Source organism: Blennius ocellaris, assembly GCF_963422515.1.
Source record: "Blennius ocellaris genome assembly, chromosome: 20".
Taxonomy (NCBI): Eukaryota; Metazoa; Chordata; class Actinopteri; order Blenniiformes; family Blenniidae; genus Blennius; species Blennius ocellaris.
Window position 1 is genome coordinate 20555871 of NC_137669.1, and position 61733 is coordinate 20617603.

Consider the following 61733-nt stretch of genomic DNA (forward strand, 5'->3'; position numbering starts at 1 on the left):
TTATAATTAGTGATTTGTGTATGTATGAGATGAAGCACACAAACACATGCATTATACACAACACTAGAATTTTAACCATTAACTTCAAATTGTGCACATTTTTACATGAAACGTCTGATAAAAGCATATTAATATCGTTCAGGAGTATAGAAATTCCCCCTAAGCGCCACGAGGTGGCGCCCCTCCACCAGAATCAGCTCGTGACACCAGCAGACGCTCACACACTCGACCCTTAAAAATGAAACGTGTGTCGTTCATTTTCATTTGTGGAAATGATATAAACGTTGGTCAGACCTTTGACAACATGAAGTTTATTCTCTAAAGCGTCACACCAATAACCTGATTCAACTTCGAAATCATAGACGATATCATGCACACATGTACACATCTGGTATTTTTGACTATATCTATATAAAACACTGGATATACACACACGCTGTATGTTCATTTTTTATTTCCCATTAATTCAAAATGGGCAATTTTCACCCATCTTCAATATCACTCTATCCAATTCTATATATCTTTCTTTCCTTCGCTATTCCACACCACCGAAAAGCTGTGAAGTCCGGCTGAAACCACCTGAACAAAGTCCCTAAATTGGACAAAAGTCATGTAAAACATCAGTTCCATGTTTCTGAGTACATCTGCATGTCTCGCCTAAGAACTTGATGGATGGATGGATGTCTGCTGAGTTACAGTAAATGGAAACGAGGCCTCTTTGTTTTGAATTGCAGGGCCACGCTGCTTCGCTCCACTTCACATGTAAATGCTGCCCCAGCAGTTAAACTGTCTGCCGGGCTGAAACCGGTACCAACACGTCGCACTGGTTTGAGTGATTTTTGAATAAATATTCAAATGACTGGGCAAACAGAGCACACAATACGCCGCCGCGACGCCGACTGTTGGCTTTGTTTGCGTTCGCTCCGAGATGTTTGATTAAGGTAACCCTCAAAATTGTGTGTGTTCGATAGCGTCTCTGGTTGGCTCTCGTCGTGGGTAAACGACCCCCCCCCCCCCCCCCCCCCCCCCCCGAGACGATAAATGTCCTTCGACGGGCTGCAGATTGTTTATGTTGACGGGTCGGAAGTATTTCTGTCCCGCTGAGTGCAAACAGCTCTGAATAAACTCAAACTCCACACAGTGAGAGAATCTGAAAAACTCAAGAAAGTCAACAAGTTTAATGTTCAGTTGGACAAGTGTAATTAAATGTATCAATATAGATCATCATCATCATCATCATCACTCATGAATAACTTTACAGACCATTAAAACCTATCAATTTTCAAATAGAATAACAAGTTTCATGTTACGACGTGTTACTAAGTAACATATTACACTTTCAGGAGAAATAAAGTAGTAACTGATTATGTCTCTCTCATTCTCTCCATTATTATTTCACTAAACTCCTCTTTACCGCAGGATGAGACGTCCTTTCATCCGCGACTCCTCCTCCGGCCACAGGAAAGACGTCCCGCGGTGACGAGCGTTAGCATCACGTGAGTGATTCCCGAAGTGGGCGTGAGATTTTGTTTAAATAAATAGGTTTTGTTTAAATTAAGACGGTGATGAAATAATCCGAATAATGTTTCCCACCGAGCTGAAGCACCTTGCTTAGATTTAATCAAAACACTTCAACTTAGATTTCATACCTGATGTGTTTTGCAGTTTTACACTTTTTAAATGTTCACATCATCGTCATCCTCATCATCTTCATCATCATCAAGGCTGTGGCGATCTGTAATAACAACATAAGAAGTCACTGTAATCAATCGGCTCGACACCCGACGGCACGCGGAGGTGAAAGGAGGCGGCTGTGGCTCCGCTGTGTCAAAGTGCCCTTGAGCAAGGCACTGAAGCCACACTGCCGTCTGGGCCGAGCGCCTCGCACAGCAAGCTGTCCTCTGTTGGCTGTGTGAACGTCTGAATCAGAGTGATGCCGCAAAGCACTTTGAAGCTGTTAGATCAGCGGGGGAAAGTGCTCCGGTGTATAAGCGACCGCCTTTTAAAAACACGTGATTTGCGTTCTGCAGTTGCGGAAAACCACAAACAGAAAGTAATTGTAATCCCGCATAATGTCTGCAAGTTTCAGTTCATGTTAAGCGTTGCCCTTAAGAGTTGCATAAATCCAACTGGAATGGTTTTGCTTTCCGTGTCACACTTTGCAGAGGTACTTTCTAAAGTTTCCACAGGCGTTTTTTCTTCTTCTTCTTCTTCTCCTCTCTGTGAAGCCTCAGCCGGGTGTTTCCCCCTCCTCCGCCCGTCGGCGTGGACCGGCCTCCCCGCGTCCTAAAACCTAAACATGCGAGCGCGCGGCCCTCTGACTGCCTCCCTTGAGGTCCAGACGCCTCCAGACACGACGTCCTCCCGTTAACCGCCGTGATGCAGGCAGCCTGCCCCGTCGCCATGGAAACCAAACCCCTGCGCTCCGGGGCGTGCTGTGGGTAGGTGGCCCGGCCGCTTGCGGTCGCCTGGGTGGCTGGATGTTGTAGGGGGGGGGCGGCGGGGGTAATCGCCGCCGCCGCCGCCCCGGTGTGATGTCTGTTGCCACCGTGTTCTTCCACTCCGGCTGCCGCGCATCGCGGGGCCCCCGCAAGGCAGCGTGCCGCCCTGCCAACATCACCGAGCGGCGGGGGCCAAACCTACACAAACACAGTGCCGGGCCAATCCCAACCCGACGTCAGACAAACTCCGTTTCAATCCAAACCCACCCAAGCGTGGCCGTGGAGCCCGCCGCTCCCCACCCCGCCCCAGACCTGATATTTCACACCGACTCCAGCTCGCCCAACGCCGAGCCTCAACACGGTGACTCCTGACTGCAAACCGTTAGAAGAAATCACCCTAACTGTAGGTGGCAGGATCCCCCTGTGGGTAGGAATGGGGGGGGGGGGGGGGCGTCTCGAAACTTGAAAGGCCACAGACGCGATCGTATCGAGAGCAAATTTGTCTGTCAAGAGCGTCGACAAGACGGGGAACCACAAGCCACTCGGTCTGGGGAGGCTCTGGATGGGAGCTCCCCGCCCGGAGCCAAAACCAGGAATCGCAAATAAATCCCAGTATAAAGGACAAAAAATGCAAATCCAAATAACTAGCAAATGATAGAGTGGAGGGGAAAATTGTGCGGCCAAGCCTTCGGTGTCAGTTTTTCAGGTTTTATTTTGCAGGATTTCAAGTTTTGTTGGGCAGAAGCTGCGAACCTCACCCCAAAGACATGTGCCAGGACTTTTTTTTTTCCCCCTTCTTCTTCTTCTTCTTTCAAATCAAAGCTATTTTTATTCTAATACAAGAGAAGTGAATAAAAAATAAATAAAAGTCTGAGTAATTCCCGACCGTCCCAGGTGGAGGCGAGCAGTGACATACAGCAGAGGCTGCAGCGGACATGACGGTAGACTATACACATCAGGCTCAACGTATACATTATATTCAAACAATAGGAGCAGGGAAGGAGGTCTGTTCTGCTGTCCGCACTAGAAATGAAGCGCAGAGACGGGGAGGGTTGGAGGAGAAGATGACGAACAACAGGAAGTGAATGAGGCCCTTTTAGCCGAGGGAGGATGGAGATGAAACGCGGTGCCGAAAGCAAAACTTCCCTCGACATCCCGACGTCTTCAAAACCACTTTGTCCAACTTCTGCGGACGACGACGAGCCGACACTCTGCTGGACTCCATCAGCCATTATTACGATGAGACGTTCGAGGAGCGTGAACGTCCTGATGGACTGACGGATTTAAGTTTAGTTTTGAAGAGAAAAATTTGAATTTCATATTGGGTCTTTGGAGAAGGTCCGTCAGGTCAGAAACTATCCTGGAAACAAATGGAACCTTCTGGTAAAAATATAAATCATTCCCAATTCTATCAATTAGTCCATTATCTCAACAATCCCCCCCAAAAAAACTGAGTTGAAGTTTGTTTAGTTTGTCTTGTGAGCTCAGAATCTCTTCTTGGCGGCCTGTTAGCCTGCGTCGTTCACTGGAGCTTCCTTTCAGGGTTTCAGTTAGGAAACCTTCATGTTTGATCGGTGTCGTCCCAGATACACGATTCCCAGTTAGACGACAATGTTTTCCCCCCAGATAGACGATTCCCAGTTCGACTCCAGTGTTTTTTCCGACAGATAGACGATTCCCAGTTAGACTCCAGTGTTTCCCCCCCAGAGAGACGATTCCCAGTTAGACAAGAGTGATTTTTCCCCCCAGATAGACGATTCCCAGTTAGATGACAATGTTTTTCCCCCCAGATAGACGATTCCCAGTTAGACGACAATGTTTTTCCCCCAGATAGACGATTCCCAGTTAGACGACAGTGTTTTTTTTCCACCAGATAGACGATTCCCAGTTAGACGACAGTGTTTTTTTCCACCAGATAAGCGATTCCCAGTTAGACAACAGTGTTTTTTTCCACCAGATAGACGATTCCCAGTTAGACGACAGTGTTTTTTTCCACCAGATAGACGATTCCCAGTTAGACGACAGTGTTTTTTTCCACCAGATAAGCGATTCCCAGTTAGACGACAGTGTTTTTTTCCACCAGATAGACGATTCCCAGTTAGACGACAGTGTTTTTTCCCCCCAGATAGACGATTCCCAGTTAGACGACAATGTTTTTCCCCCAGATAGACGATTCCCAGTTAGACGACAGTGTTTTTTTCCACCAGATAGACGATTCCCAGTTAGACGACAGTGTTTTTTTCCACCAGATAAGCGATTCCCAGTTAGACGACAGTGTTTTTTTCCACCAGATAAACGATTCCCAGTTAGACGACAATGTTTTTCCCCCCAGATAGACGATTCCCAGTTAGACGACGGTGATTTTCCCCCAGATAGACGATTCCCAGTTAGATTACTTAGTTTATAATCGCAGCAGGGGAAATTGTCCAAATGGGAATCGTCTATCTGGGAATCGTCTATCTGGGATGAAACCATTTGATCCATTTCTTGTTGAGACGCTAAAGGTTTACACTGCAGGACCTTCTTTAATTTATCAATTAAGCTTCTCTCCTTTTTTTCCCCATTGATCAACAAGTCACGATTGCATGTTACATTTGAAGCGTAAAATCAAAAATCAACTTTCTCCACCTTTATTGGCTTTTTTCAACCTGCGTGAAAGAAAATTACAGTATTTCCACACTAAAGCTGCAGAAAAGTTCAAGTGTTTGTTTTTTAAAACACATAAAAAAAAGTACTTTTACCGTTTGTTATTACAATATGTACCAACCTATTTGGCACGTCACATTTGTTCCATACATTACAAGCATATACAGTAAACACAATCTGTCGCATTTAAGATTTTTTGTATTTTTTCCCCCCCTAGCGAGCAGCCTCATTTAATTCCGTCACCCACCTGATTGAAATCAACACGTTCCGACACGCCGCCGAGGCCACGTTGGACGCGTTCCTCGCCTCTGCGGGGAAATGTGTAATGAAGTCGAACGGCAGACAGACTTGGACTGAAGACACATGATTGACGATCCGGTCTGGGCGAAGGCACAAGGCGGCAGTTTGTTTCGGCTCGCCGCGGCCGCGGCCGCTGCCCCGCTTCTATATCCGCGGGTGACGGAGCAGTCTGGGTATTCGTGGAGTGCATTGTGGGAGGAAGAGCGCCGGGTGGGAGCAGGAAGAGGGAGTTCCTCCACAGATAGACGCAGGAGGCCGTGAACACATGCAACACCGAGCTCCATATAGACTGACACCGTTCCTCACATACCTTCGCTCTCACCCCGACGGTCCGACTGACTGCTGCTCCACTTCCTAACCCCCCCCCCCCAACCCCTCTCTCACTCTTCCTCACACTCATCCTCCTCCTCTTCTCCGCCGTGCCAACTCACACTTCTCTCCTCCACTCGTTCCTCTCGGGTTTCCCTTACTCATGTTCTTCTCCTGCTCTCTGTTGCAGACTTGGCACAGGGCTGCAAATAGGTCAAATATAACCGGTGCATTCCTCTCCGCAGACCCCCCCCCCTACCCTAACCCTAACCCTCCTCCCTCCGAGGCCTCTCTCGCTCTCTTTCTCGCTCCACATGAAAGGTTTAATGAAAGTGACTCCGGCATTCCTCTGCACAAAGGTTAACTATCTCCTGATTAGCCCTCATTCAGTGTTTGAGCTTCTCGTGGCCATTTATGCATCTTTAAGCTATTATGAGGAATTCTAAATGCATTTTGTTTTATTAGGTGAGTAACCACATTAGGAACAACTTTGGGAATGTAAGATAATCGTCTGTATTAGGTTGAATTGTTGTATATCAACTGAGAATGTATGTAAGAATGAGCGCAGCCTTTCGTTTTGACTCTCGACTTTTTTGCTTGTGAAGTTCAGTCGATCTGCTTTAGTTGTATTTTATGCTGCTGCATCGTGAATTTAAATTAACAGACTATTAAAATCCGACGCCCGAACACTTGAAAGCGAGAGCGAAAACAATGGTGCTGCAGTGCAATTATATAGTTGACAGTCACCATAGAAACAATCCAACTTACTGCTGTTAATGTTTATAACATACTGTTCTCTGCACACGTGTGTGAGACTTCATTACAAAAAAAACAAGCAACAGCCCCCACTAGTGACCCTTCATGAAAACTGCACCATTACCATGTGACCTGCATGAAAGTTTTCTGAAACAAAAACACAAAAAACGTGCAAATGACGGAAACTTAATGAAACTAAAGTCCATGAATAATCAGAACTTCACGTGAGCTTGCTCTAAAATAGGAAATCCTCATTCTAAACTGAGCGCCACTTTGTTAAAGGGGCACGGCAGCAGCTCACTGCTAATCCTCAACCCGTCCTGATAATAGTAACACACAAGGACCTTGTGCTGCCGATTGTGTTGGACTTTTAAAAGGGGAGGCCGTTAAAAGCCGATGAGGAGCTTCTGATTGAGCGCCGCACACCGCCGCTCTCGATGTGACTGTGTGGAGAGAAAGTTCGAAGGCGGGCCGTCCCTCCGTCCCTCCCGTGAAATTCAAATGAGCCCAAAATGTCCCCCGTGACCTCCCGTAGCCTCATAACAAGCTCATGGAAACGGCTCAGCCACCCCTCTTTCTTTCCTCTGTGCATTTGTTTTCCTTTTCAGGAACCCCCTGCTTTCTCCTCCCACTCTGCATTCACCCTGTTTTTGGCCCACACTCTCACCCTCTCTCTCTCGCTCTCTCTCTCCTCCCCCATTTCTTCCATGGCCTCATCCTCCCCTCTTTCCTCCTTCTTCTGTCCTCTCTCTCTCTCTCTCTCTCTCTCTCCCCTCCAGCACAGCAGCGTGGTAATCCCATTACACATGTGTGAATACCAGCTGGAGGAGAGGGAGACAGACAGAAAACAGAGGGAGGGGGGAGAGGAGAGAGGGAGAGAGGGGGGAGAAAGGAAACAGAGAGTGTTTGTGTCCGAGTGTGACTGACTCCATACAAGAGATCCAAAATACCCCCGATGTGGCGGAGTGAGGCTCGCCGTCGTATAATGTAACGCGTTATAATCGACTGTAATGGCGGAGTCCTTCCAGTCACCACACAGTCATGGGATCAGTCAGACGCTATATAATGTGTAGAGTGGATCTTTTTTTTTTTTTTTTTTAACGCCGTGTTTTTGTGAATAAACTCTATTGTGAACTTGTTTTCATGTTTAATCCCCACTGACCCCGAGGCTCAACCCACAAATCTCCTCTTAAAGTCGACTAAAGAACCCAAAGCTCCTAAAAAAAAAAAAAAGAAGATAATAAATAGATCGTAAAAGTGGGTGACGCGTGAAAATATGTGGATTATTTCTATGGCACCGAGTCGTGTTGTAACTCAAGGACTATTTTCTCAAAGCATTCAAGCAACAACAACGAAAAATAATTTATTAAAAAAAAAAAAAAAAATGAGTGAGCGAGTGAGCCTTGAGTTGAGATCATTTCGTCTCATGGTCAAGAATGAATTGTTGTGCTCTATTAGAGCCTGAAGGCTTCGCTCATAAAGTTTCATAATGCGGCACGACACAGGGACACGAGACATTTTTACCTTCAAACCGGTTAACTGTGGGGGCAATGTGTAACAATACACATTTGTTCATATGCTTGAATTATTATCAATATTCACCATATGCGAATTGTATTCAAGCTGAAAGTTATTTATCACAACTCGATATTTTAGCAACATTTAAAAATACAGGAGATAATAGAAGAAATACAGTGAACTACAGTCCCTCTGCATCATTAGTCTTATGAAGCGAAATGTTCAACCCTGCATCACTTGTTTACAAGAAAACGTTATAAATACAAAGTCATATCGATGTGAAAACACATTGATAATTATCAGAATGTAAATAGAGTGCTGTTGCTTTAATATATAAAAATGCAGCTATTATAGAGCATCTTCCTCCTCTAACATCCAGATTATAGAGCATCTTCCTCCTCTAACATTAGATTATAGAGCATCTTCCTCTAACATCAGATTATAGAGCATCTTCCTCCTCTAACATTAGATTATAGAGCATCTTCCTCCTCTAACATCAGATTATAGAGCATCTTCCTCCTCTAACATCAGATTATAGAGCGTCTTCCTCCTCTAACATCAGATTATAGAGCATCTTCCTCCTCTAACAGAGTATAGAGCATCTTCCTCCTCTAACATCAGATTATAGAGCATCTTCCTCCTCTAACATCAGATTATAGAGTATCTTACTCTAACATCAGATTATAGAGCATCTTCCTCTAACATCAGATTATAGAGCATCTTCCTCCTCTAACATCAGATTATAGAGCATCTTCCTCATCTAACATCAGATTATAGAGCATCTTCCTCCTCTAACATCAGATTATAGAGCATCTTCCTCCTCTAACATTAGGTTATAGAGCATCTTCCTCTAACATCAGATTATAGAGCGTCTTCCTCTTCTAACATCAGATTATAGAGCATCTCCCTCCTCTAACAGAGTATAGAGCATCTTCCTCCTCTAACATCAGATTATAGAGCATCTTCCTCTAACATCGGATTATAGAGCATCTTCCTCTAACATCAGATTATAGAGCATCTTCCTCCTCTAACATCAGATTATAGAGCACCTTCCTCCTCTAACATCAGATTATAACATCTTCCTCCTCTAACATTAGGTTATAGAGCATCTTCCTCTAACATCAGATTATAGAGCGTCTTCCTCTTCTAACATCAGATTATAGAGCATCTTCCTCCTCTAACAGAGTATAGAGCATCTTCCTCCTCTAACATCAGATTATAGAGCACCTTCCTCTAACATCGGATTATAGAGCATCTTCCTCCTCTAACATCAGATTATAGAGTATCTTACTCTAACATCAGATTATAGAGCATCTTCCTCTAACATCAGATTATAGAGCATCTTCCTCCTCTAACATCAGATTATAGAGAATCTTCCTCCTCTAACATCAGATTATAACATCTTCCTCCTCTAACATTAGGTTATAGAGCATCTTCCTCTAACATCAGATTATAGAGCGTCTTCCTCTTCTAACATCAGATTATAGAGCATCTTCCTCCTCTAACAGAGTATAGAGCATCTTCCTCCTCTAACATTGGATTATAGAGCATCTTCCTCCTCTAACATTAGAGTATAGAGCATCTTCCTATAACATCAAATTATAGAGCATCTTCCTCTTCTAACATCAGATCTAACTCAATAAATGTTTTTTTTTTGTTTTTTTTTTTTAAATGAACTTTGAACTAGACGTTTCCAGAACCTGCTGGTCTGATGTTAAATCAAACATGCTGTAAATGGTTTGAAGTTCAGCCCCCCTCCCCCCACCTCCTCCTCCATGTTTGATGTGCTTGTTTTGGTTCTGCGACGGCGGCCCGGCTCCTCCCGGCTGATTCCGGGCCGGTTGCTGGGACGTCGGCGAGGACGTAGAGCTAGACAGTGTAGACAGGCCCAATGTGGCTCCTGAAGGGTTCAAGCGCCAAGAAAATAAACAAGCCTTTTGATCACAAAGGGCCCATTCACTCTCTCACTCTCTGCCTCACTCTTTCTTTCTTTCTTTTACTCCCTCGCTCCCCCCCCCCCTCCCTCCATACTTATCCTTCAGCTCTCCTCTCCTGACCTCTATCTTTTTTTCTATTTTTTTTTTTTATCCTCCTATTGAAACCTTTCTCAGGACGCGTCTTCCTCGTGTCTCCCGACTATTTTTTTTCGTCGGTCTTATCTGCACACTCGCTGGAAGTGAGACCCGGGGGCCCCCGCGGAGAGACAGACGGACGCGTCATGTGACCGGCCAGAGGGCAGACAGACGGACAGAGACGCAGACAAGGGCCCCCTTATTCCACAAACATACTGTCACAGTGCAGAGCGGAGGAACACGACATGGAAAATGTCTCCGTCTCTCCATCTTTAGCAGAAACAGAAAAAAAAAACAACCTACGAGAGGCCAAAACAAAAACAAAAAAACTTTTCCTCTTTCTACTGTCTGCTGCACCGTCACTGCAGTGTGTGAGTGTGAGAGAGAGAGTGTGTTTTCACACGCATGCAGATGGACTGGTGTGAAGAAAAAAAAAAAAAGAAAGAAAGAAAAAAGACCTCTCCCTTTACAGTTTTGTTGCTGGGAGCGAGCGGAGCTCACGCTGGGTGCGGCTCGGCCACCATTTGCCCCCTCAGGCCTGCTTTCCATTTCCAAAACAAGCCCGATGTCCTCGACAGAAAAAAAAAAAAGCACTCGCCTCCAACGAAAGAGAAAACAAACAAAGACGTGACGTATAGCGCCGTGTGGAGCTCGCCACTCATGATCACACCAAACTTTTATCTGATGCTTCTCAGAGTTACACTTGGCGGTTTGTGTTGTCGGTTATTGATGTGATTAATGTGATTAATGTGATTAATGTGATTGTCCCGGGATGGACAGCTGATCGACGCTCTCTGCTTTCACCCCAAAGTCACCTGGAATCAGCTGCAGCCGCCCCGAAACGCCAAGCTGCGTAAACAAGGAGGAGAAAAAACTGTGTTTTCGTGCACATAGAACAGAACAGGACAAAGTATTGTCGCGTTGTGTCGCATTCTTCTGAGACCATTTCTACTTTTCGTCTCTTTTCGTCACTTATTTTCATTATTTTGAGGATTGTGTGTGTAAGTGTGTGTTTGTACCTAACTTTGAACATACTTTATAGAAAACAACAGTAAGATTATTATTCAACCACTCCTGAAATATTCCATGATATGTCTCATTCAGTTATTCAGTTTAATTTTTACATTATGTGTTGGAGAAAAAAAAACCCATAATAAAGCAAAAAAAAAGACAAAGAAAACTAATTAATGTAGTGGGGAAACATTAAACTTCTCCCACTTTTCACACTTAAACGGACTCTGGACGTCGGCGCAGAACCAATATTTGAAAATGCGTCCAGAACAGGTCGTCATGACGACGCTTCTGCATCCCGTCAAATCCACCGCGTTTTAGGAAGCTAGTGGAACATTTCCTGTTGTAAGATTCTTCCCCGCAGATCAGAAGTTCTCTCGGCTCGGCGCCAGCTTATATTTTTTGACGAGTCGTCAACAATCGGCTCGCCGCTGATTCCCGCGTTTCAATCCCAGTCCGACTCGTCGACCCACTTTGTGAGGTTAAGGTCACCTGGCTGTTGGATCTGTGGGAAAGTTGCTTCAGATAATCCAGGCGATTGAAGATTAATTCAATATGAAGATGTCAGAAAGGAAGAAGGAGTTCTACTCTCTTCTCGTGGAACTCTGAATTCCCCAGTTCGGCGCCCTGAGGTACTTCAGGTCGTCGCTCCAGGTTTGAACTTCAAGGACTCGACGTTTAGCTTTTAATGTGGTTTACACATTAGGGTTACGCCGGCGCCACACTGCAAGGAAGCAAGGACATTAACTTCTCCTGAAATAGCAGCCTGGCTTTCTGAGAAAAATAGGCGTCATCCCAGATAGACGATTCCCATTTTGACGACTTAGTTAAAAATCACGGCGGGGGAAGTTGCCGCGATTTTAAACTATGTATCTTTATGTATAAAATAGAAAAATTAAAAATACATTACTATTCATCCCAGGTCACTGAAATGTTACAAATAACTCACTTACTATATAATAAGCCGTCTATTTGAGATGGAATCGAAAAATAGACGGCTTATTTCCACCAGTACAACCAAAGCTTTGCTTCGTGCAGCAGGTTCGAGTTCTTTTGCCAAAATCCCTCTTCTGAAAATGTCTGGTCTCATAATGTTTAGAAAAATGGCCGTCATTCATATCATTCATGCAGGACTTGGATTTGGATCTACTATTACTGCTTTTTTTGTATTAAAGCTATTGTCACCTGAACTGCACTGCATTATTATTACAGAAATATGATTCTCTCCAGTAAATCTGGATTGTTGGATGTTATTGTTACTACAAAACTTCCCACGTTCTCAGTTTTCAGTTTGTCCCCATTCAGAAGCATTTGTCCTCTTAGAAATCACAATTTTTTTTCTCCGTTGATTTGAAGCGGGGGGGGGGGGGGAACACGTCGAATGGGAAACTGTGTTGATTTTCACTGCGGGTCATTTTAGCACATTAATATTCGATAAGGCCAATGAGGTGCAGCTCCTCTGTGATCAGATGTCATTCATCAATTCTTTAGTTCTTGCATTTCTTTGTCATTTACCGTCCCGCCTGTTTACAGACGGGGTCATTGCCACCTCGGCGGTGATCAATTAGTCCCAGTCACCCCGCCGGGTCACACCTCTGTGGCCGTCGGCTCCCCCGCCATGAGCTTTTGTTGCCGCAGCTTTCACATGCATCCGGCGTCTTCGTCTTCCCAACCGGGCAAACTGTCTTCTTCTGACTCTCCCCGCGTCATCGCCCGTCTTTTATTTCCTCGGCTGGAAGCCGCTGCTGCTCAGCGGAGGGGAAATTCACAGGGAAACGTTGCTACAAATGTGATTTAGTGTGTGTTTGGAAATTCAAAGTGAACACCGACATTGATCTCATGCTAATCTAGTTAAACTGTTCAAAGTCCGTCACAGGAAAAACACTCAGAGACAGACAATCACAGGCAATTTATAGGAACATGCAAACTCAGCAAAACAGATTATTTACAATATACATGACAGGAAGTTGCATGTTCACAATTTATGTTGGTTGAGGTAGAAAATCTCACTTAAAGACACTTAAAATTGCAACTTTTTTCAAACGATCAATGACGATTTGTTCACACTTTTTAAATGGGGTGGAATTTATATAAAGTACCTGAGAATAAATCACAAATATGATTCTTCAGTACTCAAACCTGTATTTCTACGTTTGTTTTTTTTTTTATTTGTTCAATTTGTTATGAATAATTCAAGTCTGACAGGCCGTGACAGGCCGGCTCAAAAAGTGACCCTTGAATACCGACGCAGCTTAAATCAATACGAGTAGTTTTGAGAGAGACAGCAGCTCTGTAGCTTTCTGACTAGTTACCACAAAACGTAAAAGAAAGTTTTACGTTACAATATTTAGAATTTCCAAACATTACAATAAGAGAAGATGACTTTAACATTAAATTCATTCATCATGTTGTACACTGGAATCTCTCTAACTACTGGTATTTGTGGTCGTTTTGGACTCAATCTTACCAACAACCGACAAACTGAATCATTTACATCCTATCGTATATCGTTCCAGGTATCCCGAGCATTTTCCTATAAATTGAATTATGCTCTCTCTCTTTTTATTCTTGCTGTGGAGCGGAAATATCCTCCTTCAAGGTTTCACCAACACCCGGTTGTGAACCGCGGAGAAGGTTTTCACCACAGTTCCCGCTCCACTTTCCTGAAGGGTGTTTGTTCTAACGCGAGCTTGAGTTGAGCAAAAGTTCAGCGTCGCTTCTAAACTGGCTTTGGGACCGTGGAGCTGAAGCTGTAACTCATCAGGCCTTTTTATTTATTTTTTTACATTTTTAAATAGTTTTCTGTGGGAAAAATGGAAACCCCGCACGAAAGAGAGCCGTGGTAAAAGGCAAGATGAGAAAACGGCTTTTAAACATTTTTTCCTTTCTTAATCACAATGTTTTATAGGAAGGAAGTCGTTATGTTGTGATTCTAGTAAATCTGCATTGAAGCTTGCTTTTCAGGTGTTTTTGCAGAATCTCTCCCTTCAGGTTGGAAAACGTTGCATGCTTCGAGGCTGACCCGCTCTTTGACTCGGCCGACAGGAATTAAAGTCCAAGACTCGGTGAAGAGAGGCGAGGAAACTGTAAGTTCTCTGTCGCTTTACGTCCCTCGAAGCACACTTTAATCTGAACTGATCTCTGGCCGATCTCTACACTACATCTATATCTCTAGGACAGCTGCGAACACCTCCCACTGAAAATTACAGCCCTCTCCATTTTTTTTTTTTTTTTTTTGTTTTTATCCATTTTTAACTCGTAAGTAAAGCGACAAAGTCAGGAAACGTTTCTTCAGCTGGAGAATATAAACTTCACATTACAACTCAGTGACAAAAACGATTTTATTTAACAGTATATATATTTAAAATGTGATATTTAGTCTTTTTTTAGAAGAAGGCAATTTGTGGACCTTAAGACTATATGAAAGTTCTGTCACATTTATAATAAAAGCTTCAAATCTTAACTCACCTCTCGATTTGATGTTTTTTGTGACGTCAACATGAATCGGATAAAAACCGCGGTGCCTCGTAAACAAGTAAACAACAGCCTCAGTGACAATTTATAGAAATAGATCTTTGAAGGTTCTTTTTTTTTTAGGAAAACCTGAGGTTCTTCCTCTGCGGCATCACTTTAAGGAACCTTTTGAGTTCCAGTTCCCACCAACACACATTAAACGTGGAGGGTTCGGGGGCGGCCGTGATGAAGCATCACGATGACAGGTATCGAGAGGAGGAGGAGGAGGAAGAGGAGGAGGAGGAGGAGGAAGACATGGAGTGGGAGAGAGTGCTTGTGTGAGTGGAAGTGGAGGAGGAGGATGACGGGAGGCCCGTGTGGAGGAAGAGGAAGAAACGGAGCGGGAGGAATGACGGTGATCACGTTTTCTGTCGGTGTGTGTGTGTGTGTGTGTGTGTGTGTGTGTGTGTGTGTGTGTGTGTGTGTGTGTGTGTGTGTGTGTGTGTGTGTGTGTGTGTGTGTGTGTGTGTGTGTGTGTGTGTGTGTGTGTGGTTGTGTGTTTACAATTGTGACAGAAAATAAAATGCTTCACCTTCTGGCTGGCCTTCACTTCCCACACACTGCCACTCAAACAGAATGAACAGAGACGGACGGATGGATGCAGGAAAGAACAGCGGGATGACTGATTGCCTGGAAATAGGAGGAGAAGAAGGAGCCACCGGTAGGCCTTAATCCACACCCTTGTCCTGGGCACTTCATTTCCCTGCACCGCCGCTTCCAAGCGTCAGCCTCGCTCCCCTGCTCGCCGGTTCACGCTCTTGAGTAATTACAGCTCCTTTCTCTCAACTCCCTCTTCCCTCTGCAGCCTCCTCGGGGCTGATGTGAGTGCTGAAGGGCCCTTCATTAGAGAGCAAGAAAGGAGTGTGGGAGAAAAGAGTTGCGCGGGGTTACACTGAGACCATATGGCTAACAAGCCCCCCGATGGGCTTGTGGAGGAAGGCCTCTTGGAAATTAGAAATCTATGTAAATGTGCTTGTTTTTTGGGGGGAACTGAGCACCTGTTGATTGGCCTTTCTCCCTCTCCTTCCCTGCTCGTGAGAGGCTGCCGCGGTCTGCAGGTAAACACGGCTCCTCTCGTCTCCACGGCAACGCGGTGACGCGCCAGCCGGGAGCGAGCGGCGGCGACGAGGGCGAGCGGGCGACAGCTCCGGGGGCCACATGCGGCCCAGCACCGGGGCCTCCGAGATCCTCTATCGAGACGACGTGTGGCTCTGGACGGAATGAGACATGGCAAATAAGATCGTCAAAAGGCGGCTCGGTCGCTCGGCCCGATCCATCGGCACGTGACAAGAAAGTAGAGAAAATAGAATCACTTTCCAGGAGTTAAATGAAATTCTTTAGCGCCTCGTTCCTCCGTGTCTCGTCTCTTCACTCGTGCTGGAACAACATTTTACATCATCATGATGGAAAATGGAAAACCCACACTCCCACATTTATTTCTATTCTATTTCTTCTGGGGTTTTTTTTCCATTATTGCCCATTTTTATTTCCATTTGGTCTTCCTACACACATTAAAACCAGATACAACTTCTACTACGCACATTTCCATTGATTGTCTGATTCGGATGATTAATGACTTTCGAATGAAACCTCTGGCCAACATATTGCCACGATGATCTTCAGAAGAAAAACGTGCTTTGTGTTACGAAGAGCAACTTTCAACTTCTGTTTTCACTCAGAAAATGTTTAGAGCTGCTGTAGAGCTGTTTAGTAGCAGTAAACACATTGTTAGCAACTTGGCTCTTGCATCGTACGCGTTCGCTTCAGCGTGCACGAGAATGTTGAGCGGTTCGCTGTTGGCGCAGAATAAAGTGCAGAATCGGTAGGAAAAAAAACACACGTTTAATGGCGAAGGCTGTTTCAAGTGAAAACGCTAAACTTTTGCCGCGTTTTGAGTGTTCGTTTACTGAAAACGGCTCCCGCGGTGGAACTTTTTTTGAAAACACCGATGGGAGAAATGGGCGAAAAAGTAACTTTTTGAAAATGCCATAACTCCATGTCCTTGGAAGCAGGGTGAAGACGCTCTCTGAAATGCTGCTATTGTGCTTTGACCGCATAAACAACACCCAACAGACCAACGATCACAACAACTTCACAAAACATGTAACTCTAGAAACTATAAGGAAAAAAATCCTGAAGGAAACTCAGAATAAGACACGACAATTCAAAATACTGATCATATTGATCACATGACCGCCAGTATTAAGAGTTTTTCTAATTAACTTAACTTTCTAATCTCATTAACTTCAGAGTATTTGGTGTGACCGCGCTGCGCTTGTCAACGTGTTATTTCTAGTAAACACACGAAGAGAGAAAATACACAGAAAAGCTTGGTGTTTATTGATACAGCATTACTTTAATAGGTTTTATAGGCACATTGAATTATGCCGAAATAAAACAGGAGATATATTACAACTGTTTAAACGTGACAGGATACAAAAACAAGGCGATTAAAAGGTGAAACACAAATTGCATTTAAAAGACATTAAAACAACAATAATCAAATGGGGATAAAACAATGGCTGCTTCTGGTTTCTTTAAACAGACTTTTTGGGCCGACTGCATTCTGAAAGTACCTTTTTTTTTTTTATATATTTTAAATGAATTGAAAATATCAGTAGACCTAAGATATTCGTCAGATCAGAGTGTTTTGGTCTTTCTAACTCCAGATGACAGCTCGGTGATATAAAAGTCAATCGCTGTATGTCGCCACCACCTTTAGTGCTTTTAAGCCGTAACAGAGTTTAACGTGTGTCGCTTGACGCAGGAAATCACTGTCGCATGTCCACCTGCTCTCTGTCATCTTTATTATTGACGCCACGTAAATGGAGCATAAACAAGCAGACGACACAACAGCAGCTAAAATATATGAGTTATTGTCAGTCTTTTTCAGGAAAATAAGAGTGAATGATGAGAGTATAACAGTGTAATGATGCTTACTTCCAACTTTATTCAAAAATAAAAAAAGATAGTTATTTATTTTCAACCCCAAATTTATAAAGACAAACATTTAAAGTTTATATCTCACAAAGATCTTTACACTTTTAGATTTTAATGTTCCTTCAATCTTGATTTTGTTCCCATGATCTTTATTGTGCATTTCCGGAGCAAAAACCTGATTTCTCCTTTTCTTGTCACCTGAATTGTGGGGATGTTCGTCACGTCCAACTCTGGTCTTCATCGTATCATCAGTAGCACCGGAAAAGTATATAAATCAAATCTGTCTATTTAATGATTGAATGTTTTCTCTTTTGTCCTGACCAGTGGGGTTTCTCCCCACATTTACCGTGTGTTTGGAGCTGCTGTGTTGTTTGTGTTGCATTTCTTTCGTAAATATGTGCAGGATGAATATATCTATAGGGCACATTTAAAGCACTTTTTTTTATTTATAATATATTTTTTTTTAAATAAAGTTGTTTTATTCAATGTTTTCGGTGTTGTCGCAGCAGTGTGTTTGTGTGTATTTCTGAATTTTATTTGTGCTCAAACCACCTCTTTGTTACTTATCTCCTTGTCAAAAGTGGCCGGTGTTAAAGTGGCTGAACTATTTTCAAATTCATAAAAGCCAATTGACGTCATTCATATGTCTTTTTGAGTTCAGATCGTACTGCGATACGAGTCTTTGAGGAAAAAAAACCAAACAGGGTTGTGTTTTATTGTGCGGTTGGACAGACACAGAAAGACAAACAACGATGGGCAACTTGGCCAATCGCCAACAACCCTCCAACGTATGTTTTTGTACTGTGGGAGGAAACTTAAGAAACTGAGCAACTTTCGCAGGCCTATCATACGCCCTGTGATTCTTACTCATCTTTATTCCATCTGACACAAAGGTGCCAGAAGTTCTACTATGAAAAATCTAATGAATGTCATCCTTTAATTCAGGGATGTCAAACATGAGGGTCCAAACCAGCTTCAATCTGGCCGCCAATCCACCAAGCAAATAGAAAACATTTCTCAGGAAGTCTTGACTCTTAAAGTTCCTGAGCGTCGTGGAAACAACGCAACACTTGGGCCCGAGCTGAGATACCAGTGGCGTCTGTACAAACGTGCATTTCACTGTATTTTTCACCAGAATGTTTCATTGAAATTGAATTTATGATCAGATTGTATTAATTTTCCACAGCAACTGTTTCGTTTAGTGAAAATTTACACTTTTTTCTTTTTTTTTTTAAACGTGCATGCTCTGCAACACAACAAAGACAACTATTGGGCAACTATTTCAGCTGATATTGGACTAAACTAAAACGTGTTTGCCACCTCGTGTTTCAATATTTTGTACTGGGAGCAGTAATCAAAAGCTGCCAATTTTTGAAATGTATTTACAAAAACAAAACAAAACAAAACAAAAAAGTTATCATGAAAAAGCCATAGACGATCTTCGGTAAGAAGTGGGCGTTGAGTTTCTCCCTCCCTCCCTCCCTCCGTGGGTCAGCGTGGGCGGCCCCGTGTGGCAAGAAGCGAGCGAAACACGACACCCCGCCGGAGGAAGGAGGGGGTAGAGAACACGAAGTGACTGAGTGAGTGGAAAAAGAAAAACTCTGTTGCGCCGGAGAAAGCGAGAGGGACGGAGAGGAGAAGGAGAAGAAGAAGAAGAACCGGAGTGTGGAAGTCCTTGTTCCTTTTCTGAAGGCGGAGCACGGAGAGCAAGACGATGTGGAGCCGGGGTCGACCACGCGTCGCGGCTACTGCCGCCGCCGCCGCTGCTGCCACTTCTCGCGGGGAGAGTCTGTAGACATTCCGCCGCTGCAGCAGCTCCGACCGACCAACGGCAGCGCGCGACTCCTCCAAACTTTGACCTGCGCCATTCAGACCGGGCGGCCGGATTTCCCCCCGCGGAGCCCCGGGGGAAACTTCTCGCTGCCGAGCCACGAACACTCCCGTCGCTCGGAGAGAGAGAAAAAAAAGTTTGAACCTTCTCTCCTTTATGGTTATATATATATATTTTTTTTAACTCCTGGTAAAGTAACCGGGGCTGCTTGTGAACTCGAACCCCGAGCGGACGCTTTTCCCGACGGGCCGCCGCTGAGAACAAACACCGGAGGAGGAGGAGGGAGCTAAAAGGCTAACCGCCGTCTAAAGTTACCCATCGACGGGAAAAGTGACCGAAGCGGCGCTCCGACGATGAAGACCAACTCGGATTCGGGTAAGCGAGCGGCCTCCAGGGGGGGGTGGGGTGGGATGGGTGGGTGGGGGGGTGAGCCGGGCTGCAGTTTGTTGTTTGTTCCGCCGAAAAGAGCCGCTCGGCGGCGGCTAGCGGCTAGCAGGCTAACAACTCTCCGCTCCGGGGGAAAGTGTGACGGGGGTGGTGGTGGTGGTGATGGCGCTGGGAGCCGAGCTTTGTTCCAGGCAAGCCGGGAAACTCTCTCCTCCCGCCGATCCGTGGCTCTGGATACGCGAAGTGACACTTTTTTTTATTTTGTATTTTTTTAAGACTTTATTTCCAACGTGCTCGGGCGGAGGTTTACGGGAGAGGCAAGGTCTGGTTCTGGGTCGGTGCATTAAAACTGTTTGTAAAAAAAAAAAAAAAAAAAAAAAAAATCAGTCAAAGTTCATTTAAGTCAACTTTTAAGTGTGAACTCTAAGAGCTACGACGAGTTTGCACCTACACACATCTGCTGCAGCCCTCAAAATAAGAGTAATGCACGATTTATGTCACATATCTGCACACTTGTTGGGAATGGAGCTTTTTTTTGTCACTTCCTCTGCTGTCTCGAGTTCAATGTTGATTTTTTTTTTTAATACTTTTTTTTTCCCCTTCTGATGGAGTGGTTTTGCACAACAACTTATCAGCGGCTACCAGATTTAAGTCCAGGATTATTACCCTTCCTCTGTGGAGTTTGCATGTTCTGCATGTGGTTGACCTCAGTGGTTCTCTCCAAATATTGCAGGTTCGATTCCCTGAACCCCAAACTGTTCAGATTAGATGGACGGTGGTTCTCTCATTGCATCCCCCCCCCTCCCCCCCCCCCCCCCCCCGGTGGCACATTGTCTTGCATCTGTGCTGGATGTGGCAGGAGGAGCACACAGTGTTAAAAAAAATAACCTGCAAGTTGCAGAGACTGGTTGTGCAGCAGTCCTAAAACATGCATTTGACGGTTAATTGGTCTCTAAATTGACAGTGGTTGTGAGTGTGTGTGATTGAATGTCTGCCTCTGATTGCCCAGTTGTTAAGTTGGATAATAAAGTGATATCGATGATGGATGCTTTCCAGTGTTTTGGTGGATACCTGCATCACTTTTCAGAGGCGATCCTTTGTCTCCTGCACAGTATGCTGATGCAAAGGGAACGTTTTTAACTATGGTCAAAACCTATTCTAGAGCTGGTAGTGTCATTGTGTCAGTGATATGGCATACCTCCATTTATAACATCATTATATGCATCATAATTGCACAGGAACCTCCATATTTTCCTTTTAAATCCAGCTTTTTTTTGCCCCCAACAATCACAATCCTCTCCTAAATAACATCTTGGAACGAGATTAGGTTTTCTTCAGTCTTCAGCTCTTCCACTCTCGTGTCCACTGTGTTCCACTCACCTGCAGAGGAAACCAGGACTGTCCTCCAGTGTCCTTAACATTGTACTCCTCGTACTTTCACTGTGAATGGCTGCAGATGGGAACTGCAGTGTTCAAGTACAATCTCAGACTTTTTTTTTCATGCAATTGTTCGAGTATTTAGGTCCAACCATAGCTTGTGTTGCCCCAGTAATATGTATTTAGGGATGATGATGGTATTGTTTTTGGGTTAACCAATATTTGCTAATATGAGCTGATGGCACTGTGAGTGATACAGTACAGAGGAGCAGTGACTTTTTGCCTCTCACAAAATATTCCTCTGCCTTATTCTTGTTAACTTTTTATTTCTCTTTTCATTAGCACTATTGTCCTTCTCGCCACACACATTTGTCAGCATGAACAGCAGCTTTGATACTCTCCGAAATAGAAAAAGCCCCCCGGAAAAGGAATAATGGCACTCGGCTCGTCCACCAGCCGTTTGGACTGAATATCTCTTTTTTTTAATGTTTCTCGCCTTGATTAGGGGCTTAAAAATGGTGTGGGTGCATCACGACTGAGGCTGTAAAAGTGACTCACCAACTGCCGTGTGCGACTTCAGATAAACTCCAGTCTTCAATCTCCAGACGGAGGGAATCCAGTTCACCTGAAACCATTGACCACTTCTTTGAATTTTTTTAAAGCAACAAAGAAAGTGGGCAGAAGTACATGCTCATTGCATATTTTTTGACAAATCTGTGTCGATGTAATGAACACGGTTCCACCCAGACGTCTTGAGTCATAGAAAGTCAGAGTTGGTGGGCGTTTGTTCATCAGAGGAGCCACAAGGAAGTCGTCCAAATAGCGCCTGTTAAATCTGGTCATTCTTTCTGTCTTGTCCAGAGGTTCTAAGAGAAGGAAGTCGTCCAAAGGGCTGAAACTCGCTAAGTTCTCAGCAGGTGAATACGGAGAAGTGTGTGTGATTAACATGTTTTTATAATGTGTCTGGCATAGTCTAAACCAGGGGTGTCGAACATGAGGCTCCTGGGCCAAAGCCGTCCTGCAAGAACCCCCAATCAGGCCAAACCACCAAGCGAATCGTAAACATTGATTTTTGGAGACATTTCTTATGAGCATTGGACACAATGATGAGATATAGGCTGTGAAAATAGTTACTTCGTTGTTCTCAAACTAGTTCCAAAGCCATGCTGTCAGGCTGAGTGCATGCAGAATGCAACAACCATAGGTCATTTCACTGTATTTTTCACCAGAAGGTGTCATTAAATTTGGCTTTATGTGTAAATTGTACACATTTTCCAGTAGTAATTGTTTGGTTTTGTTTAAATATAGACAGATATGAAGTATACTCTGCATTGCACTAGAGAAAAACTTAATTCAAATGTTCTTAATGCACTGTTTCTCTCTGTCTGACCCTCTTGGGGTGAAATTGAGGTAAAATACAGGAGTTTTGACTTTACGCACCGACGTTTTGAAAAACGATGTCCATTTTCGGCAGAAACGCTGAAAACGATGTCGCGCAATCGCGGAGATTGAAGCGTTGGAGTTTCATCTTTACCATGTCAGGACGTCGTCAACGTTCAGGTTAAAAAGCATGAAAAGCGTCTTTCTGCAATCGAGATCAGCGCTGGGGAACTGCATCGTACTGCTTCTGTGTGTTTGTGGCAGACGCTGAGCCCTCCGGTGTTTGGCTTCACTATAATGTTTGGGCAAATAAGAGATTTGAAAAGTGGTCTGCAACCTCTCTTCCAGGCAAACCCGGGGATTGGGAACAACTTGTTTAGGCCATGCTGACCTCAGTGCTGTACACAGAAATGACTATATATTACATTATTTTGCAGGAAAACGTCTTTTGAAGAATCTTCTAACAGAGAAGAAAAATGGTACAAGATGTGAGCTTGTGTGTGTGTGTGTGTGTGTGTGTGTGGCCGGTGAAGTTGAGAAAGAAGTGTAGTGTGTATAATCGAGAATCTGGGCCAGAGTAAATCCAGTTAAACGTGTCGCTTTATGGGGGTTTTCACACACATTATGCGTATAAGGAAATTACTCGGCGGAAACTACAAGCACCGTGTTTGTTTTTGTTTTTCGTAAGCAAAAACCTCGTGTACGTTTTCATTTATCTCCACATCAAAGCCCCCCGGGGGGGGGGGAGGCACAGAGGTAGAAGGGCCCGAGGGACGTCGCTGCCGCTGCCCCTGGTGGTGACGAATCTGAAAATGAGGCGTTTGCTGGCGGAGACGATGGTTAACATGCTGCCCGAGAGCCCAAGAATAAATCCATTTGCCTATTTTTCGTCGATCGCCTCACTTTTACACTTGTTTGACCCGTCCTTTGTGCTGCAATCGGAGCCAATTCATCAAATGTGGTTAAGTAAAGTTAAAGTCGTGTCTCTTGGGAAATCGTAAACCCCGCTGTTTTGAATTTCACACATTTTTCCCCCCAAACCTATTGCGATTTTCACTCACTCGGGTTGTGATTCGTTCTCCACTGGACATTCAGACTCGGTTCAGTCAGAAGTGCCTTGCGGTGAACATGCGGCAGGCAGAGATCCAGTCCCCGTAATGGATGTTTTAAGAGGGGAATGCCTCGCCACAACACAGCGTCATAATTACATATATGTCTTTTAGATCTCTGCTGCTTCGGATAACTTGGTACATCGCAATGGAAAAACTCAGCCCGAGCAACATTTTAGTCAAACTGAACCTTTTTCAGACGAGCAGATATCCTGTTGAAACTGCTTTAAATGACAATATTTAGCAACTAAGAGCTGCTGTCATTTCACCAAATCACAGATAAATTCTACATCATTCGAACTCAGATTAAGGATATTTTACATTTGTACAGAAACGTTGCAAAAAAAACATTTCTATGAGACTGAATCTTCACAAGTAGCCTTTTTATTTTTGGAGGACGTCTCGGCAAACATGTCCGCAGCCTATTTCAGACTTCTGAACATTGTATTCTCTCCTAATGACTTCCATTATCCAGCAGACCAGATTAGGAAGGTTATTTTGCACACTTCCGTTCCAGAAGTCGCCGGGCTTCTTTTAGCCGTCGGCCCCGCAGCGGAGGACGTCTCCCTTTGTGTTGGTAAATTATGCTAAAGCCGCCGCCGCTGTGCTGGCTCCGCTTTATAAGAGAAAGCCTACTTGGTTCCCGTTGTTCTGCATTTGCAGTGTGATTCAAATCAACTTCCCTCAAGTTTTCAGGGAGAAACTTAAGGGAAGTTAAGCAGGTTTTTTTTGCAAGTTTTAATAGGCGACCAATTCTGTCATAAAAAAAAAACAAAAACCCAGGAGGGAGCCATGATTTGCAGCCACATGCAAATTATATTATGTGTAACTATGTTTCTATATATATATGGGTCAGCTTCCACTCTCTTCCTATCAGGAAGTCTGAAGTCTGGCCTCAGCAGCTCCAGCTCCAATTTTCCGCCTGTGTTACTTCTTATATCAACAACGCGCCACATGTGAGACGTCACAGCTGCAGAAAGCCAGCGCACTTTGTTGCACTCTGTATATGTGTGTGTGTGTGTGTGTGCAGTGAAAGGAGTCATACATGAGCAATTAGCTGGTGTTAAGTCTGGTTAAGGCAGGGCTGCTGTTTATGGCCGTGTGTGTGTACAAGTATGTGTGTGTCTGTGTGTGTGCCCATATGTCTGTCACACTGTTTCTCTACCTGACGCTGATGTGGTCACAACAAAGTGAGTGTTTGACTTTTACCAGCGACACCAAATTGCCCTTGAGGAAGAGCGTTCGGTTGTGGCCAGGTTGACTCAGCCTGGTAGGTAATTACAGGAAGAGCAGCTCGACGTCTTTATGCCGATTCCAGTGGCTCTAATAACACTGGTTAGACCAAAGCTAATGAACCGCAGTCTCATTTTTGTGTTTTTAGACGACGACGACGTCGAGTTTCCTTTGGGGAAGGGACTCTGCCGTCTCACCGTTACGCTGGATTGTACCGACGGCAGGATTTACGCTGCGAGTCGAGTGGTTTGTGTCGGGGCCGGTTTGAGAAGAGGTGCCGGAGGCTGACGGGCAGCGACGCCGCGGTGCCGTTTCTCTTTTGCGGACGCCTCGTGTTCCAGGGTTTAGTGGCGACGCTGTGGGGGGAAAAAAGGAAGAACTTTGCGGACAGTAGCGGGGCCTTGTTGGAATGTTCCTTCTGAGATTAAAGCAAGCCGAAGCTGCATTTCCGTTGTTTCATAATCTGGTTAATTCAAACTTGAATCAAAAGACACTCCCTGAGGTTGTGTTCCTGAGAGCAGGCAGATCCCATGACATCATGATGAGCGGTGTTATTTTCTCAGACTGGGCGGGATCGCGGTGTCTCCGGGTAAATGATATCAAATTGGCCTGTGTGTGGCGAGCGCAGGTGATACCCAAATGCTTGAGTTGAACTGCGCTATTTTAAAATTGCAGTGAGGCGGTGGGCTGCCGTCCGGTGGCTCTTGAGCTCTGACTCCTGGCATTAAGCTGCTGTTATATTAAATATTTGGTTTCTGGTGCTGACAAGCCAGTGGGCAGACGGACGTTGAGCTGATGTGTCCAGTTTACTATTGTAAACGTCTTACCTGTGTTACATTGGTACTACCTGCGGCAGCCATGTTGTTTTCCAACTTGTCTAACTTCTAAAAACTCATGTTGTGTGAAACATTTGGACAGGGTATGTTGTTTGTGCTGTATCGGCTGTACCAGTTTTGAAGATTTATAGTGGTTATACAAGTAAAAGGTTCGCATTTTGTTTCCATGCACAGGATCTCGGCTGCTGCAGAATCAGATCTGGTTTCTTGTGTATTTCAGCTCCAGTCGGCTTAAAGTCGCACTGTCCTTTTAAGAGGAAAGCACCATAACCCCAAAAATCCCCTAAATACTTGTATTTCTGACAGGATGTACTCTTTTCTTTTTTTTTCCCCCCCCCCCAATGGTTTTCCTCCCATTATGTAGTGGCTGTGAGTGATCAGGTCGCCTCGGAGGTTGACCTGATCACATTCCCGATTACCGCCGAGCCAGGCCTGGGCAAGCAGACCCTGGAAAAACTCCACCGGAGTGACGTCAGCATCTCTCCTGTGTGCCGTCAACTGGCGGCCCGGGTCAGCGCTGCCGAGAGCATCTCCCCGTGTTGCGGCAGAAGCTGTTTTCCTGGAAGTGTGTGTGCACGGTGGCTTCCAGTGACCCGCACCAAGCATAGAGTGTAGACAACAGCCGGGACATGGTGGCCAAACAAACACAAAGGCAAGCGTGAACGTACAAGCTTCGCTTTTAACAAATAAAAAAAAAAGGGATTTTAAGGTAACGGTTGAAACAGGGAGGGGGAATAGAGACGTCTCTTTCAGTAGTGACTGTTTTACGGTTGGAAAAATTGATAATAGGAGTAAAAACAAGGTGTTTTAAAACATTCTAGAATCCAAAACCTGATTACACATCAGATAAGTAAAAACCCTGCAACCTGAATTCTTAAGTGAATAACTAAATAAAACTCGCACTACCCTTGTTTTTTTTTTCCTTATGGAAAAAAGGTTACAAAAGAACACTTTGTGACGATTGAAGAGTCAAATGACGAAGTCTCGCAATAAATTCCCTCCTCTTCCCTTCCGGTAAATTGATGTCGGCTCATGACTCATCCTGCGACCGAGGGGGCTTCGTGAGACTTCACCCAATAAAAATGCAAATGCAAGCGTCGCCTGTGTCTCGTCTGCGCCGACGTCTTCAGATTCCGCCTCGAACTGGCGTGAGCGTGTGTCACGCGTGTTTCCAGCAGAAATATGATGAATCAAGCATCAGTTACAGAACGTTCCCTCTTAAGCACTTCTGTTTCTTGGTGGGGGGGGGCTTCGGCTCAGCGCGGTTTCAAATATGTGATTGAGAGACGGAGGCCTAAACCTGACATGTATTTTAATAACTTACCCAACTTGGCCAGGTTTCTCCTCCTCCCCAAGGATCAGCAGTTCTCGCCAGTACAGAGCTATTTTTTTTGCAGAATTTTCAAAACGATGAACTCAACTCTCTGGTAGCTGTTATGTTTCTATTGACGACGGCTGATGACAACGTGACGACGTGATTGAGCCGGTTTGACATTTACCGGCTCTGCTGTTTGTGTGGCTGCTAAAGTGACTTTGACTCTATAATGAACCTGGAAGGTTTCCTGGTCCGTGTTGGAATGACATTATAAAGCTGAATCATGCTGGTTCTGTGTTGATCGGCGCTTGATGTGGCACAACTGGTATTCACAGGTTAAAAAAAAAAAAAAAGAAGAAGAAGAAGGGATTAAACGGGTGTTTTACTGACAGTTTAAGGCTTCAGTCTTTTGAAGTGGTGTTCTCTTCCTGTGTCTGAGCTTATGGGAAATCTGGTGCGAGGACAGTGTGCTGTCACAGTACCTGGGCAGTAACTTTCCATTTAATTTCACTGTGAGGAATTCGGCTCTGGAGCTGTCAGAAAGCAGACACGCCAGTCCAGTCTTTCTCTGACAAACCCCAGGCTCCCTCTCTGCGCACACTGTCATTTGTAAAGCGCAGACAGTGCCACTTTTTTAAGTCCAAGAATGTGCTCATCATCGTCTTATACCGTCTGCGTCGGCCGAGCTATTGGATCAGTATCTCTTAAAGTGTTTACGATTGAGTGGATGTGCACGGGGGTCTGTGACGGCTGACCCCCCCCCCACCCCAGCGGGGCGGATGAAAAGAGGGAGCTGGTGAAGTGGAACCAGCGACTCGCTCCGGCGAGCAGATAAGGACGAGTCCATGCGGGAGGACAGATATCTGCTAAACACCTGACAGGATACAGAGCTTCCGCGCTCACAGGAGAATCTCTTCCCGTGTTTAACTTGTCCGTCGATCAGCCAATATTGATCAGAAATGAGCTTAAATGAGGCAGCGTGTACAGACTTGTTTTTAGTAATATTTGGTCATTTATACTCAAAGCTATTTTGAAGGTTTTTTTTTTTTTAGTGGCTGTTGGGGAGGGTGCCGTGGCAATCGTCTGTTGTTGGTGGTCATCCAGAGGAGGCATAGAAGAGTTCCCTGTTGAGTTCCCTCTGGTCCGTCACCCGGCCAGCAGGCCTGCCTCCTAACACACTTTAGAAGGGTAAGTTGAAAGATTACAGGAGTGGTCCTGTATGGCTCCGAGCAACACGGCCCACATTGCCAATGTCAGTAGTAAAGTAGTTACAACCAAGTCTCTGTTGGAGGGGAACGTACCTACTGAATGCAGCCTGTTGTCACGGTGTGATCTAACGCGGAAGGGTGTTTAGAGGTAGTCAGTCAGGCAGGTTATATTCACGCAATTACAGTGACCTACAGTGGGTGGCAACATCTATTAATTTACAATCAAACGGTAGCATTGGCATGCGCTTAAAGCGAACCGTGGCTCTCATTGGCACCGCGCTGCACTTTCACTGGAAAGTCTCAGCTAATTCATTAACCAGTTGTCAAATGATGCTAAATAGTTGGATTTTTTATTTTTTTTTCCACCACAGGAGACCACCTCAAGAGCCGCTGAGGGGAAACTCTGTCAACAGGTTACAAAACGGCACAGTTTGGTTTTGTGGTTGTTTGGACTGGTTGGTCCAGCCCAGGCTTTAACCGCCGCGACTCTCTGTTGACTTTGCACCTGCGTCTTGCAGACCACACTGCTCGGCACAAAATGCGAAGCTTTGTGGCTCCTGGTGAGGCCTTCAGGGTCACCAAGCTTGGTTTCTATTTACATTGTCACTGATACAAGCCAGCGTACTCTTTAAAATACCTGTGCGCTCATGTAAATGCAGGAGTCGAGTGAAGAATACTGCTGAAGCCAGACTGTTTTGCTTTTTTTTATTTATTTTTTTTATTTTACACCTTCTTGTGATGTGTCAGTGTCCGTCTGTGTGTTGCTTTGCTGAGCTCATTCATAAGGACTCTAAAATGTTTATGCAGCCAGCCACTGATAAACAACTGCCCATGGGCGTATTTTTACAGGGTTGGCGTCGTTTGGAATCGATTATGATGTCGTCAAGTGTCTCGGTTGATGCTTTTTCTTTACACCGCTTCATATTTGTGGCCCTGACCAACCTTGAACGTGTCTTCAGTCATCAGTTTTATATAGCAAAATAGAATTCTTGTTAACCGAAAACCAAGTCGGCAGCTCGATTTTCTGCATGTTTTCTATTCTGGCTTAATTCAACTTTATGTCTAGAAACATGCAGCCTGTTCCAGTCGCCACTGGGTCAAAACGCAGGATGCACTTTGGACAGATTGCATCATGCTGAGCCCTGCAAGCGCTCTCACACGGGAGTCGTGTGAACGTGTTTAATCTGCGTGTGGAGCAGGGGTCAGCTGGCCGGGCTGTCCTCCAGCGTTCTTATCAAGTCAGACTCTGATCAGCAGCTGGAGAAACTGTGGACGCGCTCGCTCGCGTCGTCGATACGTCACAATGCAACTGCCAAGGAGCGACGAGATTTAGCAAAATTTGCAAAGTGGGGCCGAGCTGGAAATTTGAAGAGGCAAGATTTTGTCGTGTCCATTTCAGGATGGGTCTGATGGCGGTGTTAAGAAGTTGCTTTGTGGGAAGAAGCTGGAGACCCGATGAAGACCTGACATTATCAGGCGGAACGTACAAACTGCAGAATGACCCCTGCCTGGAGTCCAACTCCTGTTTTCTAACTAAATAGTAATTAATGGTATTAGGTTTTTTTTCTAGAATACATGTTTCTTACAAAAAGACGGTTGGCGTGTCTGCAATCCATGACCTGAGAGGAGGGCGAGTTACTTTCACTAGAGTCCTTGTGTCAGAAATACTTGAATCAAAGCATAAAAAACATAAGTGTCAAGTCTGAAAGACATATTTCTTGGGATTGAAAGGGACCATTACCACCAGCCGGTCTGTATCGATCTCTGTTCAGCACTGGAGAAGTGCTCTGAATGCACACTTCATACCCAAAACAAAAAGCTGCTTGTGGCTCCGCAAAGCTGAAGCATAAAGACTTTTTTTTTTTTTTTTCAATCAGAAATTCAACTGTCCACATAATGAATGGGCAGTTCTGGAATGTTGAGAGTTCGGCCAATCTGGTCGTCGTCCTTGCTTTATCCAAAATTATAACTGTCGCTTATTATCTGAAATGTATTTTTACCAATTTCGCCTGCAGGAATGACCTTTGGCACTTGTTTTGAAAGTCAGGATTCGTCCTCCCGAGCAGATTTGGACCGTTCAGGATCACTATGTGAAGCTCCATGCTGCTTTATGTCGTTCCTACAGCACAAGTTATGAAATAATCAAATGTTGGTTTGAATGAATTTTCCTGTTAGCGCCTCTTATCAGTCTGTGGGAAATCCTGTTACTTTTTCTATGACTGTGTTTATCTGGTGTGTGAGCGCGTTTCACATCTATAATGTTTAATGCTGATATTACCTCAAGGGCAATTATTTAGAAAAAACATTTTAACACTCAAAAACTTACTTCTCTTTTTGCAGACCTTCAACTAGCAGCTTTTTGATCGCGGATAAATCGTGTCCTATTGAACTGAAGGTGAAAGAATGATGAAATGCCACTTATTTGAGCTATCGGCTCCAAAACATCGCTACGACGTTGGTTAATTCGTGTGCCATTTTATTATTAAAAGCCATAAAACATTGATCACTTGCTCAGATGTTCTTATTGGTAGTTTCTTGTTACTGATGTAAATAGTAAACAAAACAATGATGTTTTTCTGTGCCTACATTACCTCCCACCATCAAAGCCGAATCACAGCTTTCTACTGTTAATATGAAACGCGTGAAAACAGAAGGAGCACCGCGCCAAATGATTGAGAAGCTCGCCCTGGCCCTTTATTCAAATCGGTTCACAGCAGGAATCCCAGCTGCTGAAACTGTAAAGGAGAATGTGGGGCTGGACTTGCCTTGTTGGCCGCTTCAAAGGTAAGCCATAAATCTTCCCCAGTGATAAGAAAGGCACCATTTGATCAGGACGGCACCATTTGCAGGCCCTAAAAGTTGTCTGTGTTTCCTTTCTCCTGTCTGACCCCTCTCTGGCACCCACGCCAATGGACGCCATTAAAACACGCTGAATCCTATAAAAAAAAAAAAACCTATGTTTTCTAAAAAGGTTTTTTTTTGTTTGTTTTTAAAGCCGCATACATGATGAATGAGCCAATTGAAAGAACTGCCCTGAATGAGAAAGAAGCCTGAATCATTTCAGCATTGAGGGGCAGCATCACCTCACATGTGGATTTGTTGGGCTGAAAGCCACCGTCCTTCATTTGTTAACTTGTGCCACCCATTTGGCGGCGCTGATGAACGAGCCGCGTCTTCTGTTTTTTTTTTTTTTTTTTTTATTGAAATGTGAAAGTCAGTTAGTCCCCCAGACACTCACTCACTCATCTCACAGCATGCACACTTAATTCGGGGGGGTCTGGACCCCCCACATGTCCCGAAAATGGGTGATCTCTGTCTTGCATTAACACACACACTCACGCGCGCGCACACACTTTTTTAATTTTCTCACTCAAGCCGGCGAGCGTGCCGTGCTCATTTGGAGCTGCCTTCTGCCTGCGGTGACGCCGTCGTGCCTCCGTCTTTAATGTTTTTACACAGTCACCCTGTCTCCAGACTGGAAGATCCAACTTTAATGCAATAGAGGAATTAAGACTGCGGTGGCTCTGCCAATGAGGGAAAAGCTGACTAACGCACCCAGACGCCGTACGCGTAGAAAGTCCCGCGCTGGCCGCTCGACATTTTACAGATCTCATGTCATCCGGAGAGAATTACTGTCGCCGCGCTACACGCCACACGCCGCACGACGCGGCGGATAAACGCCGCGAGACGAGCCAGAAGAGTGGCAGTGCAGATCTGCGGTGATCTGGTAGTAATTATCAATCTTCATGTTCAAGATGGGAAGAAAACTGATGCAAGATTGTGCTTCGCTGCAACAACTGAGACACTTCAAAAAAAAAAAAAAAAAAAGCCAGATGGTTGTAATTTGGATTCTTTGGTTAAATAAAAGCAATATAAACTATACTTTGGATATGTATGTAAAAGAAAAAAAAAACTTTGTCATGGTTTTCATGCCGTTTTATCTCATGCCATCTTCTCCCACAACTATTTACTTTGAGAAAAGTTGTGTTTTCCCTCGGAGCGTTGTTAAAAAGTTCCCCACTGGGAGCTGTTTTACCGTCGTCGTGTAAACGGACACCTCAAGCGCAATTCAAGGTTTTGTAATGTTAATTTAATTAGTAGAGAAACGATCTATGTTTGTAGTTGCTTCAGGCATAATTACAAACGTCTTCACATGTTTGCACGTCCAGGCTTCAGACGGTTCCTACTTTCACAAACAACAACAACAACACTTAACTGGGCAGTTGCAGGCAAACCAGCAAAAACGCCTTAGATTAAAGTAAATGTAGGATTTTGACACACCCATTTTGGAAAACTAGAACTAGTTTAAATCTATTGACCAGGTCATCCGTGCATAATTGAAGCAGACGTATTTGATTCAGGGTGACGAGTCGGTGTGCTTTAATTGTCATCCTGTTTCACCACATTGTATTTCAGCTCCTTCAACTACTGTGTGTCACCCTTCCTGAACAATTCCTCCCATGTCGCTCTTGAAGTTTCTCACTGATTTCCTTTTAAAGTTTGTTTTTGTTTGTCATTTACACTGAAGAGTTATAGTTGGGAAACAGGATGATACCATATGAAATTGAGGTTTTCAACCTTATTGTAGATATTAATCTCTCGAACTGTGTGTGATGACTGGAGGTTTTGACATTAGTTCCAATACTATCATACATGGGACCAATAATACATCTTATCACAATGAACTTTAAATGTTGGTTCAGAATGTAGGGAACTGTCCCCTTTTGTTTTTTTGTTTTTTTTTCCTCTTCGTCCTCTTCCTCTTGTCTGTCCTATCAGAGTCACATCAGTGAAGTGAATCTCTGGCATTGTTGTAATCAACTGTGGAGCCTCTTTGTCTGTGTGGAGAGACACTGAAAGGAAAACGGCATGATGGGAAAGAAGGGGGTTGCGGCGGCGAAAGGAGGAGTTGAAATTTGATTGGCGTGAGCCACAAGTATGAGTCACCTATCCAGCTCTCTGGATTTGGAACTACAGACCTATTCTGGGCTGCGGTGTGTGTGTGTGTGTATGTGTGTATATGTGTGTGTGTGTGTGTCCCAATCAAATAGCTGAAGTCGCCAAATTTGCCTGGTTGCCTCAGCCTGTGAGTGTGTGTGTTGGAGGAAAATGAAAGTAGTCTGGCGACCAAACCACAACACAGCAGCCAGGTTTAAAGTCAAGATATTTATCTTCTCTGCCTCTCGGCTGCTCCGAAGCTCCGTCAGGGCCTCCGTCAGGGTGTTCGCGGCGGAGTTTTCACCAATAGCCTGTGGGGACGCTTTAGTTCAGTGGGTTTTCTGGGTTTTCTGGGTTTTGCCGTCATTCAAAGTGAAGCAAGTCCAAGACACCGCATTTGGAAATCCTCGCGTAAAATATCTTTTGAATGACTCGATCATTGTCACGTACGGCGATGAACTCGGCTCACGCTGGTGGCGTGTCCCGTGCAGAGCGAAGTCGCTCTCGCCCCGCTTCGCCGTAGATCACGTGACCCGCATGCTTTACGCCAGACGTCCTTCAGCAGTGGGGACGAAGGAGCCTGAGCCACGTTGACGACTGTCAGCCGGTGAACATCTTTCTACCACCGTCCTGACTCTGTTATCGGAACACCATCGCAAAAATCGAGACGACAACATGGAAGTATTGAGCAGACGGAAAGAAAACCTGCAGTTTTTTTTAATATCAGACTGAAATTTCCCAATGACCTCTCCAGACGTCGGAGACGAGCAGTTTGATGTAAACCTTTGTCCGTGACGGTTTTAGCTTTGCCGTGTTAAAAACAAACTTCCAGCAGCGGGATCAGTCGAACAACCCGACCCTGAAGGTTACATTTCCTCTCTCCGGACCGATCGTTTTTTTTTTTTTTCCTTTCATCTCTCAGGGTCTCGAGCATTTTGCTCAGTGACTTGATGAAATTGTTCTCCCAGCCGATTGCCCGGTTGGAGGTCCACAACCAGCCGGTTGTTTTTGTTCACTGTGGTCGAGTGTCATCACATTATTTTAGATTTATTTTAGACGTACATACAGGCCAGAAGAATTGGCGGTTCTATTCTCTGGATCACTCCGGCTTCTCATTGTGCGTCTCGTCAAACTGATAAACCCGTAAGACAGACGTGCCGAGTGAGACGGGCAGGTAGCCAGAGGCTCAGCCGAATGGTTTACAGGGTTATCATTTTCTGAAAGGAAAAACAAGCTCAGACGAGTTCGAGAGCACGTGTGCATGCTTGTATGTGTCGTTCCCCCCCCCCCCCCCCGCTGGGAAAGGAGGCCTGAAACTGATAAGTGTGCAACCTTGTCCCGAGACGCCGCAGATTAGGAGACAGAAGTTTGAGCTCTGAGATCACCACTGATGTGATTGTTTAGGATTTTGTCCCTCATTAACACCCCAGTAACGCTCCTTTTCCTCTGAAGATCGCCTGCTTTCATGCTCGATAATCTGTTCTGCCTCTCTGGTCTTCCCATCGGGGCCCACAGTGCTGGAGCAGGGAGACTGAAGGGTGCAGGAGATATTGGCAAGTGGCCGCAGTAACGTCACTTTAATGTCTTGGAATTAGACGTATAACCCTGAAAAGCCTGTTTAATGCAATGGATGCTTTCCCTTTATATCAGAATGTTATGACAGACTCTTGAACACACACACACACACACACACACCACGCCGGGGCCATTTCAATCACAGCCTTGGCTTCCTCCGGGCTGCTTCGAACTGCTCCAGGACGCGACATGTTTCTCTCTGGACCATCAAATCACATATTGGAGCAGTTTGTGCGTCTCAGTTGTCGTTATATACCAGGGAATTGCAACTTTGATGATCGTGAGTGACGCAAAAAATATCATCCTGCGTCTGCAGAGGGCCAAAAGCACATCTTGCCCACCAGTATTTATAACCCCCGTTAATAAAGTTATGTTGAGTCATTTCAAATTATACGTGGTTTTAGATGTGCTCATTTTGAAACTGGGTCGTGGCGACCGCGGCGGCGGGGGCCATGACGTCTGCCTGCCCCACGTATTTTCGTGCCGCCGTGTCAAACGGTCAAACGAGCAGCTTTCTTCCTCTGCAGAGCCGCAGTGTGGAGAGTGGGGCGACGCAGCTGCCTGCTTCATCACAAACGGCGAGTCTGTGTTTGGCTTGGATCGCTCGCCGTCTACGGGAAGCATCACTCGCAGCGGGGCCAGTTGAAAGCAGGAGCCCCCCCCAACCCCCCCGAGTGCAGGGACGGAAAGTGACCACAAGAGAACCTGTGGGCTGGTTTAAGTTAAGCAGCGCCGCCGCTCTGGTGGCGACTTTTAAGCAGCAGCGGTGTCACCAAATCCGCCAGCAAACCCAGCAGACGTCGTCATTATCTGGACAAATTCTTCTCTTTCCAGCTCGGCTCGTACAAACGGTTATTTTGAGTCTGCAGCCTTTAGCTGCAGATTCCAGGAATCAGATGTGTGGGTACTGTGCTGGTAAATGAAAATATTTTATCTTCGTCTAATTTTTTACAGATGTGCGTGTGCGTGTGTGCCTTTTTAACATTTACACCTCGGTTCCTTCATTATGCACCAACACACACGTGTTCGTTTATTTCCTGTTGCGTCAGGCGTTTTCTGGGTAAAACGTGCCGCCATTAGCTCCTCGTCCTCATTTCACACTACGATCTTCAGTAAGCGACGGTGCTTTGCACTTTAAAGGCAGCGGCAGAACACCCCTATTAGTCCCGTCATTGTTTTAGTCTGTAAAACTAACCAAGATCACGCAAATTTCACACTTTCAATTTGTGTAATTTGGTTTTATCTGCCGCTTCTTTCACTCGTCTTCATTTTGTCCAACTTCTCTAAGCACATCACGGTTCTCGGGCTCTTACCTCAGTAATGCTCTGTAAACAGACATATTTTGCCTCGTCTCTCTACCCCACTAAAGAGATTACAATACGTTTTCTGTTCTTCTCACAGCTTTTGGGCGCCTCTTCTCCCAAGTCCTCCCTTCCTCCCCCCCCTCCGTCAGTCAGTCTGTCTCTCTGTAAGTCTGATCTAATGAACAGATCATGTGAGGTGGAGGTGAAGGTTCACGCCGTGCACCTGCTGGACGGTCGTCCTCGGCTCCCTTTGATCTCCACTCGCTTGTGTTTCTTCTTCTTCTTCTTCTTCTTCTCTCACCTCTTTACGCTTTCCACCTGATTTCCTGCTCGCTCCGTTCTCTTCCCCCTGCTCCTCCCCGGGTTTAAGCCTCTGGCTCCGAGAATTCAAACTTCATGCTTTGAGGGTAATTATGAGATCAGCTCGGTGAGGAGCGGAGAGTGTTTAAACGGTAGTTTTGGGCTCAGGACTCCTCATTAGAGAGGCAGTGGATTGTCTGTTGTGTCGCAAAGGGGTAGTTAACTTCCTAAGGCAAAGATGGAAACCCAGACAATTTAGTGTGTCATTAATCATCGCAGTATATTTAAGACGGCAGCAGCTTACCTCCAGAGACCATAATGTATTTTGGTTTAGTTTGAACCCTTTTTTTTTTTTTTTTTTTTTGTAAAGATTTGTTTGTTTGTTTTCCTCTGAATGCTGACTCAGCACATGCCCAGCGCCGTTTACGCCCAGCAGAGATTCCCAGTTTCCTGCTTTCACCCATTTGCTTCCTGCCTTTCTGTGTTGTCCTGATCTCGCTCCCGATAAACGCCGTCCAGATTTCAGCAGCCCGGTCCCCCCCCCCCCCCCCCCCCCCCCGGCCGTTTTAACTGCGCGTCGCAGTGCAGTGCCCCTGAATCATTACCCCCGCGGACAGACACCGGCCGACCTTTCCCAGCGGCTAAATTTAGACGCGGCGAAGAATGGGAGGAAGGGAGGGAAAAATAAACGGGGGGATAGATGGATAGATGGAACAACATGTTGAAGAAACTGGTCGGGCAGCGGAGGAGGCGTTGGTGTTTGCCCTCGGCAGCTTATGGGCCGTTCTGGACAATACCCCCAATGATGGCTATCGGGTATTATGAGCAGTATTCCGAGCGCGGTGACGTCAGCGTCCCAAAGAAAAGCAGACCTGCGTGTTAAACCCCCAACCACCACTGATTGCTGCGCCGCAGACAGCGTGTTGCTCTTGGAAAGGAGAACGCAGGTGGCTTGGGACTGCGGGCTAATAGTAAATGAGTCGTCCTGCCCTGTACTTGGCTATATTTAGACTCCAGTGAGCCCTGAAATGTTGTGTTTCACCTCCGGCTGACGATCGCAAATTCTCCCCGTCTGCACCGGAGTTCGCCAGACATCACAAAAGCTGTTCGGGCGCCGTCGAGTTCGCTTGTCGTAGCCTGTCTTTGCATCCACGAACTTCTGCACTATAATGCAGCTGGTCTGTGGAGTCGCCGCCCACAGGGACTGGTTTAACGGACCTGTGTGGTGATTTCTGGAAGCTCTGCCAGTTTGGCGTGGTGTTTTTAAAGGTTTCCAGGCACATTTTGTAGAAGGATGTCTGGGAGATTGGCGATTTACAATCCATTTACACCTCTGTAAAACGTTCTGCACGGCACAAGAGTGAATAAAAGCGCCAGTAAAGTGCCAGTAAAACCTGCACGAGGACTGAAATACTTGCATATAGTTGTCTACGTGCGCACTAAAACAAGGCTGTGAAAAGTACAGTTCTTATGCTTCTCAAGTGTTTCTTCACCGGTATTACCTTTTTGCTTTTCGTCATACTTTTATTACGTTTGCTTCCATAACTTTGTAATTTTGTAAAATAAAGTGCAAACAATGAAGACGTTTAACACATTTTAGCAAGTCGGTTGCCCTAATTCATTATATAATTATCTTCATCCAATGTTTCCTTCACTAACCTGAAATGGGCTGAATCTTATCAGACACTTTATGTCGTTTATTTTGAGACTTATTTGCATTGGATTTCCTGGAAATATGATCGACAATTGTTTCATGCAAATTGAGTTTCCTCTCCTCACAGAGGACTAAATAATGAGTCAGCGGTTTCTTCCACGTAACCTGCCCTCACTTTTGTGGCTGGACTGACAAAACAGTTCTGTCAAACCGGAGTGATCTGCGTTGTGTCGGAACGTATGAAACGGTGCGAACGTGTCATTGAATTTACACAAAGAGTGGGTTTGATGTTCCTTCCTCCTCGTCTCAGAGCTGCAGGGGCCAAACTACTGTGGGTTTCCCATCGTGACATTTGTTTCCTTTGTGCTGCTGCTGCTGCCGCTGCCGTCCTCCCACTGTCTCGGCCTTCTGTTTTCGCTCACATGACACAAGCCAGCAGCTGTAACAGATGAGCAGCGGAGGTCCAGTTGGAGCTGCATCTGTCTGCGGTGCCGTCTGCTCCTCCCTCGCCTCACCTCTGAGCCCCTCGAAGCCACCCTCCTGAGCACCGACGGATAAAACAAGTCGACGGCCCCGCTGTACTTTTCAAGCACGAGTTGATGTATGCGAAGGCGAAGGCGTGCGTCCGCTGTCAGGACGGGAGCGCCACATCCTTCGCGTTGTAAATACGGCGCGACGGAGACGGATCGCAGCCTCTCCTGGACGCCGGCCCGAAACTCCACACTCCTTTTGGCAAAGTTCCTGTAATTGAATCATATTTTGCCTTGTTTGTCGTGACTCGGCCCTTTATTTTTAGCGCTAAAAGCTTTTGTTGCTAGGAGACTGGCGTCCGAGTGAGGGAGGGACGGAATGAAAGGGAGAATAGAGGAAGAAAGAGACGGTAGCGGTGTTGAGGGGGAGAAAGGCGGAATCTGTGAAAGCTTGAACGACAAACGAGCGAGCTATGAGTCAGCAGGGACATCTGCAACACACACACACACTCACACTCACACTCACACTCTCTCTCACACACACACACACATGCAGTGGTCATGGTTGCTATTCCTGTGTTCTTTGTCTGTGTGCTCTGTGCACCCACGCATGAACCCACTTACCTCTCCCCACGAACCTGAGTTGTGGGTCTGTGTACTTTTTTGTGTGATATTAGCTCGCCCACTTTGATTTAATTCAACCCCCCCCCCCCCCGTGTGCGTCAGCGTGCACCACATGTGTGTTTTCCTATCGGCGTACCCCATTATGCAGCGGTGTGTCACAACGCCTAAACCCTGTCCCCAGTGACAGGAGCTTTATTGTCTGCCGGATGAATCATACGCCGCTCGTACCCCCATTAGTAGTCTGACTTAAAATGGCTATTAGCAACTCTCGCAGCCAGCTCGCCCGTCTTTTGGCTCCGTTTCCGAGCACCGTAGGAGATCAGCGAGCAGCATGTGGTTTATTAGTCACCTGTTTTTTTACAGTATCTTTTTTTTTTTTGTCTTAAGTAAAATGGCCAAAATTCTGGATTTAGAGAGTTGAAGTCACACAAAGCTGGTCGAGATGCACAGTTAAACCTTTTTTTTTCATAATAAACCAGTAAAAGTTCACCACTTTGTTCGCCGGCACTCAAAGTACGACCGTTCAACAAATCAAGTGTTTTCTTAACGTTACAAGGCTTGTTGTCATGCGGCCGCCGGCCACTAGTCGGTGCTGCTGAGCCTTCAGTGTTCGAGCAGCAGTTCTGAAAAACTATGTAAAGTTTTAAAAGCAGGGCAGCGGAAAGTTAGAGAGTATTGTAATATATTCGTGAAGAGAGTGACAGCAGGAAAAAAGAAAAGTCGGTACAATGAAAAATGTTATTTTATGCATTCTTGTGTGAAAAATATACAGTCATTTATTTAGTTTTCTAGTTTTTTCCACAATACATAAGTTGGCCAACTGCAGTATCATTTCACCTTGTATTGGCCCATATGGAAGTACATTTCATAATTCTAATGCTGAGAACTGATTTTAAAAGTACAAATCAGTTTGATTTGGTCAAATGGTTTTCTCGTTAGCAGAGCCAGTGGTCAATAGGCTTCCAGTGTTATTTACTGATATTTAGTGTTTTTATTCCTCAAAAAAAGTTAACAACAAGACAAATATCTCAAATTTCTCTTTTTCCACTTATGAACTGAGCCCTCTGATACAGAAATAACTCCTTTGTTTTATTGGACGTAGTGGATGATGGAATCGGTATATTTAACTTGAGTTGAGAAACTCTGGTGCAGCATCTTCCCGTCCCGAAGGGGAAAGCAGGTCACAGTTCCTCAACCGGTGTGTGTGTGTGTGTGTGTGTTTCAGTTATTGAGCCAGACGTGGGGTTTCGAGGCAGAATCGTATGCAACACCTGAACGTCTGACGCGAACCGTTCATCAGTCAGAAACACTTTTTTGTCCTTGTAACGTCTCAAACGGCGTTTAATGAACAGCAGCTTTCGACTCTGCGCCAGACTTTTCTGTGGTTTTTTTTCTCTTTCATAGGTTTTTTTAGTTGACAGAGCGACGCTTGTTGTGGTGAGACGTTTCCACGTTTCCTCCCTTCAGGCCGAACGCTCTGCAGCAACTTCTACCACTACTTCTACTACGGACCTTACAACACTACTTCCTCAACTTGTGCGTTGATGTCATCTGCACTTTGGTTTCGCCGTGTCCTACTTGTTGAGTTTTTTTTTTTTGTTGTTTTTTTTTTTTTCCATGACTCACTTTGACTTCATTTGCACCTGCTAATAAAAATCCGTATGCGGTTAAGAGAGAACATGTGCTAATTTCAAAAGCGGCTCGTAAATAAAGCGCGGTATCGCGTTCAGGGTTGGATTTAACCTTGTTTGTGAAAGCAGTGGAGCTCGACGCAGCGGGTGTGAAGAGCCTGTTGTCGTCCACTCGGCATCACAAAAACGTTTTTTTAAACACTTTTTGTTTCATCAGTTGTTGCACCGATTCACCGGTTTCATTGTGAAGGGCTGACGGTGACGTCCACTCAGAGCAAGAACCACTGAAATACACCCCGTGGCAAATATATCGGATATCTTTTTTTAGTAAACGCGTTAAAAATCGGCCGCAAACCAGTGACATGCCTGCGATTACTGCTATTACATATCGGGCCTCTGGAACCAGAGTGAGAGCTGCTGGTACAACATTCACAAGAGACATTAGTGTGGCTTTGTTCTCGCCACATGCTTTACCAGCAAACCCAGACAGTTCTAGGTAACTCATTTTAAACCACTTTGCCTTAAAGTTAACAGATATAACAGATAAAGAGACTCGCAGGGAGTCCAAAAAACAAACAAATTGACCCGACAAGTCAATATTCAGATCAGGTGGACTCTTAACTTTTTCCTGCTTTATGAGAACTTGGCAGAAGTGGATTTTTTTTTTTTAATGTTTCAGCCGGCCGAGGTTTTGTTTACTTTGCCGTTTCCCAACATAATAAAGAACGGGCCGGTTCTCAGTCAGCCAGCAGTCCCAGCAAACAGAGCATGAGATTGTTAAATGGAAAAAGTCGTAATTGACTTAATCATCATCTGGGCACCGTAACTGGAGTTTAGTCACCAGGTGTGTCCTCTTTTCTTTCTTTTTTTACTACTTTTACAACCCTTTTCTTATGTTGTCTTATCCGCTTTTCATCTGTTTTTTTTTTTTTTGTTTTCTTTTCATGCGAGTGTCTGCTTTTGTACAGCTGCCCCGGAGCGCTCCCCTATCAAATGTTGACGGGGCAATAAAAGATGAAACGATGAATATTTAACGGCGCCGTCATCCAGATTTGTTGCTTGCACACTTTGAGACGGCGGCGTTTAGATAATGATCTCGTTCGCCGCCACGCGGTCCGAGCGTGGTCGTGTCGCGCCGCCGCAGTCGGACTCTGGACCATGTCGCGCCGACGTCTCCGCGGCCTTGAAGCGTATCGCCGCTAACAGTTGTGGCTGTCAGCGCCGTATAGATACGACCGGCTCTGTTGGACTGTGGGAAAAACCGATTGTAACCTTGGTATTTAGGATGGTGTGTTTCTTTACAGCAACATAAACGCACGCACACTCAAAACTTTAGCATTGTTATATCGTGCCCATATGTTTCCCACCCTCAGCTTTCTCAGCCCGAATGCCAAGACACATCTGGTCCTAATAAGGCGTGCGTGTGCGTGTGTGTGTGTGTGTGTGTCACTATGCCGTTGCTGTTCAGCCCGGCCTTCTGCTGCAGTGGTGTTGAGTCTTTTACTGCCACCCACCGCTTTACAACAGAAAGCCCATACTTTTAACTTTGGGGGGATAATGGTGTGTGTGTGTGTGTGTGTGTGTTCTGATGGCAGTTATAAAACCATAGCTTTTATTTTGTCTGCACACATCTCAAGGCCTGTTAATCTGCTAAAACGGGGCCGATTTTTTTTTTTCTCCAGCTTTCATGTTGATAGCGGGGACGTTTTGATTTGACTGCGGTCTGTGGGAACTGATTCCACCTCAAAGCTCATCAGCGGCTTTCAAGCAAATATTTTAAGGATGGCATGTTTTGTGCCTTTTTCTTTTTTTTTGTTTCTTTCTTTGGCCCCCGATTCGTCTCGCGTCGTTTATCCTTTCTGTCCTTTATCCTTTCCCTCCCAAGTTTGTTGCCTCATCTTTTCTCGCCATGATGAAGCTGTGGAGATTCGTAGAGCCGACATTGTCTTCACCTGTAAACACAAACATACCGAGAGTTAAGTTAGTTGACGCGTCCCCGGTCACCTCCCCGAGTTGCACTTTTTTTTTTTCTTCCCAAAATATGTTTATTGATTTTTAATAATACAATACAATCAACAATCTGGTAACATCAACCTGTACCAGAGGATATGAGCAAAATAACACGAGACGCACATTCATACATCCATCCACACACACACACTTAGTGAAGTTTGCATGCGAACATAAATAAACAATTTTAAATAGACCGTTGTACAGTAGAACACAATGGTTTGGATACAGAAATATTAATGAGGAAAGAAGAAACAACAACAAAAAAACTAATTTGTTCTGATGGTCATGTGAGGTTCCCATAACCTCTCAAAGTCCTTTTGTTTTCCTTTTGCAATATAAGTTAGTCTTTCTAGTCCAATGCATTCTGAAAGTTCTTTGATCCATTGTTGTGTTGAAGGAGCCTCCATCCTCTTCCAGTGTACCGCTACACCTCTCCTGGTGTGTAGCAGCCCAAAAATCCAGTTGTGTCTTTTGCTTCCTTGTTCCTAAAAAGTTTTCTGGCTATATGCCTCCAAGTTGCCCTTTACTCGGCCCCCCGTGACCCTGAATCAGGACGGATTCTGGACTTAATGTGTTAATCAAATCCATTTGGCACCAAACTCTCGGTCCCTCTGGTCCTAAAACCTCCTCCCCCCTCTTTCCCCCCCCTGCAGGCTTCGCCTTCCCGGAGTGGGCCTACAAGCCGGAGTCGAGCCCGGGCTCCAGGCAGATCCAGCTGTGGCACTTCATCCTGGAGCTGCTGAGGAAAGAGGAGTACCACGACGTCATCGCCTGGCAGGGGGACTACGGGGAGTTCGTCATCAAGGACCCGGACGAGGTGGCCCGCCTGTGGGGGGCCAGGAAGTGCAAGCCGCAGATGAACTATGACAAACTCAGCCGAGCGCTAAGGTGAGTGTGAGGAGGAGAAACACGACGAGGCTTCCACCGACGACACAAAGCAGGTCCCGCCGGGGGAAAGTGCAAACTGGAGACACTTGCTGTTGACAAACGCTTCAGTGTCGCTCGGTTTTCGCGGCCCCGTTTCCACGACAGCGGCGTACAGTTGAACCAAATCGAGGTTCTTAAATTGGGCTAATCTGAAACATAGAGCGGAGTCGCGTACAAACCAAACCCACAAGGACACAATACGAGCGACGCTCAGGGATTTCTCTTGTGTACGACACCGACACGTGTGAGAATGAACATTTGGAGGCAGTCATAATAAACCAACGTTGTTTTGATTGTGAGTGCAGTCAGTGAATCTTTTATTGTATAAATATTCTTGTTTATTTTGAGATCTTAACACTGATATCAGCTATTTTTGATTAAGTCGGAGACGGCAGGTATGTTCATTTTTTTCTTTTCTCTTCTATTGTGGTCTTTCTCAGCCTCAGTTGAAGTTTACCTGCTGACCGTAGAAAACCCTCACTGCTTTAGGATTATTTTTAGGAAGGAAATTCTTTCTTTTGATCAAATATGGTCATAATAATGATATAATAATTCATACGGGGATCAATGTCTGGGTCAGCTTAAGTTATAGAAGCCGGGGGAAAAAACCCTATTTCTACTTAATCTCACATGCATTTTGATGAACTCGACACGGCGTCCGAGATCAATTTGAAAATAGATCGGGTTTTGTCAGCGGTACGACAACAGTGCATCGGACCACGGAGTTAAGAATAACAGAGTCTGTTCACTCACAGCAAGATCACAACACGACTTCTCTCCAAACCACCATCAGTCTGCTTCTCCGCTCCGCTTCCTCAGCACATGACTGGGTGTTAAAAAAAAAAAGATGCTAAAATAGCAAACATGCGAGCACCAGAATGGAGAGGGAAGCCAAGCAAACATCCTATTTATTTGCCTAAACCTCGGCTGCGTTTCTGACTTGCTCTCTCTCGTGCATCACGTTTCAGATTCACGCCCAAAGTGGGACTTTTTCTAAAAGTGAATGACGTCTCAAAGGCCAAAGCTGGAATTTGGAGCTCGGGGCTGAACGGGCGCTTTTAAAATGTAGAAAACTCTGCATTTTACTTGTTTGGACATCTTTTAATTCACGCATTGGTTCTTTTAGTTTTTAACTTCGACGATAAATGTGAGGTATTTTGCAGTCGTTGCATAATCTGTGAGTGGAAGAAAGAAAAAAAAAATAGGTGCTTTGTTGTTGTGAATTGTGCATCTGTGCCGCGTGCCGAGGCTCCGGGGTGACGGCCGATATTAGAAACGCACACCTTCACCCTCCGCGGAGCACATGTGGGATGCTGCAGGGTTTTATTTAGCTCCCAGTCTGTTCTGTACACAAACACACAAACACACGAGCATCCAGTCATCGCTGTCGCCTCCTGCGTGGTTGGCTGGTGTGGGTTAGAGTTTGCCATGGTGATGACTAGTTGCGCCGCCTCATCACAACACACACACACACACACACACACACACACGAGCGTTCACCACCTTGCTATCTGTCAGCCCTCCTCCAGCCCATCTGTCTTGTTTGTTGAACTTTTTACTCGACACAACCTCATGTGACTGAATGTTTAAAGAGACTGATCCTTTTTTGCACGGCTTGTCTGAACCTGCCTGCTTATTTACAAAGCGTTGCTGCAGTATTTCTTCATATATATATGTTTATATGTAACCAGTTGGTGTAGATTAGCTAATGTGAAGCAGACGGACATTAAAAGCCAAAAATAGCCACAGTGAGGTGAAATGAGCGAAGAGACGTCAGTCGTCGTTCTAAATACAACTTTCTGTCACTATTTTAGCCGATCACCACCATCATCATCATCATCATCATCGTCACTTAGGACCCGTTTACTCAACAACGTTTTCAAGTGAAAATGCGAAATGTTGCATTCTGGGCGTCCTTTTACACGACATCGCATCACTGTGCCTCCCTGCACAGTCAATGCAGCCTCATATTTCTAAGTTATTTATACTCAAATTTCTGATTTTCGGTTGTCGCATCTGAAAGTCTGTATTTGGTGCGTCTCAAACCGTTTAGCTGCAGCCACATCCCTCCACCAGTGCTCTCCTGTCGGGTCCCCCTGCTATTTCAAACTTCACATCCATACACAGAAATGCTCCAGAAGTAGGACGTCTAAAGTCAACATTGGGGCTTTTTCGCTGGCTCCTCTCCTCCCCGGGGAATTAAATCCACGGAGGTTTAACAGTATATTAACAGCCTATTTGATAGAGGAGCACTTACTTTCTCCCGGCGCCCGGTGAGTGTTTGAAGGAGCAGCTGGAGCCAAACTCTGTTGTGATGAAGGCCTTTCCTGTGGTTTGTAAAGCTTTTTTTTTTTTTTTTTATGAATGACGAGCTGCTAATTAATTCAGACGTCTTTGAAAGGAAGTTCTCTTCATCTGTGATTGATGCTTCTCGGCCCCTTTTCAACTGACGTGAATTGGTGTGTGTGTGTATGTGTGTGTGTGTGTGTGTGTGTGTGTTCACTGGTGCCTATTCAGCACATGTGTAGAGACGTGCAAATACACACTTGAGGGTTTGGGAATCGTCGTGTGTGTTCAGCTTATAGAAGTTGTATGTGCATTCTGGTTTAATTGAAGGAAGTTCAAATGGATTTCAAAGTGTGTGTGTGTGTGTGTGTGTGTGCACGTGTGTGTGTGTTGTTTTCACATGTATGTGCCTGGCCTTTTCCCCAACTCGTTCAAAGTGCCCATCATCCACCACGTCCGTGAACATTATGTCCCTCCACTTTTCACTGCATAAACGGCCTTGATGTTGTTGTTGACACCCACACTCTAATCCCACCATTTTCCTCTTGACTGTGTGTGTGAGTGTGTGTGTGCACGTGATACACATTGTGTGTGTTTACATCATTACACACGTTTTGTCCTTGTACACAGTTTTTTGCCTGTTTGCAGCTGTAAACTTTCACCTGTGCAAAGTCCGGCCGTGTCCCAGAAATCCGAGGCGATCAGAGGACTGTGATGTCCTTAGATCACCACTGGTGTTTCCGCGAGATCTAGTCAGGTGTGCCGTGGGAAATTATCCAATTTCACATTTTATTCTAAAAAACATTTGTTGTCGGCTGTGAGAGCAGTGCGTTGCAGAGTAATCGTGTATAAATACTCTCCGCCACTAGAGGGCAGCACAGAACTTTGCCGATGAAATGTAAAGTGACAGACGTCAGTGTGGTTCATCTCCACCTCCTGCTACCATCTTGTATCAAAGTACTGTGTCAGTGACAGTGATGGAGAAGTTTTTGAAAAGGAAGAATGTGAACCAGGATCTCAGCTCTTCATCCATCAGGTCCAGGTTTCACACTGAGGGAGGCACTATTAAAAATAGACATTGGGAAATACTTTTTTTCTGTATTTATTTGATTCCTGTTGATAAAACTTTGATGAGAATGACTTTATATTGTTAATAGAGGCTACAGAGTTTAGAATTTTAACATTTCCGGGTTGTGGTGTGCCTCAAGAAAAAAGTGTGCCTTGGCTCAGAAAAGGTTGAAAAACACTGCCTTCGATCATACTCTTCCTCACGTATCCTCACAACAGACACACACTTAAATATGTGTTAATAATATGCGTGTAATGTTTGACGTTGGAGGTTGTCTGCAGCTTTTCCGTGGATCACTATAAAAGAAACGACAGTGTTTGAGATCGTACTAATGACACTTTTAAACAGTACCGTCGTTAAATCTCAGTATTGATGCTCTGTGCTGCGTGGGACATTCAAGTCTTATTGTTTTTATGGGGAAAAATGATAAACGGCTTGTCATTTATTTCTTGTTTTATTGATAGAAGGATGGTTTACTTGTATAATTTCAGTAATTCACTTAAATGGAGAATTCCTCAGAACACGTTTGTAAACTTCACATCCAAAATGGCCGTTAATGGTGAGATTGGATCGACTCGGACTGCAGCCACCGTTTGTCAAACCGCCGCGATCGTGACTTTGTGTCCTCACTTGGATCTCACATCAAAGACGGTTGAAATGACGTTATGAACAAGCTCTTGGCGAAACATTAACGTGGTTGAACTGAGCGAACCTCAGAGCCTGACCTTCCACCTGGTCCGTCAGCGGCTCCACTGCTCTCCAGGTTCAGGGATGATTGATTGCTCTTCTTCTTCTTCTTCTTCTTTTTTTTTACATCTGATTTGATAGATTTTGAGTTCAGGTTTGATGAAAACCACCTGTGGTGCGACAGCCCAGCCAGCCTGTTTCTGGAAGTGGTGGATCGGCACCAGGAAAGCAGAAGTGGCCATATTAAAGAGCCGGTTTTGAACTGATTGACTGGAAATCTGTAAACCCAAAGGCTTCAAACAGGACGGGCGCTTCAGGAGCACATCCAAACAGAGTCCTGCTATTTTTTACAACTTTGTCTTTCTGATCTTCTTCGTCAATAATGCTGGATGTCCTGTCACTTCTTTCCATAGAACATGTTTATAATCTCCAGTTAACATGAATCATTTTTCACTTTTAAGTGAAAACGCATCATTTTTGCATCGTGGATGCTGTTTGTTTTTTTTTGTAATGAAACCCCACACACACACACATGAGAGACAACAATACGCTATAAACATCAACAATAGCGAGGACGCGGACATTCGTACGGACAGACGTCCAAGTCGGATTGTCATTACGGTGACTGTCGACTATAAATCTACCAACTCCCAGGAGAACGTGTACGAGGAACCGTGACACTCTGGAGGGAACGTTGTTATTGTCCATCTACTGAGCATGTGCAGAAGAACAGTGTACTGCTGCGTGTGCACGGCACTTTCACTCGTCACTTGCATGTTTTGTCTGTTTTATGTTTGAGTCTTTGTGCCTCCCTGTGTGTGTGTGTGTGTGTGTGCTATTCATTGAAGGACTGCATGAGCTTCACTTTATTCTCCTTTGTGCTGAACTCCAGTGACTAATCACACAAGTTCACACTGAAGTGCACCCGTCACCGTGTGACTAACCTCAGCGGAGGGACGCAGGCTAAATTTAGGCCTCTTTCATTTCGTACCGTTCTTCATTCTAGTTTGTTTTGAAGGTTTGAGCTTCACTCAACTCGGAGTATTTTCAAGTAAAATAGACTACGTTGCAATTGACGGGAGAAAATGTGTGCATTTATGGTTAATAATGAACCATCAAAGTTGAATAAGGAGTTCCATTACATTGTTTGTGACGACAAGAAACGGCGCCTTTTCTAACGACTGTCGTGACTGTCGCCGTGTCTTTAGCCACAAATAAGCTCATGATTCTGCCGCGTGAGTGGATTAATAAAGAAAACTGTGTTGATGGATGTATAAGTGGCGCGTACACAAGTTGATATACGGCGTCTGTGATGCTGGACGGCGGCTTCGTCAGTAAATCACTGACAAGGGAGCTTGTTGTTTAAACCTGCATTTCGATAAGTCCATATTTTCCTGTATAAATCCACTGAGCTGCTCTCAGCCTGTCGCTGCAGGAAAAGATGAATAACGTATTCTATTTCTCACAATGAAGTGGCCAGGCACGGCTGAATGAGAGACATTGATTTAGAAGGGTGTTTTGTTTTGTTGTGTTTTTTTTCCATCTGAAGAAATATGAATGTTGTTTTGTCCCAAAGCGATCGGTGACTCACACCGGAGCCATTTTATCATCTTTTTTTTCGATGAGCTGTCAGCAGCCGGCAGTCCAGTCCAGTCCGCTCCGCGACGTGACTCGCTGCGTCCGCGCCGGCTAAACGCCGCCTCACTTCCTCAAGTGGTCGCAGCGACGTGGATTTAACCTCGTCGTCTTTACGTCGCGTCGAGACTTGAGCGAGACGTCCGGCAGCCGAGAGGCTCCGTGACGCTTCCTCGCGCTTCAACAAACGTCGTTTTTGGCGAAATCGCTAAAAACGCATGGAAACGCGAAGACGTCAGATCAGATGGACGTGGCGGTGTCCGTGTGCGGCCAGCAGGATGGCGTTCAGGGTCGCGGCTGTTTGCTTGAAACGAACAACAAAAGGCCTGGTTTGAATTCTGGGCAATCTAAAGATGTCTGTGTTGCTTAAACGTGTCGACATTTTCTTATCGGTTTTATGTTTTCAATTGCCTGTTTTGTCTCAAACTGTCCGTCTTGGCCCGGACGCTCCTGGAGAAGACGTTTTCAATCTCAACAAGGTTTTTTTTTTTTTTTTCCCTGGTCAGATAAAGGTTGAATAAATAAAAATAAATAAAAACTCGCCCATAGTTCCACCTTTTCACCACTTTATCAAATTTCTGGTCATGTGGGGTAAAAAGTGCTCCGACGATGACGTAGATAAACACACTGGTGGAGGAACGCAAAGAAAAACACACTCGTCTACAAGAGAAAACTGCAAACTGCTAATCCAACGGGCTTCACACCTTCTGAAATACCCCGGTGTTTTTTTGTTGGGGTTTTTTTGCGTTGCTGACGACGCGGCGTATCGTTAATAAGTGAGATAACGGCCGCTTCTGCCTCCTCTTCCTCAGATATTACTACAACAAGAGGATCCTCCACAAGACCAAAGGGAAGAGGTTCACCTACAAGTTCAACTTCAACAAGCTGGTGCTGGTCAACTACCCCTTCATCGACATGGGCTCTGGTACGTACGCTCGCACGTGTTATTCATGTTCCGGGGCCGCAGCCCTGCAGGATTCTTGTGTTTGTCTACCCTATAGACAAGTTTTACTAGACTCGGTGAGACGTGTCCTCGGCAGAAGACGAAGAAATCCGGCGTCATAAAATCATCAATAAATTCTGCCCCGTGTGCCTTTCTTCTAGTTTTTCAGTGCAATCAGCCGCTTTCCCCTGAATATGGCGCCGCCCACGTTAACGACTACAACAAACTCTTAATTCGTTTTTTTTCTCCTGCTTTTTGGGTCCGAGCGGAGAAAATCTTTGTCGGAAGAGACAGATTTCAGACAAAGACCAAAAAAAAAAAAAAGAGAGAGAGAGAGAGAACACAACCAGGATGTTAAAATGTTATTGTCTGTGAAAGTCTCCAAGTCGGTGTGGCGGTGATCTGAGTCACAGCGGGAGGCGAAGGCTCGGAAACCGCTTTCTGGCCCCGACTGAAGTCGACTCGCCCTCCTCCTCTTCCTCCTCCTCCTCCTCCTCCTCCTCCTCCTCCTCCTCCTCCTCCTGACGCCGCGCTAGTTAAATGGCTTTACGAGACCCGGTCTGCTGTTGCGCGTGCTCGCGCGGCGTCTCCACGGTTACCGCGCGCGCAAAAAAACACCGGCGTGCCACGTCCCACTTCATCCTCCCGTGAAGTCGGCGCTCGCCCCGGCCGCGGCCACCCAGTGTAAACACGGCCCATATGGAGCGTCGGGCACTGGCTGACATGAGTGCGGCACGAAACTTTAATTATAGCCTCCGTGTGATGTGGGCCACACGCTGACATGTTGTGATATGATGGTTTCATGCAACGCTCTCACACACACACACACACACACACACACACACACACACACACACACACACACACTGATGGGCAAGCGCACACAGTTTTCTCCGCTCGTCGTCTCTAAAACACACATGGCGGAGACGTGTGCTCCTTTAAAAGAAAAAAGGAAAAAAGAAAAGACAGACTCAGCAGCTCTGGAAAAAACAGAGGAACCCAACCCATGTTTGTGATGGCAGTAAGAGCGACTTTTCCAATATTTAATTCTGGCACGTGCTCGACAGCCAAGAATTTATTGCAGTGCCACAGTCTCGCTGGCGGAGGGGGAGAGGGAGAGGGAGAGAGAGAGGGAGAGAGAGAGAGAGACGCTGTTTTCTTTGCCTCTGACCCTCCGGGTAAAATTAAACCCACACTCATTAGTTACTGTTCCCATTCGCCTCGGTTTTAAAAGCCACTTCATCCAAATATAGAAATGAAAATAGACATTTTGTCCAAGTTGAGTCCCCAGAAACTGTTTTTTTTTAAATCGGAGACAAAATTTTCTGATTTGCTGTATTTACTTTAATGTAAGTTGACACAACAACAACAATCCCCCCGGCCTTTTTATTTATTTATTATTTAAAAAAAATTGGTGGACTGTTAAACAGCTTTTCTGCACAAAAAAAATCCAAAACCGGAGAAATTTCAGCCGTAAATAATGCTTTTTATTAATTTATTAATTTATTTCTTCCCTGACGCAGGTCGAGGGGTCCCCCAAAGCGCCCCCCCAGTGCCCACCGGCGGCACCCACTTCCGCTTCCCCCCCTCCACGCCGTCGGAGGTGCTGTCGTCCAGCGAGGAGCTGCGCAGCCCGGGCATGTTCAGCAGCGTGGCGCGCCGCATGGCCCGCGGCTCGGTGAGCGACTGCAGCGACGGCACCTCCACCAACTCGGAGCTGGAGGAGGCGGTGGGCGGCGGCGAGGAGCGGGCGGCGGGGCCCGACCGGGCGTTCCGGGGCCTCCTGCACCCCCGCCTGCACCCCCACGAGTCCCTGTTCCGGGTGTACGGCGGCGCGGCCAACCCCGGCGGGGTGCTGGCCCGGCCGGCGCCCCGGGTCCACCCGGAGCCCCTGTCCCCGTTCCCCGTCTCCCCGCTGCCGGGCCCCGGGGGCCTGCTGGCCCCGGCCCTGTCCCCGGCCCTGTCCATGACCCCGACCCCGCACCTGCCCTACACCCCCTCCCCCATGTCGTCCCCCATGCTGGGCTCCCACTTCTCCTTCAACCCGGAGGACATGAAGCACTACCTGCAGGCCCACACCCAGTCCGTGTACAACTACCACCTCAGCCCCCGGGCCTTCCTCCACTACCCCAACATCGTCATCCCGCAGCCCCACCGCCCCACCCCGGAGAAGCCGGCCGCGCACCACCTCCACGGGCCCCCGCTGCCCCTCCCCCACCACCCGCTGGGCCAGCCGGACGACGGCCACCAGCACCCGTCGCCCTTCAAGTTCAAGCTGCAGCCGCCGCCGCTCGGCCGCAAGCAGAGGGAAGCCGGGAGCTCGCTGGCGGTCCATTCCTCCTCCTCCTCCTCCTCCTCCTCTTCCTCCTTCGCGGCCTCCGGCCACGTCGGCGGGTCAGCGCTGGGCGCCGGGCCGCCGAAGATCAAGGTGAGGCTCCGCCGCTCGCACGCTTGTGTTCATTTTAAAGGGTTTGTGTCGACTTCAGTTTGGTCTGGACGTTCCAGGTGGAGCCCATATCGGACATCGAGTCCGAGGAGGAGGTGGAGGTGACCGACATCAGCGAGGACGACGAGCTCCACCGCGGCGAGGAGGGCGACCCCTTCGCCCCCACCGCCCTGCGCCACCACGTCCAGGCCAACGGGAGCCGCGGCAGCCCGCCCGCCGCTCCGCCCGGCAACCACCCCGACGACGACGACGACGAGGAGGTCTTCAAGACCCCCGCCACTCCTCCGCCCGGCGGCGGCGGCAGCGGCGGCGGAGGAGGACCGGCCTTCCCCCTGACGGGCCTGAAGAGCGAGCCGGGTCAGCAGGCGGCTCCCATCAGCCCCGGCGGCACCCGCTGCATCCCGCTCAAGCTGCGCTTCAAACGCCGCTGGAGCGAAGACCAGAAGATGGAGGCGGACGGGGAGCGGGACGAGGCGGAGGACAAGAAAGTGAGGGCCGAGGAGGGTGAGGGGGAGCGGAAGAGAGAGGAGGAGGAGGGGGAGGAGGCGGGAGGTGGAGGAAGAGGAGGAGGCGGGGTTATTTTGGGGCTGATGCTGCCGCCGCCTCCCACTCAGCGCAGGGCGAGCTCGGAGCTGCAGAGAGCCACCGCGCAGCTGTCGCTGGAAAACACCGGCTGCTGAGCACACACACACACACACACACACACACACACACACACACACACACACACACACACACACACACACACACACACACACACACACACACACATTAAGGACCAGCAGGTTTTTAATCAAACCTTGTTTTTTTTTTATTTTTGTTGTTGTTTTTCCTGCTCCAATAGGAACAAAACCTAAACCCTGACGCCGCGTCGTTAAAAACCAGGTGTCGTAACGCAGGAAACAAAAAAAAGTTTTTTTTTTGTGTGTGTGCAATTATCGAAGGAGTCGGCGGCCATGTTTGGACCGACCTCAAGCTCCACGTTTCACTCCTTAAATTACTTAACGGGACAAAACAAAGTTTCCCCCGCATGACACAGTTTTCCGGGTTTCAGGTGGGTTTTTTTTTGCAGAATCGCAGCTTTTAGCTGTCGTCGGACTGAAACACTAAGAGATTACACACGTTGTTGCTTTGTTTTGTTTTGTTTTTTTACTGCCCGACGTTGAACCCGACAGGAGAGGAAGCCTGATCTTTAATTCTCTTTGCAATCTGCCTTGGTGAACGAATGAACGAAGGAACGCCGTCGCCCCCCTTTAGTGCCAGTTGAGTCTGTCGGTTCGTCTCTCGCTTGCCGGAGGAGCCGTTGAGCTCCCAGAAGTGCCTCTCTGTCGTGGCGAAGGGTTCGGACACTCCTCCTCCTCCTCCTCATCATCCCTCGCTCCTCCGCTGAGCTGGACGCCATCACACACACACACACACACACACACACACACACACACGACTAGTCTGAGGAGGGTTCCTCTCCGGAGGTTTGAGGACGTTACCGTGACGACGCCCTCCTTCACCAGATCAACCCGCTCTCTTCTGCATTCCCCTCTTTATTGTTTGTTTGTTTTTGTTTTTGTTTTTGTAGGACTGTATTCCTTCTCTTGCCGGACGTTTGTGCCTCTTTAAAAGGACGTGGACAGTATTTTAGGGCATTTGCAGTGACCGGAGGGTTTTTCTCCTCCGTCCAGGACGAGGACGAGCTTTTCATGAATGTTCAACTCAGGCAAACCCTCACTGAGACGAAAACAACAGCTTTTTACTTTTTTTTTCTTTTTTTTCCGTTGTTGTTGTTTTTTGTTGTTGTTGTTGTTTTTTTAAACGAACGCTTTATTCGTAGAGTTTTAAGAAGACGACGGAGACGCTTTGAAAGAACAAATTATTCTGAATGAGATTGTGCCTTTTTGTATTTTGTAAGCCAACATGAGTTTTAACGACGGCCCCCAAATGTACACACACACACACACACACACACACACACACACACACACGCACACACTACCACCATGCCTTCTGCTTTTGTAAAAGAGATACACAACTAAGCAAATCTACACATATATATTTTATTCGAATATATATTGAAGTCAAATATTATATTTCAATATGGTCATTTGATACAAATCAGGAGAATCCTACTATTTTTTAGAGGTAAAGAAATGTATATATTCTACCGGGGCATATTATTACCAGTGTAATTCAGCCTTTGCCTTCCTCACCCTTGCCTTCTCTCCACCTCGGCCGGGTCCGGGGGGGGGGGGGCGAGGGCGTGTTTGTTTTATCGCCCACGGGGTGGCAGCCGGGTGGGACGCAGCCTAGAGAAAGAAGGTAAATCAAAACTCGACAGGCTCTTTGTGTGGCGGCCGCGACTGATGAGTTTAATTTATATATATATATATATATATATATAAGAAGTGTTTGACAATCGTGTTTTAAAAAGCTTTCAGGTTTGAGTCTCCTGCTGGTTTTCATGTTGGTTTTATGACATTTGAAATGTTTCTGCTCCCTCTATTTTTTTTTTTTTTTCACAACACGTTCTCTGGTAATGCTTTCAATCAGGTCCATCAGAATAAGCTGCGATCCATATTAGAAAAAAAATTTTTTTTTTTAGCCAAGTTACAAATCTTGGAACAGGAGAAAAACACCAAACTTTTATGAAATTGCAGAAAAGTTTTAGGATTCAGTGTTTTTTGGGACGCAGGTCACCTGAGAATGACGTGACGCCGACATGAGAGCTGGAAATGTAAACAAAGCCAACGTCTGCTTTTGAATCATGTTTGTAGGAGAAACTGTGTTTTTCTACACCTGGTGGAACTGAGCTGCCGACACTTCGTCCCCACACACACACACACACACACACTTCAACGCATACATACAGAGTGCAGGTTGAACCAGGCTCCTTCTGATTGGTCGGCACAGATATGCAGCTGCAGGTGTGTGTGTATGAATACACACACACGCACACACACACACTGTCCTGATTCGTGAGGCTTTGCTGTGGTTTGACTGAGAGGAAATTGAACATCACAGGTGACGAGACGAGTCACTGAGGAAATGACGTCTCAGAAAAACCTCAGAGAGAGAGAGAGAGGGAGAGGGGCGTCCCACAGTCTGTGTGTGTGTGTGTGTGTGTGTTCTAGTTACACACTAACCACAGTCTCATACCTGTTGCATAAGATATTTTTCATCAACAGACACTTTCTGCATCTGCTGGAGAAAATAGCGTAGCTGTTCCACCTGAACCCCCACCCTCCCTCCAGCTGTTCCACCTGTACCCCCACCCTCCCTCCAGCTGTTCCACCTGTATCCTCCACCCTCCCTCCAGCTGTTCCACCTGTACCCCCACCCTCCCTCCAGCTGTTCCACCTGTACCCCCACCCTCCCTCCAGCTGTTCCACCTGTATCCTCCACCCTCCCTCCAGCTGTTCCACCTGTACCCCCACCTTCCCTCCAGCTGTTCCACCTGTACCCCACCCTCCCTCCAGCTGTTCCACCTGTATCCTCGCCCCACCCTCCCAGCTGTTCCCCCTGCGCTGCCACCCTCCACCTGTTATTGCTTCAGCCTGACCTTGAGAGAAGAGCTGCCCCCCCCCACCTCCACCCCCCCCCAAAAAAACCAGGTTGATATTTCCACCTGTGCCGTTCTTATTTTTTCTGTATTGTTATTTTCAGACATTATTACTGTTACTCTTGTAATTACGATATTATTAACGTGTTTTGATTTGGTTGTTTTGGCCCCGCCTCCTCTCCGCCACGTGAGTTCATGAGTTCTGGTTCCAGTTTGCACTCGTTCAGAGGAACTCCAGTCGTCTCCAGTGCAGTTTGTCTCTCACTTCCTGTACCATTTCTTTATTCACTCACTGATTTCATCACCGTGGACGAGAGGAGGGAGGACAAAAACTATTGTTTCCATTATTTTTGATGTTGTGTATATATATATATTTTTTCTTTTTCTTTTCTTTTCTTTTTTTTGTTCCTTCCCCATTTTGGAGGATTGTGTAAGAAACGAAGCGTTGTTGGACGGGCGTCTCCTCGGTCCGCTCGTCTAAGTGTCCTTCCGCCGGACAAGACGCTCCGGTCCGAGGCTCCGCCCCTCCCCCCCTGTTCATCTTCATTTGTAATTAAACAATAATCAGGGTTCATTAAATAAAAAAAAAGGTAAAAACGGTCCCTTTGTCTTTTAATCTTTCTTTTCTTTCAGCACGTCGACCAGGAACCAGGGAACTTTTCACTTTTCACTTTTCTTCTGAGCTCTAAAGTAAAACGTCTCGTTCGCTACAAGTTCCAACATTTTTTTGCTTTGAGACTTAAAATCTTTATAAACAGAATCCTGGCGTTTCTCTCGAAGACCCACGACCAGACTGGAACTGGGGTTTTTCCCCTCGGTGAGCTAAACGGTGCGAACCTCCTTCACGTTTCACGGTATCAGTCACAAGGTTTCCTCTGACGCGTCGCAGGTGATCCTCCCGCCTCGTCTTCGGCTTTTCGTCGCCTCCTGCTCCGTCTCAGGATGTGAGTCAGTGTTGAGAGGCGGCGCAGTGGTGCAGTGGTTCGTCCTCGCGTTGGACAGACGAATTTGTCTGTTCTTGGATCTTCTAGCGGTCTAAAAATGTGCTTGAGGCTATTTTATGACACTAAATTAGCGTTTTGGGGTTTTTGTTTCAGAAAAGTTTTGCATTTACATGCAAACATTTGGAAAACGATGTCGTTTGATGCAAAAAAGTTGGTTGTTTTCCTGCTGGGCCACTAGTGGGTGCTGTTCTTTGTTTTTGTACTGTAGCCACACGTGCAGAGAACTACAAACATTAATGGCAGGTAACATTCATATTATCGTATCATATTGCCAAGTTAAGTTGCTTTGTGTCTAATCAGACGGGATTAATTTTTAAATGAAATCACATTTTAAGTCTAAAAATACAATTCAAGCGGTTTAAAATGTTTATGGTTATATTAGTAATGCATTGCATTGATAATAAATACACAATTCAAGTCGTAAAGCTCTTGTGTGCTGTTAAAAATAAAAGGAATCCTCTGACAGAAGCACAATTCTTCATCATATCATAGTAATCTGTCATATTAAGCCTTACTCTTGCTTCATTCCGGCCTAAATGACCAATAATCTACCATATCTGGTCTCTGCAGCTTCAACCCCAACGGATGGATCCATTAAAACATTTCATTTGTGCACGACAGCTGCTTTGCTTTTCAACATACACAGATTGTTAGTGCATTTGTGTATTTTCAATTATAATCTCATGTCAAATATTCCACACAAAAAAACCCAATATAAACCTGTAAACTGATACTGAACACGCAAGTTTTCGTTACTGTAGTTTGGTTGAGAGGAAAGTTCAGGCCTCCACAGGAAGACACACTATTCAATCAAATTCCTTCTTATTAATCATACATTTATAGTTTCTCAAAAGCTCTGCAGTTGTTTTCTTACATTGAGAAATTGTTTTGTCAACTTAAGTCAAAAGAAGTTTATTTTGGAAAAAAAAAGTTAAAGCTCCTTTTTTGTGTGTTTTCTGTAAAATGATCATCAAAGTTTCTTTTCCGCCTTCGTTAATCACCGGAACTTTGCCTCCCCCTACTGGCAGATCTCAGAATTACACGCAGTTCAGAGTTCTCGTGTATCAGAGCGGCTCTCGTCTGAACTCTCGCGAGAGGTAAATGTTTTCTCACCTGAACGCCCAAACCAAAGTTGATCTTTCCGGAAGCTTCTGTTGGAAAAAAATCTTCGATGTGGAAGGTTAAGGAGCGAATTTCGCCTCATGATGAACTGCAACTGTTTTAGTTCAATTCCATCCAGCAGTGAGTTTCCTTCTTCAGCCAAGAACATTTGAATGAAAATTAAAGTATTAATATTTAAAAAAAAGTTACAATACATTCAGTAATGAATGTGGTTTTATAACAGGAACATCTTACATTTGTCTCCCACAGACTGTAATTTATAAAATCTGTTTATTATTAATTAAATTCAAATTCATCACATTTTTCAAAATGTGTTTTTTCGACACAGCGACCTTTTGAAAACGGTCAAAACGATGTCGTTTTCATGTTGGGCAACTAGTCGGCACTGTCGTTTACACAACAACCGGGTTTTTGAAAAGTTGAAAACCACTTTGTTTACAAAACTCGCACTTTATTTTCCCCAACAAATTTAAAAATGCAAACTTCAGAACTATTTTTGAACCGAACGTGGTTTTATTGAAACCCAAAACCCAAAACATGAAACACTCGGTGAAGCACATTCATGCTCTTCCTCGCATCTCGTGATGATTTTACTTTTGAACTGCTATATACTGTTTCTGTGAACTCCACCGAGCGACATTTAAAATAATAATTTATTATTCGTTACAGAAGAGCCCTGATGCTCCTTCGTTAACATTCCCCACACGTCCACCGAGTCCTGGCGGGAGTTTAAAAAAAAAAAAAAAAAAGAAGAAGGAGGCTGACTGAGGGGCAGAACGGCCCCCTGCTGGGAGGGATTGTTGTGTGTCTGAAGCCCGAGGTCAGAGGTCGTGGCAAACGGAGCCGCAGACAGAAAGCAGGTCACAACAGAAGGCTAATTATCATGCATTGCTGCCGGACCCCGGCTGGGAGGCGGCGGCGGGTCGCCAGCGGACCCGTGGACCTGCAACACTTAAAACGTGGTGAGAAACATCTTCATTACAAGATCCCATGTCTCTGTGTCCACGTTGTTTGTTTTTAAAGGCCTTATTATTATTTTTTTTTGCATTAGTTTACTTCAACAACATCAACAATTTGAAACGTCGCCGCGGGAGTTTCTTGGAGGCAGGATGTCCTCGGTGACGAGGACTCGTTTATCTGCGGGAGACGAGGACGTCGGGACACTCTCATCCGACCATCTTATGAGGCAGAAGCATTTCTGTGAGGAAACCAGTGAAACGAGTTCAGGCTGAACCTTGAAACGAACCAGAGACGCATTAAAACGTCGTCACACAAGCGAAAAGGTACACACATGGTCACATGACTGCTGAGGCGCAGTGGTTTGCACCGTTCAGCTCGAGGGAAGGCCTTACCGTGGTGTCAAAAGGTCAGAACACGTCAGTGAGCCAGCAGCGCCCTCTAGTGGGCAGCTGTGATAACTGTGGTGCACACAGATAACAGGAGCCCCCCACTCCATTCATTGTTTTCTCCGTGTGTGTGTGTGTGTGTGTGTGTGTGTGTGTGTGTGTGTGTGTGTGTGTGTGTGTGTGTGTGTGTGTGTGTGTGTGTGTGTGTGTGTGTGTGTGTGTGTGTTTTTTCTCACTGATTCACAGCCTTCGCAGACAGAAATAATTTGGTCCCACCTGATTCCTGATGGTCCTCGGAGAGCTGCAGGCCGGACGTCATGTTGAATATTCAAGGTTACGTGCAAGTCTTTTTACTTTCTGACTTATGTGAAAAAAAGAAGAAGAAGAAAAACAAAAAATTGTAATGCGATAGCCACGTATGATAAATGTTTAAAAAAAACAACAGTAAAATTAGGTGATAAATTCTGCTTGACCTGGTATGATATCTACCCAATGTCTTAATCATACATATATTTACTACATTAATAATTATATAATGTATTTCAACACCTGTTATGAGTCATATATAAAATGTAGGCACTGAAATTGTCCTGTTTCCTGTTTTCTTGGATTTGTGGAGGATTAAATCACAATAAGTGCACAATTTGCAGTGTTTACCATACAGGTCATCAGTGGCTGAATAAACTGTCAAGTCAGCATGTAAATGCTGCTAATCCGACTCACGTCTGAAACTTTAAACTGAACATTGATCGCAGATGTACTTCATATTTTGTTTTACTTCTTTAACGTTTAATCTATGGCGGCAATGGAGCGCTCTTACTGCGCATGCGCTCATCTCTCCCCACCCTTCCCTCTCCCTCCCGCTCATCAACAAACATGGCGGCCCGGAAGTGGTTTGACTCGCCGTCAGTATTCTAGTTTTATCGTCCATATCAGGAGTTTCGTGGTTGAGACTCGCCCCTGAGAGGATTCGATGAGTCATGAGTCTATACTTGTGTCGCGGTTCTCTCTATTTTCTTCACGTTTATCAAGTACTCCTCTCTGCACACGTCTGGGTCGTTTCATTACCAAATCAAGCAACAGCGCCCCCCAGTGTCCCGGCATAGTAACTCCATCGTTCTCTGCCCGCTGCTGCAGTGTAAACACTCCTTTTTTCTTTTGTTTTTAACAGATGAGGTTTTGTTACAAACGTTGTCATGTACACGGTCATGTACTGTCAAGCTTTCCACTTTATTTCAGCACTTTTAGCCCCTCATTGATCCATTAATAGTGATGAATTCTTCTTCGCATTAAATAAAAACCTGAATGAAGGTGAAGCCAAACACTGTCTGCCAGAGTATAAATGCTTTATTATCCTGCCTGCATGTCCACCGCACTCCTTCTAATCTACCAAATTCAACCTGTTCACAATAAGTAAATCTTCTATTAATCAAACCACATTTACTTTTTATTCTGCAGGCCGGAGGTCGAGTGTCGTCCCCCCCCCCCCCCCCCCCCCCCCCCCTACAAACCAGAGCATTGTTCTAAAAACAAATGTGGCGCACAGCCTGCTCTGATGGCAGATGGTTATTTAAAACATTCTCCCGGTTAATGACACACATGTCTGAGCTCAACTGCACTCTCATCTCCGGTTGCATTCTTCACAGCAGGCTGTGAAATCCTCTCTACATCTCTGCAGCCTCACAATGTTGGCCAGGGTGGAGGAGATGAGTCGAGTTGGACTCATCTCCATGTGTTCTTTTTTTAAAACACACGCGCACACACACACACACACACACACACACACACACACACACACACACACACACAGACTGGACTGCGTTGGAGTGTTGGGTGGGTCAGACACAGTGCAGGGTCCCCGGAGCTGTTTAGCAGTTAAGTGGCTGTAATGCATTTAGCGTAGTTGCTGGGATTGGGGGGGTGGCGGTGGTGGGGGGGGGGGGGAGCTTAGCCACAGCTCCCTGCCTCATTCTTAGAAAGTGCTCCGAGGTGCTAATACCGGCTGGATTTATGGTGCTCATTCACAA

The 61733-nt window shown here is 45.7% G+C and overlaps 1 protein-coding gene across 1 annotated transcript; it reads left to right on the top strand.

Moving 5' to 3' along the window:
- Positions 1-19130: 19130 nt before the first annotated feature.
- Positions 19131-53364, top strand: erf (Ets2 repressor factor; the record flags this gene model as incomplete). Its single annotated transcript, XM_080515685.1, has 5 exons — positions 19131-19712; positions 43345-43579; positions 50108-50220; positions 51762-52666; positions 52744-53364. The coding sequence occupies exons 1-5, from the start codon at positions 19691-19693 to the stop codon at positions 53362-53364; spliced, it is 1896 nt and encodes a 631-aa protein (XP_080371811.1). The 5' UTR covers positions 19131-19690.
- Positions 53365-61733: the final 8369 nt, after the last annotated feature.